General features: G+C 40.9%; 1 protein-coding gene across 1 annotated transcript; it reads right to left on the bottom strand.

The window, feature by feature from the left end:
- Nucleotides 1–21,321: 21,321 nt before the first annotated feature.
- NEK8 (NIMA related kinase 8) lies at nucleotides 21,322–71,771 on the bottom strand. Its single transcript, XM_075196826.1, has 15 exons — nucleotides 71,691–71,771; nucleotides 70,178–70,383; nucleotides 65,910–66,142; nucleotides 56,345–56,476; nucleotides 53,243–53,448; nucleotides 50,433–50,512; nucleotides 48,975–49,162; nucleotides 46,811–46,958; nucleotides 46,526–46,602; nucleotides 35,687–35,804; nucleotides 33,587–33,737; nucleotides 31,419–31,582; nucleotides 30,969–31,127; nucleotides 25,796–25,954; nucleotides 21,322–23,348 (listed from the first exon to the last, which is right to left on the bottom strand). Exons 1-15 carry the CDS (start codon nucleotides 71,735–71,737, stop codon nucleotides 23,323–23,325), a joined length of 2,094 nt encoding a protein of 697 aa, XP_075052927.1. The 5' UTR covers nucleotides 71,738–71,771; the 3' UTR covers nucleotides 21,322–23,322.
- Nucleotides 71,772–72,089: the final 318 nt, after the last annotated feature.

Below are 72,089 nucleotides of genomic sequence, written 5' to 3'. Positions count from 1 at the left end.
AGGTATTCCCTCCCTAGCGTTACTGCGAAAGGGGATCTGAAAACCCTTGCCCCCTAAGGGACATTCTGGTCTCGGAAGTCGGGGATAGAGGAGTGCCTGAAGTCTGTTGCACCTTTTTTTGCACTTGGTGCGTGAAAGCACCAATCCTAGGCTTTCATTAAGAAAATAAAATGTCCCTGTTTTTTGTATGCTCTATTTTCCCCACTGTCCTGCACTACAGGACAGTTTTGTACCTTACAAAATCAGCAAAAATAATAATAATTATGCCGTATGCTTGCAGTTTAGACTATGCAAACATGCATGAATGTTTTTTATTTGTTTTTCATATGTATCTTGGTCTTGATAGGTGAGTCGGCAACTTGTTTTTACAGATGACTTTCATGACCTTTGAATAAGAAATGGTCAGTGCAGATCAGTTCATGACTGTTCACATTGGGGTGTGGCTTGGTCAATTGGGGGAGTGGCCAAGTGGATCAAGGATCAAGTGAATGTGTGAGGATTGTTTTTTTTAAAAAAGAACACCCTATGTATTAATTTTTGGCTTGTAATTGTCTAATTTATATAATAACGGTTAAATGGGGCAGCACGGTGGCTAAGTGGTAAGCACTTCTGCCTCACAGCACTGTGGTCATGAGTTCAATTCCCGACCATGGCCTTATCTGTGTGGAGTTTGTATGTTCTTCCCGTGTTTGCGTGGGTTTCCTCCGGGTGCTCCGTTTTCCTCCCACACTCCAAAAACATACTAGTAGTTTAATTGGCTGCTATCATATATATATATGTGTGTGTGTGTGTGTGTGTGTGTGTGTGTGTGTGTGTGTGAGAGCAGACAAAGACTTATCGGATGCATAATGATAGGTTTGTTCATAGCCTGCTCAGAGGAATAATACATAGCTATGTCTAATGTATACATTCCCTATGCTTGGATTATTTTTGAGGCTATAGTCCCTTTAACTAAGAATGTTGGCAGGTATGGCTGTAAGTTGATACTGTGAGAAAGGTGAGGCCCTGTACACAGCTTCAGGAGTAATAAATACCCATAACCATGAGGATCCTGCAGGGGGCTTTTATCCAATAATGGGTTTTAATCACTTACCATAACTTCATGACATTGCTATTCTACTATTGACCACTTACTTGTGCTTCCCCTGTGGCTCAAACACTTCAGCCTCATTTGCTGTTATCTTTGTCAGCCCTGAACCCGCCATATTAGCTACAGGATTGCAATGGATAGAACGAGAAGATAGAATATGATACGCTAAACCATTGTGACTCTTCAGAATTGCCTCACAGTGTCTAATTAAACACATCCTGCTCTTAAGCTCACCTTTGTCTTGTTTGCGTTGTAAAGTCAGACATGCATGTATAGAGGCTTACTCGCTGTAGGTGAGGAGACAAATATTGTCACTTGTGCCTCCCATTAACTGTCCTCAAGATGAAAATATCTAATCTATTTCCCACAGAAAAGTGCGTAGATGGTGGAGTGGGTGCAGTGTGACAGACAGCCTTTCATGCAGGCTATTGTAAGCTTACACCGGTCTGCTGCATCTTCCTGTGTATGAGGTGAATGCCAGAACTTCTGGGTGTGTCAGACACTGTTTAATATTCAAAATACAGACAATAGCGGAAGCCATTTTGAACTAAATTATGATTATATCGGGTTTCTCAAATTTTTGTGCTCTAGGCAGACTCAGAACATAATTTAATTTGGTACTAAGTTATATGCTAGAATATTAGGTGTATATGCGAGCTTCTGCAGATCTGTATGAGGCACATCTGTGTAAATACACTGCTACTGTATTCAGCCAATGTTAGAGCGCCCCTGCTATAAATATTTTATATCATTTGGCCAGTTGGTTTGTTATGCTGTTCCTGAAGATGTGCATATTATTATAGTGCAAGTAAACCAATTTACCAAGAATCACAGTGCCTGAGTCATTAAGGAAAGGAAGGCAAAAAAACAAGTACATGTTTTCTGGGACAAACCATGTTACCATGCAAGGGGTGCAAATTAGTTTATTATTTTTCACATAAGTTAAATACTGGCTGTTTTTTTATCTAACACACAAATAATTGATAGCTTTATTTTTACACTGAAATTTAAAGTTGATCTAGGACATGTCCTACCCCAACTATTAATCTGTCCCCACATTTTACATTTAAATCCCACTCCAATGCAACATGGTTTTGCCCAGATGCAAAGTTACTCTTTTGTTATGCTTTGCTCTCCTTAATGACTCAGGCCCACAGTGTGCATCAGATGCATTTACAGATAACACATTTGTCAAGTCACAAACCAGGATTCATCTTTAATTCCTTTTTTTTTTTTTTTGCTGTCTCCATTCTGAATTTCCTCAGAAGAGATGGAGCTTCTGTAAATGTGTTGTCTCATTATTCCCAGAGCTTCTCAACCTGCAGATCCCCCACTAAACTGTCACAACTGAGTTCTGAGCTCGCAGTCAGTGGACAGGGGCTACAGATACAATATTAAGGGGCATATTTAAGAAAGCACGATAGTGCTCTTATTGGGTAATTAAGGTACCTCTGTGTCCTCCGCAAATTTATGAAAGGTGCACCGCAGCAGATATCATGGATATCTGCTGCTTTGCACTCCTCTTCATTTTTGGGAGCAGTCACCATTCAACAGTATGGTGACTGCTCCCGGCTGCAATCTAACAAGTTCCGAAAAAACATTTTCTTTAGAAACTTGTCTGAAGCTGGCGTACATTATCATAAATGAAAAAATTCAATGCTGTCAGCTCTGCTCTGAAGAGCAGAGCTGGACAGCGCATGTGTGGAGGGATCACATGATCCCTCCCTGTCACTCACTGCTCACAGAATTGCAGAGACAGAGCGGGGATCTTTGTGCGGACTGCACATGCTCAATTGAAGGAAGAGGAGGAACGAAGATGACCAGGAGGAGATCCTAGAGACAGCGCGTCCCGAAGAGGGGGGTAAGTATGATTCTTTTTATCACAGAAACAGCAGTTTTTCGGAACTGCTGTTTCTGTGATCCATTTTTAATAAATTTGAGAAATAGTTCAATCCTTATCCATGCGATAAGGATTGATAACTATTTCTCATTTGTGCTGATGATTGATAAATGTGCCCCTTAATCTGTTGGCAGAAGATGGGAGAGGCCCAGCTGAAACAATTCCCATTCTATGCAATGATATTTCCAGTGTTCTATGTTTTTACTGACTACCTTAAATGAACGGATCCCTATGGTTTCAGATAAATCCTGTGCTGAACATTGGCTGGTTATAATTTATAAGTCTGAATATGTTTTCCTTGGTTGTCCATTGAATATTACTCCTTTAAGCTGTCCCACCCCCCCCCTCCCCCCCCCCCAACTGTCTTACCGTGTGTGGTCCCAAAACAATGATCGATAATGATCCTATCAAAATCTATCTATACTTAGAAATACTGAATATTTCTGTTTAAAAAATGTCATGCAAAAGAGTCTACTGGTTCCTAGGAAAACCGATGGTCACAAACAACTAGTGAATGGCAATATTTTAAAATATATTTTATAGTTACAGGAGAGTGTGGATTTGCCAAACGAATGGGCTGACTTTTTTGCTGAAGTTGAGAGATAACATTTCATTTTGTGGGTTGGGATTCTTTAAACATGCAATAAAGTGACGCATTTACAGGAGCAATCTCTGCTTTGCATGATGGCGCAATGCACTTTTCCCCCATCAAAAGGATTTGAGATCAGGTCCTGTCTCTGTACTTTTAATTGGAAGCATTTTGCACCTTTCAGTTGCACAAAATTAAACCTTCAAACAAACAAATACAGTCCTGATGTCCCCTCTCTCTCATAATTAAATTGAGCCATAGATGAGGCCAAAACGAGTAGTATTGTAGCAGAAAATATACCCACTGGTGTAATGATAATCAGTTCTGCTGATGATCATCATCATCATCAGTTTAAATCAGTAGTTACCACTTCTGCCTCTTAGCACTGGGGTCATGGAATCGATTTCCGACCATGGCCTTTTCTGTGTGGAGTTTGTATGTTCTCCCTGTGTTTGCGTGAGTTACCTCTGGGTGCTCCAGTTTCCTCCCACACTCCAAAAACATACTAGTAGGTTAATTGACTTCTAACAAATTGACCGTAGTCTGTCTGTGTCAGAGCCGGATTTAGAACTCATGGAGCCCTTGGCAGGATACCCCCATCCCTGAAACAATCCATAGCACTATATTTTTGTAGCCTACCATATACCGCTATAGTTAAGCAAAAGTGAAAGTATGTGCCGCCAAAGGGTGTGTGACCAAACCATTGGGGGCGTGGCTTGCATCATTGGGGGCGTACCAAACATGTGAAAAGAGCTAGGCCACCCTCCTACAGAAAAAGGCACCCCTAAATAATTACCGAGCAGTCCCGTTTTTTAAGTAGTTGGGTCAAAACAACTTAATAATTATTTAAGTCAGGGCAGAAATACTTATTAAGTTGTTTGCAAAAATAATACGCATAAATCCAAGTATGTGCCCTTGTCACTTTTGTCCTTCTATCATCACACTGTGCCCCTTCATTGTCACTTTTGTCCCTCCATCATCACACTATGCCCCTTCATTGCCACTTCACAATATCACATGTGCCCCTTCACATCACCTCTGTGCCCCTTCATCATCACCTCTGTTCCCCTTCATCATCACCTCTGTGCCCCTTCATCATCACCTCTGTGCCCCTTCACATCACCTCTGTGCCCCTTCATCATCACCTCTGTTCCCCATCATCATCACCTCTGTGCCCCTTCAGCATCACCTCTGTGCCCCTTCAGCATCACCTCTGTGCCTCTGTTGTTTTACTTACGTTTCTATTGCCTTTTTCTCTTTTGTATTTCTCTTTTCTGGTCTTCTTGTCTTCCTGTCTTCTTTCTTCTCCGGCGCGCTGCTCCTCTCTGCTCCTCGGTTAGTCCTCACTGTTGGAGCGGTGGCTCCCGGCAGTCTCTCCTTCTCTCTGCTACCACTGAATGTCTCTGTGGGAGCAGAGAGGGGGAGAGACTACCGGGAGCTGTCGCTCGATCATGTGACTGTCTTTTGTTTGTTTTTTTTAATCTGTTTTCGGCCACAATTTGTTTTATTATGCCGGCCCTTCGCCTTGCTTACCCCGCTCACCACCAGCCCTGGGAGAGCCCTCTGGGGATTGCTGGGCCCGAGGCAGTTGCCTAGGTTGCCTAGTGGTAAATCCGGCCCTGGTCTGTGTGTGTATGTTAGAGAATTTAGACTGTAAGCTCCAATGGGGCAGGGACTGATGTGAGTGAGTTCTCTGTACAGCACTGCGGAATTAGTGGCGCTATATAAATACATGATGGTGATCTCTTTCTATCATGTGCATATCCCTGGGCGTCCATCAACCTGCAAAGCTTGGCTGTGCCCATAAAGATGCACTGAGGCACATTTTTATTTTTTTTCAACAATCAACCTTACTGACTTGGATCACTATCACTAAATAATATGCAAAGAGATCAGCAGGGCAGACTCCACATGGAGTAAAAGCAGACATTGTAGAACTGGAGAGTTAAATACCTTTTTTTATTGTAAGGGCGAGATTCAATTAGCCGGGATGTTCCTCAGAACATCGCAGCCGAGGGATTTCTCTGCCGATTTTTCCTTGCACCCCATAGATGTGAAAAATGAGCAGAGAATTAGCGGTAGTAATGGTAAAAATGCACAGTCCCGATGTTTCGAGGACTGTCACGGCTAATTGAATCACCCGTATAGGGTCTAATATCACTTTAACAATTTGTTTATTTAGCCGGGTGGTAAAAAAATAAACACATTAACTCTTGCATCATCAGGTGCAATGTTTCCTGTTGAATTAGTCTTCCTCCTTTTATTTGCTTAAAGTATTACTGAGAATATTGAGGAACTGACAACAAAGAATGTAAAGTAAAAGAATAAGTAAATAAATAAAAGCACAGTTACTGCAGATACCAGTAACACAAAATATTTTTAGAGAGGAGTTTGCAAATGATTCTGATGTAGAAGTAACCATGTTACTCTTCTTGAACCTATGGGTAGTCTTTTCTTCCACAGTAATGGTGAGAACTTCTGATCATTTAGTGGGCTACAGTTTGCATCCAAATGCTAAGAGCAAAGTTGTGGTTTTTCCCCATTCATAACCTGTGACTCTTTTAATCGATAGGGAAAGTAGTTAACTATATATTCTATCTAACCCCCATTACCTTACTTATGTAACATTAAATATTTATGTCTGTGTCACTAATAATCTGAAAATAGATTAAAAAAACAAATGAAAAGAGCATAATAGTGTAATATTGTTTACAATATTGCTAAGTGCTTAAAACTGTGTGTACATTAACTATGTAATTGCAGGCTTATCTTAATTGAGGTCTTGAGACACTTATCTGCTCTGAGGATGTACATAGTACCGCTTATGTATATAGATAGAGGTCTCAACCACTTGCAATACCAATTAAGTCTAGAATGACTGAAGAGCCATCATAGAGTAGTATAAAATGTATTCATTTAAAAACAAATGGTTAAATTAACATATAAAATATACAATATAAAAAGGGATCCCTGATGAAGTGCAGAATCATGGAACAGTGGTTATTCTGTTTCATGATTGTATCGCGATATGGGCTCACAGGAATCGTGAGATTATTATTATTATCTTTTATTTATAAGGCACCACACAGCAGCGCCGTACATGACACATACAGAAAACAGTGATCCTTAACACGTAACATGATACATGAAGAACAAAATACAAACACCAGACATACTGAATGAACAAAAATACCGATAACATGGTAATGTAGATCAAATTATATGAGGAACAATGAGTGAGAGTGAAGGTAGTAATCAGGGGAAAGCAAGCCTAGGCTTAAGAAAACAGGGCTAGGGAAGCAGACCAAGAGGTACAGAGGGTGATGGAAGAGTAGAAGGAGAACACAAGGAAAGAGGGCCCTGCTCGTGAGAGCTTACATCTTAAAGGAAAGAGGAAGACACAAATAGGCGGTCCGATTGGGGGAGTGGGGGTGAAAGCTGGGACAAGGGAGTTAGGAGGAACGCTGATAGACTTGAATAAAGGAATGATTCTTAAGGGCACACTTGAAGCCTTTGAGAGTAGAGGCTAACCTGATGGAGCATAGGAGATCATTCCACAGCTGGGAAGCAGCCACGGCAGGGTCCTGGAGGCGGGAGTGGGAAGAGGTGATCAGTGAAGTAGTGAGGCGGCGGTCATTGGCAGAGCGGAGGGGGCGGCAAGGAGTGTAGGTAGAGATGAGGTTGGAGCTGTATGAGAAGGGGGGGAGGGGGGTTGATTGAGAGCTTTTAAGGTGAGGGTGAGGAGTTTAAATTTAATTCTGTAGGCCATGGGGAGTCAATGTAGGGACTGGTGGAGGGCACAGCAGAGATAGCAAAATCCATATAAACAGATAAATGTTCCCAGACCATGAGGAGTATATAGTGTCCATGCATGGATTTTATCCCAAAACATCTTGGATAGAGACTATATACTCCTCATGGTCTGAGAACATTTATCTGTCTATATGGATTTTACTATCTCCTTATTCTAGGTATATACCTATATTGTACATGGAGTTTTTCAACGGACTTTTATTCCACCACTGTGTGCACTGTGTTACAAGATTTTTGTCAGATTAGCCTTTTATACCTAAATAAGGTGGACTTTGCTGACATTCTTTACACAATTTAATGTTTTTACTGTCTTAGTTGCTTTGTCCTTATTATGACTTTATTCATGGTTTATTGCGATATAGCACGATGCTACTTCATTGCTTACTAATACATATGCATTATTAGATTGTCGTCTAGAATCTTTTATTTGCATTATTGTGTTAGACACTTTTATTCAGGCGACTGGGGACCCCAGTTTTTCTATTACAAGTTTGGAGGGTGGGACCCCCTCCTTTTCTACTTCCCCCTTCTTTGGCAGCCAATACAGATTCCCTGATAAGAAGCGCAGATACTCAACATTATCCTTTTTATAAGATGACGATGGTGACTGGCATATCTAGTATGCGGCTTATCTTGTTATGGGTATATTGATGTGTTTGCATTGTTACACATAATTTTGAGCTGCACACATCTTAAAATATGTGCAACTTAAAACACACAGGTAAGAATGCAATGTTACTGCCCATATTGTATATATTCATTCAGGCTGCAAAATTGTGTTCAGCGCGATAGGAGTCCCATAGTGTGCATCTATTTTTTCTACTTACTTTATGTTGGTTTTTAATTAATTGCTTCTGAATAATAAAACAGACTGCAGTTATCAAAAATTTTTAACTTTTCTCAATATTTACAGAAATGCTTCCATGTGATTGGTTACAGGCTTGCGCACAAAGTACAGAAGCAGGTTTAAGGCTGGGTACACACTATAAGTTTTTCAGCCAACTATCAGGCCAAACACCCGTAAACTGACTGTTCGACCCGTTATCGCAGTAGTGTGTGCACTTACATGATGACCGATAGTCATTCCAAAAACGATTGTCAGTTCATTTGGTCAATCGGTAAAACTAATAATCTTGTTCCAACCGTCTTCCTATCCTGCAGTGTGTATGCACTCACGATCATGGTCTCCATAGAGTTTACAGAGTCATGATCTTTTCAGCCAATGCCGGAAATGAACATGTCCAGGTGAATAAAAGTAGAGAGTGCTGTAGATGGAATAATTTGCTGTTCGTTCTGAGACTGAACATACTATTTCAGAGTCACTGAAGCGAACAAAATTTGTAATGACTTGTGGATAGCTATAACACGGCGATTAATCACTGTGATAGGAATGAATGAGTGACTATTGTGCTGTCATTCTCTAACTGACTACAGGACCAGATGAAGAGCACAGATCTGGAGGTAAATCCTGCATAGTGTGTACGCATGTATCAGCAGACTGATTGGAACTTCAGTCATTTGTAAAATTGTTAGTGATAACAAATTGGTCAAAACTTTTGTAGTGTGTAACCAGCCTATGTGAGCATGCCCAAAATAATAGCTTGTTACACTGAAGCATCACTCTGGTCACTAACTGTGCTTGTGGGCTGAAAAAAAACCCTATAACAAAGACATAATTATAAAGGTAAGTAAATCAAGCTAAATATACAAAATTCCGATGGACCATAATATTAATATGGTGCATTTTTATTATTGGATTTAATGAGAGCGGAGAGCGGGATTAAGCCGTGGCAGCCTTGGTGGTGATGCTCAGTGTTAGCAGTTTTCTTTCGTGCTACAGGAGAAGCAGGAGCACTGTGAACAGGGCAAAATGTGTTTCTACATCCCTTCCAATTGTCCCAATGTAGACAGGACTGTCCTAATTTGAGGGGACTGTCCTGCTGTCCCACCAATCAGCATGTTTGTCCTGACTCAGCTACTCTGCAATTTGTCTCAATTACCTCCAGGACAATGTTGGGAGTTATGTTTCTATGACTTGTCAGAACCCACATAAAACTTAAATAGGGTCAACACTTAGTACTAACTAGCTCCACAATATTAGTTTCCTTATTATGTGCTTGTCTGAGGTGTAGGGCCGTTGATCAGTAGACAACATATCTATTGTCTTTGTTGGTACCAAACAATCCCCATAGAGGCAACTTGGCTCTTGGTCTCAGTGATACCAGCGTGCCCAGAGGCAGACTTTGTGCTTGTCTATGCTTCAAGCAAGTTGTGGCCTGAACACGTCTAAACTTGTTTCTTTCAGTGCCCTCTAAAGGTGCCATTGTTTCCAAACTCTTCTGGCCTTTTAATAGCAGTGTTGACATTGGCCAGAAGCAATGAATGCAGTTATATAGCGTACTCCCTGTCTATTCATCTGTGATCAGAAACTTCATACATGCCAGAAATTGTCTACAATTTCTTGTGTTCTGACTCTGAATCCAATCAGATTATCTCACAGGATGATGCTGGGGGGCACTTAAAAGACATTATTATTAACCTTTATTTCTACGGTGTCAGAAGTGCCCTGCAGTGCTTTACCACTGAAACATCTCTATGTGCAAACCTATGTAAAATGATACATATTGAATTGATATTATTAGGAAATAGTGCAGTTGAATTTATTAGTTTGGGCAGCAGTCATTCCTATTCAGTGTGTGTGTGTTCTTCGTCCTGGAGGTCAGCTGATTTGCTGACCATTAAGTTTTTAATGAAGGGCAAGATGTATAGAGTGCAGTGTACTGGTGTTTGCATGTCTTCATGCCACAAGTGAGCACAGTCATGGTTAATCTGTGAATCTAGGCAACCAATGTGGCTTGGAAGATAGGACCCCACAATACATTACTAACGTCACCACTAAGTATACCCTACGATCATGTAATAGAAATATCTATGTTTCGTAACTTCTAATAGTAAGGGGACATTGAGGCTGCTTTATGTCAGGTGTCAAATTATTTAATCTTCTTTTCTAAAATACATTAATTTACATACTAATGAGTTGAACCCTTTGGCGCCGTCAGGAATGCCTTAATGTATGTTCCAGCTCCTTTAAACATGTTATTCTGCTAAAAGAATTTTAGCAGAATGGATCAGAATTTTATGCATCATTGCAGTGATTTGTTTTGCCCAGGTCCACCCTTTGTAGAAATATGCACAACATCTGTAAATAGATTTTGCAATGCCACAATGGTACTTGTAGGATACTTACACTACAATACTATTTGTAAATGAACATTATTGAATGTAGTTTGGAGAGATCCACTGAGCCCTACAAGAGATGAGGTTATGGCCTTATTGTGCCAGGCTACACATTCACTCACAGTCACCAAAATGCCCAGAGCCAATCATACAATGTTCTCTTTTTTCAATTACCAGAGATTATTAGTTACTACAACAGTTTTACTCCCACCATCTTTGGCAACATATTCCTATCAATAAAATGCCCAACTTCTGACCCATATTTTTACAGCCAGCTATGAAAAAGAAATGAATGTGTTTGTGGATGAATGAATGCGGAACTGTTAGACAATACTGGCTACTTACTGTAATGTTATTGTTTATTATGGGAGATATGTTCTGCCCAGCAACAAGCTGGGGATTGGCCAAGTTGAAGACTTCCTGGGTAAAGGCTGAAACACAGAAAGTAGAAGCAGAGAACACAAGTATTGGAAGTATTCTGGTTTGTATAACATCCAGACAATGTGTCTGATGGGAAGTTTTCTACCTAATCTGGGAAGATTAGGAGGGCTTGAGTCATATATAAGTATTAATGTCACTAACAGGTGGATTTATTAAAATACTTAGGGTGGTTGGAAGGTTTTTAACTAAAATATAGTAATGTAATTTCACATACCTGTGAGGAGACCAGGGTTGGAACCAAAGCTCACTAGATACCCGGTACTCCAAAAATGTTTGTATTTACTTATTTATACTATATTAGTAAAATGGGTAGGAAGTGCCGCTTACCATAATAATGGGACCAATGAGGTGACAAAGTTACCACTCCAGGGATCCTGATCTTCTCTATTACCCCAGGCCCCACTAGTTCCGAGACGAGATCCAGTATTTTTCAGCATACGGCTGGTGAGCTCTGGGGGGTGTGGGGAAGCCCATTTTATTTTGGGTTCCACTATGACAAGGGGAGCCTACTTGAGGGGATTTTCTGCTATAGTTGAAGAATTTTTTAACAGATGGTTTTACCATATACTTTTTTTTTCAGAATTTCACACATCGCATTTGATGTCATGCAAAGCGCAGCTTGATATATTCTGCTGTCTATGCATAAAAACTGCATATGATGTATGTCAGTATGGAAACCGTGCAGTAAACCTGTTTTGTAAAATCCCCCCCCCCATCTCAATTAGATACATGTAACTGCAAAACAAAATCCTGTTTCTAGCACACTAGAAAAATCCATGTCCCTGCAGGCTTATATAACCAATCACTTATGGAGAATTACAGAGATCAATACATGAAAGCTGCCCTCACACTGGCTGAGCTCCAACCTGCAGGATCTGTGGACCGCACACGTGGGTGCTCATGGGGGAAAAGATTTGGCTGTTCTGCGCTAAGGCAGATCACAGTCATAGACTGACTGGATTTAAATGCATGCCTGTTAAATATCCGTGCATACTTAATTATATTTTCTGTGGCATAGAGTCAGTTCGGACCCACACAGGCAGTGACATCAACGTGGTCACAATGTTGAATATGTGGCCAATACACACTAGTCTGCCTGTGGGTGGGCTCAATGCATTTTTTTTCTTTCTATACAATTGTCAGTTAAATTATCATAATTCAATTCTATGTAATGTTACTATTTTTAGAACAACATTAGTCCTCTAGAACTGCTTCTCTTTGCACTTGCATTGTATATATTCATTAACAGTCCTGATTATTGGTGGACAAAGGAAGCTGGTCTTATCTGTTTGGGTGCATGCTCTCAATAAAATGGGGTGTAACTGGGTGAATCTGTGCTGGATGTTACCCCCCGAAATGCTGGGAGGTGTGCAGATACGCCCCTATTCTGAAACAGACTGCCCTAGTACAGGGCCGGATCTAGACAACTGCTTTACCCGGGGTGATTTTAGGGGGGCGATTTAGGCCCCACCCCTTTCTGATTTCTAAGGCTGCCGGCGGCTGCACACTATGTGCAGGTCCGCTCGGCAGTGACAGTGTGCTGCCCCGCTGCTCTGATTGTGTTTAAAACACAATTAGAGCAGCCGGGCAGCACACTGTCACTGCTGAACGGACCTGCACAGTGTGCAGCTGTTGGCAACAAGCCCCTGCTAGGGGGGGCGATTGCCCCGATCGCCCCCCCCCCCCCTGGATCCACCACTGCCCTGGTATGATTTGTGTATAGTCTGTTACCTACCTGCGTGGTTTAAAACATGTGGATATATAGCCAGAAGAAGATTGTATTATTATTCTGCTTCTATGAAGATAAAAAGGTTTACGACAGCACAAAAGAGGGAAGAAAATTAATACGATTTTAAATTTAAACTTTATTTATTTCATATCAGTCATTCTTGGACAACTAATTCATATGAAAGCCCCCCGAAAACAGGTGACATAATCGTTTAATTGAAAGCCAGAAATATGGCAAAAGACCAAGGGGTAAATGTATCAAGCTGAGAGTTTTCCAGCAGGTTTGAAAAGTGGAGATGTTGCCTATAACAACCAATCAGATTCTAGCTATCATTTTATAGAATGTACTAAAGAAATGATAGCTAGAACCTGATTGGTTTTTCAAACCCGATGGAAAACTCTCAGCTTGATACATTTACCCCCAAATGTGGCACTAGTATGACATGCCCGTGTATGAGGGGCATGTGAAAGAAAATATTTTCAAAAACTATTATTGTGCCATTTATTCTTACTGTTAATTATTTGTAATGTAAGCACATAAGATTAGTTATCTACGTTTGCCGCAATCTGCATATTATTTTGCTGGCCGTACATGCTGGGAATTGTAGACCTAATTGTTTATCATGCCCTGCTTCCTAGCATGTTCTATAAATGAATTATTTAGCTGCAAGTCATGCTGGGAATTGTAGTTCTAAGCTTCTATACTGTTCTCTTTTAGAACACTCTGCAAGCAGACGTCAGGGCAGGCTGGAAATTGTAGTTCTAAATCAGCTGGAGAGCCTTGTGTTTACTAGTGTCACTACTGCTAAGTGGTGTCCCTCAACAGGAGGTAGAGAGTTAACCATCTTTTAATGCTGCACCCTCCTTCAACTGAATATTGTGCTCATCTGCCAAAACTCACTGACCTACTTTTATTATTTGCTTCTTTCATCTTGGGATTATAAAACCATTCAATTTTCTAATGCTGCGGTTATGATGACCTTCTATAAAATGAAAAGCCTTTCAACATTTCACCCTTTCCTTGTCCCCCTGGGCTGCTTCCTGGAATTCTAGCACAGAGTTACCTCTCTGTCTCCATCCTCTGCTGTCTCAGGTGGGAGATCTGGTACAGAGAGACGTCATGTCATGCTGATGTACGTCAGGAGGCAGCATGTATTTACATTCTGTAGAATTGTACTTATTTAGAAGCAGGGAATATAGGACCAGGTATATACATGGAAGAATTTACTTCACAAAGAACAAAATATTTTTTATTACCAGCAACCATAATCTTCTTTAATTTAAGAGACCCTCTTGCTTCTCACAGGTCACCCTTCTAAACGGAATAGGCTGTAATTCAAAAGAAGGTTTAAGGTGATTGTAATTACTCACCCTCTTTCCTCCTCTTTCATGGGAGGTGGTACAGTACACAACATACATCAAAGATGTTTATAAAAATAGGCACTAGACCACCTCTCTATTAAACTCCTGGCCCTCACGTGCCTTGGGAGTGGTACTCTGCCTCCCAAACCTCTACCATCCTCAGAGGTTCTCCTGATCTATCAACATCAGGTGTCTCCAATCTCACTTGTCCCGTCAGTCTCAGGTGGGGGATGGGACACACACACACATTACAGGTACTGGCTCTGTTGTTAGGCTCATGTGTCCTGTCCTCACCACTTCTACCCTCTAATCAGGCTGAAACCGATGTATTGGGGTTGGTGCACTATCAGTCTCAGAATGCCTACAAATGTACTCTGCAGATCTGCATGACTCTAGATCTTCTCCTATTCGGAACTGTGACCACTGTAACTCCTCAAACAAATCTCTCATTGTCCCAATGTCCTTCTTTTGTCAGTGAACTTTGGTTGACCACTAGGCAAGGTCAAGGCTATATATCGATGTGCATGAACTTGGACTGGATTAAAATCCTACACAAATGTACTCCCCATAATTAGGTCCTTTCATGGGCATCCGTGAAAGTATTTAAACCCTCCAAACCTCCTCTGTGGGTGGATCTCATATCTCATCTAAACTACAGGACACAGTCCACTAAATGGTGCTTAGCCAAAGTGTCATTGCACTATAAATAGAACATTCTTTAAATAAAATGTGACTGAAGCGTAACAGAAAATGGTGTGGGAAATGTAAAGGTGTCCTTTGGCAATGGCATGACATTTTACTTTACAGACTGAAGACAAAACACTTAGATATGTGAAGCAGCTCAACAGCAGTAAAGGAAAGATTAAGGTTACATCAATGTGCATGAAGGGTTAATGTGCAGAAAAACTATAAAACTATAACTATAGGTGCGTTCTGACATCTCAGCCCACTGGTTATGAAGTTACTATGCACAGAATTGTATAGTTTTATTATTGTACACTATGTAATTCATCATGTGACTCATGTCAGGTTGGGGCTCTATCACTCAGGCACATAAGCAGCCCGACACCTGGGTCACACTGAATTGTCAGCCCATTCTATTGTGCAGCCAGCGATCTGTGGGGACGATTACACTATCAGGGAAAACACTGCGACATCTCAGGGGATTCAGCAAACATGATGTAAATTAAAGCAACAAGTAATGAACACACAAATGTACTACATGTTGACAGATGGCAAATAAATAACAATACTGCTAATAAAATATAGCATTTACTTTTTAATCATGTAAACACGAGTTTAAAAATATCACAAAGAAGATAAGTGTCTGTAGAAAATATGAATTAATACTTAGGTTCATTTGAATGTGCATATTTGAATATGTCAGCAATTTGTAAACAAAAACTGTATATATGTGTATATATATATATATATATATACATATATATACATACATACATACATACATACATACATATACACACACACACACAAGTTAACCCGTGCATGATATTCATGCATTCTAGTCAAATCAAGCTACTTTAGGTGTTGAAAAGGTTCTTGTCATGCATTTGGGGCTAGGCCAGGCCTCCTCAGGGGAAGAGCGTTACTTCCCGATGTAAGCGCCCTTTTTTAACGTGGTTTTGTCCACAGGTCATCACCTCATCATTTTTCTCCATCACCTCATCATTTTTCTCCATCACCACATCTATCCAGATGTCTATCCAGACACAGGGATCTCTCTCAGCGGTCCTGAGTATCACACTCCTCTCGCTCTGTCACCCCCGGCAACCACCAACCACTCCCAACTGTCACCCCCAGCAACCACCAACCACTCCCAACTGTCACCCCCGGCAACCACCAACCACTCCCAACTGTCACCCCCGGCAACCACCAACCACTCCCAACTGTCACCCCCGGCAACCACCAACCACTCCCAACTGTCACTTCTCCTTCAAGAAATATATATATATTTTTTTAAAATCTTTATAAACACTTTTAACAATTAACAAATTAAATTAAAAACATCTTAATATACCAAATTTCAGCCCTTTGAGGTTTTTTTTCAACACACACTAAGAATTTAGTAGGTCAGTGTATAACTCCACCCAGCAGGTGGCGCTGCAGCAAATTTCAGCCCTTTCTGAGTTTTTTCCCCCACACACACACACACTAAGAATTTATTAGGTCAGTGTATAACTTCGCCCAGCAGGTGGCGCTGCAGCTTGGGTTGTTTTGGTTTTTTTTCACACACAGACACACGCCACTAGGCTTTTATATAGTATGTGTGTATATATATATATATATATATATATATATATATATATATATATATATCTCATCATCATCATCATCATCATCATTTATTTATATAGCGCCACTAATTCCGCAGCGCTGTACAGAGAACTCATTCACATCAGTCCCTGCCCCATTGGAGCTTACAGTCTAAATTCCCTACTATAGACACGCACTCACACACAGACAGACAGACAGAGAGACTAGGGTCAATTTTTTTTTTTTTTATTGCAGCCAATTAACCTACCAGTATGTTTTTGGAGTGTGGGAGGAAACCGGAGCACCCGGAGGAAACCCACGCAAACACAGGGAGAACATACAAACTCCACACAGATAGGGCCATGGTCGGGAATTGAACTCATGACCCCAGTGCTGTGAGGCAGACATGCTAACCACTACGCCACTGTGCTGCATACATACATACATACATACAATTGTATATTACACCAAGAGAAGACATTGGTCTTTTGCACTCAACATGTACTAACTTGGGTGCAAGAGGGGGGCTGCCCACGTTGCTTAAACAAACAGAGATACTCTACACTCACCAAACACACAATTTATGCTGTACTAAAAACAAGGAATGTTAGTTCCACATACTGCAATATTTGTTAAGCTGACCAACTCACACCAGTCTTCCCCTTCTGGCTGGTCATAATAATATACAGTATATTACTTATATATAGCAGCTCGAAAATAGCATGTTAAAAAGTGGTAGCAAAAAAAGTCGACCCTTAGACATTATTTTGTTGGTATCTTCATACCATAATTGTATATGGTAATGTATTATTAAAAAATTGTTGTTAGTTGTGGAGGATTCAGTAGAGGGCGCTACAGTGAGTAGCAGACCAGTAATAGTGGAATGTTACAGACATTTCTGGCTCATTATAAACCAGAAGTCTTGAAAACTGATAGCTATGTTGTATGTGTGCTCTCTACAACTGTCTATAACAGGTCAGTAAAAGGCTCCAGTAAGCTATGGAAACACTGCAGGCTGGACTGTTAGCTGGTAAAAAATAACGGGGGTATGGTATAAGCAAGGTGTTCCTGATAAAAGTGTGTTATATATGAATGGATGAATGGATAAGAGTTTCGGTAGTATGTTGAGTGAGAAAAGGGCATATTATGGCATGTTTTTAAGGTAAAATTGACAGGACTGGGAGAGAGTTTGGATGTGAGGAAAAAAAGCAGATGGAGTCAAGTGTGACACCAAGACAGTGGGCTTGGGAGACTGAGGAAATTGTGGTGTTATTGACAGTGAGAGAGATTTGAGAGAAGGTGATGATTCTGGCAGGAGGGACGATAATGAGCTGTTTGCTTTAGGTACCTTTGGGACCAGGCGCGGGCTGGGAGAGTGGTGGCCGGGGGGCACACAGGCGGCCGCATCATATTACAGGGGGTGCGGCCGCGTCATTGATGACGCGGCTGCATCCCCTGTCATGTGATGCTGACGCGGCCGCATCTGATGACATCGGATGCGGCCGCGGGGGGAGAAACTGTTTTTTTGCGTCCGGCCGGCCTACCCCCCGGCCCTAATAGCCCGCCACTGTTTGGGACATCCATGTGGAGACTGAAAGTCAGTAGGTTACACGTGATAGTACAGAAGGGGAGAGGTCAGGGAAAGAGATATAGATTTTGGTGTAATCATCGTAGAGGTGGTACTGGAGGCTGAATGTGCGAATTAGTGTCCCAAGAAAAGAAGTCTACAATGAAAAAAAAAGTAAAGGGTCAAGAACAGAGCCTTGTGGGACTCCAACAAATAGTGTAAGTGGTATGATGCGCCAGATGTAGAAACGCTAAAGGAGTGGTTCGATAGGTAGGAAGTGAACCAGGAAAAAACTGTGTCATGAAGGCTAATGGAGTGAAGGTTGTGTAGGAGAAGAGGGTGCTCAACAGTGTCAAAAGGGGCCTAGAGGTCCAGGAGAATGAGTATGGAGAAATGACCCTTAAGACTTTGCAGTAGGTAGATCATCAATCACTTTTGTGAGAGCAGTTTCAGTGGAATGTTGAGGACAGAAGCCTGATTGGAGGGAGTCGAGAATAGAGTGAGATGAGAGTAAATCGCTCAAGTAGTTTGGAGAATGTTGAAATCGCCTAGTATGAGAGTAGGCAGGTCAAAGGATAGGAAATAAGTGAGCCAGGATGCAAAGTTGTCAAGAAATTGGGAAACTAGACCTAGGGGTGATAAATGACAGCAACACGAAGATGGAGAGCAGGCGCGGGCTGGCGAGTTTAAGCCCAGGGGGCGCACAGGTGGCCGCATCACGTGACTGATGACGCGACCGCATCACGTCATGTGATGCGGCTGAAGAAAATAATTTAGTAATACTACATCGGAGAGGAGGGGGGGGACCCTAACAGCGGTTGGACTGCCCCCCTGCCCAGCCCGCCCCTGATGGAGAGGATAAAATAGACGGATAGTTTGGACTTAAATGGAAGAGAATGAGAGTGAGGGTTCAGAAGGTATGACTTGGAGGGTGCAACTTGGGAGAAAGTAGAATGCCTACTCCAGCACCTTGTCTGTATCCGGGTCTGGGGGTATGGTCGCGGGAGAGTCCCCCATAGGAGAGAGCTGCAGAGGATGTAGTGTCAGAGGAGGTGAGCCAAGTTTCAGCAATGGCAAGGAGGTTGAGGGATTTAGAAATGAATAGATCATGAATGATGTAAGTTTGTTACAAACAGATCTGACATTCCATAGTGCACAGGAGAAGGGAAGAGAGGGTAGTGGAGATATGTGGATAAGGTTGGCGGGATTGGAAGTAAGGGGTGGATTGAAAGGTTTAGAATGGAGCGATGAGTGTGGGCAGATAGTACGGGGTCCAGGGTTAGCCGAGATGTCACCAGCAGCCTTGAGAAGGAGCATGGTGAGGAAGAGGACATGCAAGGAGGACTTGTGGGTGTGAGGTTTAATTCTGTTTATGTAGGCTGGTAAGTCTGGTGGTTGCAGGAGACAAAACAGTTCATGTGTGCAGACTAGTAAGGAGGGAATTAGTGAAGGAGAAATCATAGAAGGAGAGGGAGACATAGGATGATGGAGATAGAAGGGAGTTTGAGGAGAAGTATGGTGAAAGTGATTAGGAGAGAGTATAAATTGAGTAAGTGCATAATGGAGATATGTGAGAGATGTGAATGAATATGTATTAGCTGGGGTAGGTAATGAGAGAGTGGAAAAGAACAATTGATCCAAATGGTGTAGGGCAATGAAAGAGGTGAAGGATACTTTACTGCCCCTTGGCAGCGGTTAATGGAGTAGGCAGTTTCTGTAGCTCTGACACATCGATCTCCAGGATAATGTCAGTTGGGTGCAGAGGGTCCAACATCCAAAACAGACATGGCAACAGCAATCACAATTGAGCTCAGTGGGCAGCTGAACTGTTGAAAAAGCAATGACAGTTGAGCTCTGTGGGTCCCACAGATGGACAGAGATGGTAGTTCAGTAGATCCTAAAACAGCCTTGTTTTTTGCTACAAAGTTGATCCTCAGCGGTGCTGTGAAGTTTGCCAACAGTATTCAGAAATATCCAAAGCTTTATATTTGTGAGAATAAGGAAAAGTGGGAGCTTGGGCAAAGAACTGAGCCAGTGTACAGCTTACTCCAACTACCGTCCACATGCCGCGATCAGATCATATGTGCACGAAGGACTTGGGGAAGATGGTCTCAACTTTGATGCAATGCAATTTGCATGGTTCCACTTGAGGGAGTTCCAGCTGAAGTTAATATCGAAATTTAACCAGTCACACCATTAACTGACCAGCAAGTTTTTCAGATTGGGGCAACAACCTCAACAGGGGGCAGCACTTCACAATTTGTGTGTGGACAATCGTGAAAACGGATGTCAGCCTTCAGGATGGGGGACCCTCTCTCTTCAGTGCTGCTTTCAATGTCAAGCTCTTAATACGTTTAATGGAACTCAGATCGGTGTTCAATACTCTATTCAGAGTACACCAGTTTTTTTGAGGAAGGGCCATAAGGGTCCAGTCAGACAATTATCAGGGAGGCAACAAGAGTTGGCCCATCTACTGCTGTTCTTCCAGGAGTGCCTGGATCATGGTTTGAGACCTAGCACTGAAGGTTCATGCACTTTTACCAGAGGTGCAGAATTTCTTACAGGTAGTGATGCATATGCAGCCTCTATACACCCCCCCCCCCCTCCCCCAACCAATAACTCCTTGGGATCTCAATCTGGTGTTGACAACCTAATAGTGTCCTCCTTTCGAACAGTTGAGTTCAGTGGAGTTAAAATTCTTTACCTGGAAGACAAACTTTATTTTGTCACGGCGATAGGGTTTCCGGGATTCATCTCGGGACCCTTGGGACTAGCTGTGGCAGGAATGTAGTGGAAACTGGGAGGCCGGATGAATATCTTGCTCATAAAGGTTGCTCTATTCCTGTATAGCGGATGCTAGGAGGAGGAATGCTGGTTTGCACTCCATACTGAAATAAACGACTGAAATCTGGACCTGATGGACCAGAACCTGGACGTGGGAACAGAGGGGACATGAACACATGACCAGTAGCTCCAAGAACTCAGATGAATATAGTACCACAACTGGGACTGGGAAGACTCAGAACTCAGTGCATAAACAGGGGTGTCAACCTCCTGAACAGAATAAGCCTAGAACTGGCCTTGGACAACTCATAACCTGAGGTAGGCCTGGAACTCGGTACCCTGAGACACAGAGACACTCCAGAAAGTGGATTAATCAGAACAACCACCTACTACCCCAGATAGCCAGTAGGAGAGACAGGAAGAGCTTTGAAGAGAGAAAGATCCACACAGATGGTAACAGCTGGAATCTGTACATGAGCATATAGAATAAAGGTGAATCCACAAGAGGAGTTAATAGCCAAAGTCTTTATTTCAGCAGGCAGAATTAAGCTGAATTCACACAATAGGTAAATGATTTCGACATTACCAGTGCTTTGAAGACTTAGGTTCATATGAAGTACACAGAATTGATGATCTTTTGGTTCTCTATGAGAGGTTGACCGGTGTCCAAGCAGACCATTGTTAGGTGGATTACTTTGGAAATTCATCAGACTTATAGTAGGGCAAGAAAGCCTATTCACAAAAATCTTATGGCACATTCTACCGGATTAGTGGGTGCCTCCTGACCAGTGTGGCACATGCCTTGGTTGAGCATTTGTGCCGGTAGTCATCTAGTCTTTGGTCCACACGATCACAAGATTTTACAGATTAAACATTTTTTGTTCTATTTCTTGTGCCCATTGTTAAGGTCATAGTTTAACAGTTGCTGTTTGTTTGAGAACCTTGTTCTCTCCTCTTTCCTCTCTCTTCTCATGCTTTGTTAAACAATTACTGAAGATTCCAGCAGGTATAGAAAGGGAGGAGATTAGACTTTTAGAGACAAAATTAAATTGCCCAAAATCCACTAGAAAGACTCAATAGCCCAATATTACTGTGCCCCCAATGGATTTAGAGAATATGATTTTAAAAAAATTGCATTATTACCTGTTCATATAGGTGTATTGTGTGCTAAGGTATAGGTAAAATGTCCACTTTAAATACTCATTCAGTGAGTGTTGTTTAATAAATAAATAAAAATATACAGATTACAGAGACAAAGTAAAAAAAATGGTGGCAGTGAAAATTATAGCATAAACAATTTGTACAGTATATAGATATAATAGTAATATTTTGTAGAAAATCAAATATGAAATTTAAGCTGCTACTTTGAAAATCTAAAACTAAACATTACATTCTTAGAAATCTGATTTCAATGTAAATATGCAAAACATATATATGAAAAGGTTATACAGTTGTTTTGAAAAACCTTAATACACCTTACATATTTTTAAAGATATAGTTATGGCTGGATGCCACTGCCTGAAAAACAAATGACTACTTATAAAATACAGGCAGCAGTTGGCAAGCTTCTAAAAATGATCCAAAGTTATAATCCCCGATTTCATTAAACATTATCAGACAAGCAAACAAATAACAAAGCTGTAGATAAATGTGACACGGGATCCGTCTTTCCAAAAACTGGTGTCAAGAAAGACGTCCTAAGTGTTTTCAGTCGATTATCGGTCCAATAAAATGATGAACAACCGTTCGGCATAATATTACATTAGTGTGTATGCTCCAACGATGAACGATTATCATTCCAAAGCACTTCGTATTGTCTCATTTTATTTTTACATCAGACTAAAAATGTTGTTCCAATTCTGCAGTGTATATACACTCATGACTGGCAGTGTCTATAGATCTCTATGGAGTGTGCAGAGTCATGATCGTTTCAGCTGATGGTTATGACAGATGAAGAGCACAGAGCTGAAGGTAGCTTATGTAAAATGTGTTTTTACTGGAGTCTACATGCCGATCAATGCTTTTTTTTTTTTTTTTTTTTTTTTAATCGTTGGTAAAATCGTTAAGGATATCACATTGGGAGAAATTTTGTATAGTCTGTACCAAAGACAAAGGTCTGCATGTACACCCTGGAAAAGAAGATGACATATCTGAAAAAAGAATCATACCTAATGCTCTTTCTTCGGTTATTCCAGAAGTCGGATATATCACAACTTTTACCTGGAAAAGATGATTTGCTGCAGATCATACAAAGTTTTTGCAGAAGTACAAAACAATGAAAAGGACTAAACATATATACATTGAAAGTCTTGTAACTTAATTTAGCATAATACTTCAGCTATAGAGTTGGAAATATTTGTCTTGTAGAAAATGATATGTACATAATTTATAGAGATATTTGACAAGGCGTAAAATACTAAATGGTTGTAATCAGGCTCCTATTGACAGTAGTTTGTCAGAAAACATTCTGCAGGGGAGATTTATTTGATGTCTGTGGCTCAGGAACAAGTCGACTGATCTCTCTCGACGTCTTCCTCTCACACAGAAACATCTTCAACGCCGGCTGTAAATGTAATTTAAACAGTTATTTCATGAGGACATGTGGAGAAGATATCTCCCACTGTGAGTAAAGTAATGGCAAACTGATATCACTGACAAGCAGACTGAAAGGTTGATAATTCCCTGTATCGACCCTGTACCTCTCCACAAGAGATGTTGTCCACACGTTACAAACCAGCCCTCGATCCTTTGTAAAATTCTATTCTATAGATTTCTGAATGTTTTACTGTAAATAAACTAATACATTACAAACATTTTAATTCATGGAACTAAGCCCGAATAAATATGATTCCTTCATACAGTTAATCCGAGACTGGGGTACTTTAAAAAAAACAATGCAAACTTTTAATTGTCTTATTTTAATTATTAAAAATAAACTTTTAGTCAATTCTGAATTATCTCCAGTTGCATACCATAATATACTATATATTGTATAATATTATTATATTTAATATATGCTAATAAAAACCTAACCTCCTCCTCCCCAAGAATTATATTCCCCAGGAAGAACAACCAAACTTGTTTTTGGCAGTGTGAAGATTTGTATGCGATAGAGTTAGAAGTTTTGGGTCATTAAACAGAACATAAGATAATATACACTTGGGTACCGTTCATTCTGACACATACTAAAGGGTTTGACAACCCACCCAAAAGTAATACTGAGTGTGTGGGAGGCAGCTTTGTCACGATGGAGCGATGACAAGATACTATGCAGACACTAACAAATATTCTCCACACACGAAGAATAGCAAAACTGACACTATCTAAGGAGGAATTACTAATTTTGAATGTGATGAAGAAAGAAAATATGTGGTTTGTCTCTCTCATATAAAGACAGGCTGAATCACTGAAAATGTTTCATCAAGTGCTGTACTTTCCTTGGTATGCAGATGTATCAGTTACTTTCTACGGAGGTGTGGTTGCTGAGTAAACGCTTTGCATAGACAGTAAAAGCAACATGTAGAACATTGCAACACTGGAGAAGTAAAGATGGACGTAAGTCAGAAACCCAAGGGAGCAACAGCCTTGTTCCCCACAAAAAACACTGGGACACAAGAATAAATCTGTCTGCATATGCAATCATGTTGCTATATACATAAATATTTTACTATATCAGTGAAGGGTTAAAGGCACTGATAAATACAATACAATCAGTCACAGATATAGAGGTAAGGGTTCCCATACATTGACAGGACTATACATATGCAATTGTCAGGGGCAAACGCAGGATTTGTAGAGGGGGGGTTTTACACCACGCCGCCAGTGAGCGTGGCCAGCATGTATGGGGGCGTGGCTATAATTTTAGACAGTGCTTGGCTGCTCTTCAACTCTTCCTATCCCCATAATATACATGGGCAATGCTCTCCCTTTTCATGCAGAGCCGTGTGAAGCGGGGACAGAGTCCAGCCACCTCAATTATACAGTGCCCCAGGCTTTTAACTTTCCAGATATCTTGTATACACCGTCCGAGAACTGTGCTTATCAAAGGAAAATGTCTGAGTGGGTGTAAATTGCACATCCTATATTATAATTTACATTTATGTGGGTAAGCTTTGAAAACCTTCACAGTCATATTTCACTTATATATACACTTTCGCAATGTTTGCCTATTTTTCATAACTTATGCAGCAGCATTAAAGTGCATCTTACTTTTGGTGGAGGCAGCCATTTTGTGGGCTAAACCAATATGAGACTGCAGCCTATTAGTTCACTAAGAACTATTGCACTAGATCATAAAGCACTTTGGGCCTTATACCTCAGAGAGGCCGCTCATTGTTAGGGAACTGATAGGCGAAATATTGGGTCTGCTCAGAAACTGGCTGCATCCACTGTGTTTAGATGACAGGTACACTTTAAATTATACCCCAACAAGATTTAGCTGTTGCAATGTTCACAAATAATTAGACACAGTAAATGTAAATTATATCAGAGGGGCAAAGGACAAAAAAAAACAAAACAGGTTTAGCTGGAGCATCAATGGTAACAGAGCACTGGTTAATAGTATTGAACATATGTGTTAAAATGACATGACTTGTGGGAAGCAAAGCACCTTTCAACGCTCCTTTCGGAAATATAAACCATAATAAGAGAGGGCCTTGTTTAAGGAGCCGTGTACAGATCTTGCACTGAGTTTCAAACACCCAAAGGTATAAGCTTCTACCAGAGGCGAGAGCTCAAATAGCTGAAATGTCAGTGTAAAACCCCTCCATTCTTTACATAGTTTTTGACATTGTCTGTTGGATTCTAGCCAGCAATCATATTCACTGTCAGTTCCTAATGCTGAGAACAGCATAGGATTACAGTGACAGGATTTGTGGAAACAGCCATATATAATGGTTTCAGGGCTTATTGCAATCAATGTCATTGACAGGAAACCTGGCATAGCTGAAATGTCCCTGCAGGACCTGGCTCCTCCATATTAATCTGTGTGCACACTCGTGGCATACTTACGTTTCATAGCTAAAAGAGTGTTGCCATGGCAACAGGCCACTGATGTCACAGTATGGGGGTGACTCTCCTCCAGTAGGACCATTTTGGGTGTCCCGATTCCCTCGTCTCTGCGTCCTAATCGTCCCCTGGCCCCCTTTCCCCAGGTGAAGACTTGACCATCTGCAGAGGGAGTATCTACAATTGTTAGTGAGGATTATAGTACAGTCACATAAAGCAAACAGCCTGCACTGCTCCCAGTTTATCCCTAAATAGACCTTTCGCTCTTGTGTAAGAACATGAAAGCTAGGAAAACACAAGACAATGTGGCAGCACACTTGTCAAAATACGGCAGTTGTTTATTTTTCACACATCCGTCCAAGGATTGTCCACAGACAGCTGAAAATAACATGTAACATAAGTATAAGGGTCCTGCTAACAGACACTGGAAGGTTATAGGTATAAAAGGAGCATTGCTCATGTTCAGCCTGACAGCAGAGTGCAATAGCTTAGATCGATATAAGTAATAAAGGCAAATATAATGATGGGACCAGTAATAAATAAACTTGTGAATGTTACATTAAACATTTTATAGAATTCAAGCTTTTTATGATAATTCGTTTTTCTAAACCACATTTTTTTTTTTTATACCGTGACAAAATGAAATATGTATATATGTATCTATAGATGATGTCTTGTCCTTAGTGCCCCCACCAATCACAAGTGACACGCCACTTTCTCAGTTCAGCCTAAAAACAGGCTAAAGGTCAGTACAGGTAACACTGAAGGAAAACCAGATGTACTATAATAACCTATAATGGTCATTATGCAGGAGCCTGACTAAGACTTAAATAGAGGACTTACATATTACATAAATTAAGCTGGGTACACACCTATGCAATTATCGAGCAGATCACACGTTTGATCAGATATTGCAATAATGTGTACGCTACCACAATTATGTTTTATCCTACCGAACACATTACATCGTTTGATTTGGTTTTATTAACTTCTTAAAAATCACGTTTGACGATAGAACGATGTCCTTTCAGCAGATGGTTATGAGAGATGAAGATCACAGATCTGAAGGTAAATTGTGTAGGTGTGTACGCATGAATCAGCATTCTCATCTGGACTTTCAATCGTTGGTGAAATCGTTAGAGACACTGGATCTGTGGTATGATTGCATAGGTGTGTACCCAGCTTAGACACACAAGTGCACATGTGACCTTGGGAGATAAGGGGCCCAGGGATGTGCCCCACGGCATGAAGAAAACAGACCTGTAACATTTCTCATAAATAACAGATGCACTCACACCTGCCTGCTGCCATTCCTGAGCAAGCTCTGCACTGGTGGTGTCCTATCCCGCAGTTAAATTAACTTTAGGAGACGGTCCTGGCGCTTGCTGGAAGCTCTTGGGCACCCTGAAGCCTTCTTCACAACTATTGAACCTTTCTCCTTGAAGTTCTTGATGAGCCGATAAATGGTTGATTTAGGTGCAATCTTACTAGCAGCAATATCCTTGCCTGTGAAGCCCTTTTTGTGCAAAGCAATGATGACTGTACGTGTTTCCTTGCAGATAACCATGGTTAACAAAGGAAGAACAATGATTTCAAGCACCACCCTCCTTTTAAAGCTTCCAGTCTGTTATTCTAACTCAAGCAGCATGACAGAGTGATCTCCAGCCTTGTCCTCGTCAACACTCTCACCTGTGTTGACGAGAAAATCACTGACCTGATGTCAGCTGGTCCTTTTGTGGCAGGGCTGAAATGCAGTGAAAATATTGTTTTGGGGATAAAGTTCATTGTCATGGCAAAGAGGGACTTTGAAATTATTGCAATTCATCTGATCACTTTTCATGACAATCTGGAGTATATGCAAATTGCCATCATAAAAACTAAGGCAGCAGACTTTGTGCAAAATACAATTTGTGTCATTCTCAAAACTTTTGGCCATGACTGTATACAGTGGCATTATTACTTCCTTCTTTCTGCTACCGATTCCTCTCGCTATGCAACCAAGCATCTGACTTGCCTTCCTCATTGCTCTGTTACATTGCTTACCTTACCTTTAAGTCACATGAAATAGTGACTCCTAGCCTTGTCCCCCATTTCTATGGTCACCCAAAGGACCTCAGTTTTTTCTTCAATACTTTGCTAGAGGAAATGCATTATTTCTGAGGTATATATCTGATACAATAAGCCTTTGTTGAGGAAGTCTTTTGTGTATCTTGGAGTAGGGAAATTACTTGTTTGGGGTTTTGTAATTTTCTTTGGTAATGTGTATTCTGCAGGTGTATGAAGAAAGGACCCATGTTAATCTCATGTTAAGTAGACCTTTTGATGTGCAAGGGTCCAGCACCTGAAGGCACAGGACAATTTAATTAAGACTTACTACTAGATTTCCTGGGTCTAAAACAAGATGCAGGAAATCACAGCAAGTTTTAGGATATTACAGAGAAGTGTAAATATTGTTAGCTTTGCTTTGCATGTAAATCCATGTTTGGGTAAACAAATTGCATCTTGGTTCTAAAAATAGCTCAGACCTCAGGGGGCTGGCTTACCCTGTGAGGCTGTGTCCAAATCTGTATAATAAACACTGTCTTGTATTGAAAATTGTTCTTCTTGTTTCATCTGACCTGCTCCCTGGTACCTTCAACCAGGTGAGCAAATAAACATCACTTGCTTCAAAGACCTGCTTGGAAACTTCTCTATCCTGTGACCTACAGATAAGACCCAAAATCGAATCTGTTCCCGGCTGTTTCTGCATCCAGTACCACCACTCTGCCCGCTACCCAGCAGCTCTGGCCAGTGTGATAGGCCATAGGGCATCCATCCACAGCAACCCTGATCCATAGGAAGAGGTCAGGAGTACCAGCCCAGGTACACCAGCAACGGGGTACACTCGCAGTGTCAGTTACCCACAAGAAACCCAGTACTGGATGCCGGTAAGGAGTGCAGTGGTGGCAGCATTTGTAAGCCCCTCCTACTGCGGTTAGAGGGCGCATTTGGGATAACGAAAGGGAACGGTGGCAAAGTAAGCCCTGTCGGTTCCCAGCAACAATAGACCGGGTGGCATAGGCAGTCCATCCTGTCACATAAGTGTTTTTATTTTTAGTTGTCCTATACTTGCAGCACTTATTGTAATAGTTATTTCGGTCACTGATATTTGTGTTTACCTCATCAACCAATTAGATTAAACAGAATAGTTTGAAAAAAGTTCCCACTTTGCACTTCTCTGACCAAGAGACCCTTTGCATCAATAAAAAGTATAGAAAAATGTAAAAAAAAATGCTCCCAAACCACTAAAAGACATACTTTCACATAACTTACATCCAGAGGTGGAGATTTCTAAGCAATTTTCCCTGTACTCCACTTTTCAGATTATCCTCTAATCAAATGGAGGTAAATGTGTTTGTTTCTATTTATGAAGTGTTTTACCTCATTGTTCAAAGTCTTCAATACCCTATGTGTGCTTTACTATGGACGATGTGCTCCATAAACAGGTGCATGTTCCCCAAAAACCTGTATTGCCCATGTGCAGATATTCTCACAGGCAATGACTGATACGAGTTTGTTGAAACACAGCAGCGCACGTCAACAGCTATACACTACATTACATTTCAGTTCTGGATGGCTGCATTTCTAGGGGAAGAATTGTGTTTACTTATGGATAAGCAATACCAAGTCCGGAAAAATATTATTATATACTAATATTTCCCCAAGATTTAAATGTTATGGGACCTTTTGTATTAATATTATTTTTTATTACTGCATTTTTAAGTATTATGTTTTAAAAAATATACAAAACAAAGAACATGTCAATGAAAGTTAAAAGGCCAGACTACAGTTATTGTGCTTATCAATTGCAATTCAAAGTTTACAAATGAGGGACTTATGTATATAAATACCTACATAATAGCAACAACATGTAAATGGACATACAGATGGCAACAAAAAGGTTGAAAATTCTAATTCATTTTGCACGCAGTCCCCATTTTAGCTACAATCCCCAACCAAATTAACTCAGTGGGGGTTCTCCAGCATTACCAGGTTAGCTGATAAGAGCAATTGGACCACTCAGACTTTTCAGTATTTAAGCGCAGAATGAGAGATTCAATCTATTAGGATTTTAAATGCATATTGAATGTGCAATCGGATTGGGGAAAATACATGGACATACAATCAAGTGGAACATACACATCATCTTATTATCCTAGCAGGTTTTAATCTGTTAGACCACTCTGTCCTCCAGAACTGGAACATATCATGTATATAGTAGTGAATAAATAGGTGCTTTTTTTTTTTTTTTTTTTTAAATTAACACCCTCCATCCTCGTCTACACTGAAACTCAAATGTGACTCCCTAAATCCTCAGCTGCTAGCAGATACTTGGCAACAGGTTCATGGGTTTCCCATGCATGTGATGGGTGTCCCAGTAACTTTTACACCTGTTCCTATGAATCTCATTGTTTAATATCTCCAATTACAACCTGGAGAATCACTTTTTAAAGAACCAACTATACTACACACAGACTGAACCTGCTGCTCATTCCTACAGTCAAGCGTCAGGATCATTGTTCAACTAGACCACAACGTGGGTGGCCACACTAGATAAGATCCAGCCATCTGGCTCTTGGGACAAGAAGCTGAATTCACTTCTGGCTTGAGTGACGCTTATTGGAGAGACTACACACAGGATGATAACAGTCATCTTGCAACTGCATTTTCCACCATGTTGGCAATGATCCCATTAATTGCAATAGGAACATGCTGCTATTTTCAGGCCACACAATGCAGTACTGGGTCAATTGCTAGAATCATCTGCAATCTTGCAGCATGTTTGAAGAGCTAATTGTTATTAATTTAGTACTGACCAGCACTAGTATTGTATCTGCAGATATATGTACCAGCCTACTTAGTATATGCCAGAGCACCAGGAAGAGACCTGGCTACAAATATCCTAGCACTACATGGGTAATTTAAAATCCCTATACCCAATGACTTGAATCCTAGAAGATCTCATGGTTATAGGTCAGGGAATGGCAAAATCCATCATAATTAAGAAAAGTTTAAATCCGACAAATATTGCATTTTCATCAATGTTTACACGTTTGCTTTTCACATGATAAATATATCTCTGGCCATGTGGGTGCAGTAAATGTAATGGCTGCACTGTATACACTATAGGGCTCACCTGCACAAACAGCTACTGTGAAGGCATCACCACAGGCCACCATTGTCACCTTTAACCCCTGTGGTGCACTCACAAGATAGGGAATTCTACTGTGTCGGTGAACGCTGGTACCCAACTGTCCATGTTGATTGCTGCCAAAGATGTAGCACTGGCCCTGGGCTGACAGAGAGGAAGCAGAGACGCAGTAAAGTTAGAGTGATATTTACTTTGTTCCCTCACTCATCTCACACGTCTCTGTGTGTTTGCACATACAATAGCATGTCAACACAAATGTTAGCTTTAGAAAGTCGCAGTGAAAAACTTTCCTTGCTAGATACAAAAGGACATGAATGTTGGCCATTTAAGTGAATACAAACAGCAAATCTCATTGTAAACATGGTTTTCTCTCACTTTTCCTACACATTTCTGCACAGAATAACTTCTCTTGTCTCCCTCAGCAGTTTTACTCACCCATTACTACAGCAGAATGGGAGGTCCCCACATCAGCACAAAGGATAGGCTCCTGATTCAGAGGTGCTGATTGGACCGGAGTGAAGGTGTAGGCCTCTTCCACTTGATCCTCTGGAGGGGGCTCACTAACAGACAAGATGACATCTAGGCCCAGCTTGTTAAACCTGACAAAATCAAAGAAATATACTTTGCCTTGAATTTCTTAGAAGTATCACTGGAAACAAATGATAATGAAAATAGACATTTTACCTAACTGCAGGCACTAGTCATGGTAGCAAGGTATTTGTCAAACAGAGTTTACTGCACTGAGGACCCACAATTAGACCTCCTAGTATGAAGCCTAGATGGGAAAGGCTTCTATAAAATTCCCCATTACAACAAAAATACAAGGATCAGTTAAATAAATACATTTTTAGTTCTAATATCAGACCAAATCTTTGGTCCTACTATTAGTCCTTGCCCAAGCCCAAAATGTAATCTTACCCTAAGCTGTAACCTTATACCTTAAATTAGGCTCAAATTCTAGTACAAGACCAAGCCATATATGTAGATTTGACCTATGCCTAATGGTGCCCCATGTTTTCTCAATATGCAAGAACCAACCGCCTTATATCCCACATCAGGCCTCATAATTACCACCAAATAAAAAGTGAATTTTTGCACTATACTTCTAACTGGGTACATTTTAGTTTCAGTCTATAATTGCAAATTATTCATTGAGTCTTGCAAAGGGTGATCTTTGCCAAGGGTCTCCTGAGGGGGTGGCTATGATTATGTGAGAACCTATTTACAATGTCTTGTCTAGGGGTTGGGTACGATATATCTATAGTGAGAATTCCCACACGCAGAATTCCTGCAAAAGAAATCCGAAAGAGTGAAAAAACTAAAGTAAATGAAACAGACTTACCTTGAATCCGACGCTGGAGAGGACCGATGGAAACAGCATGCTGACAGTAAGCCATTCCGATGAAAGAACTGAGCGGCACTGCAATTTGACATCATCGCGACGTCTGTCAATCTATATTTAAAGCGGCAATGTGGGAGTTAAGTGTTTAAACACTTAACCTTAGGGGTCCCCACATTGCCGCTTTAAATTTAGCTTGACAGACGTCGCGATGATGTCAAATTGCAGTGCCGCACAGTTCTTTCATCGGAATGGCTTACTGTCAGCATGCTGTTTCCATCGGTCCTCTCCAGCGTCGGATTCAAGGTAGGTCCGTTTCATTTTCTTTAGTTTTTTCACTCTTTCTTCTATTTTTTTGCAGGAATTCTGCATGTCGGAATGGTGGTAATCGTTTGCTTGTCTAGACAAAGGTGGCAGTTATATATTTGTTTACCTATTTGCACAACACACATATACACATGCAATCAGGCTGCCTTCTGTAATCTCTATTATTCATTTATTAACAGTTATTTGTATAGCGTCAACATATTACACAGTGCTTTATGGAGAGAAGATTCAATCATTCACATCAGTCCCCATCCCAGTGGAGCTTACAATCTATATTCCCTACGACATGGGGGCACACACACTAGGGTTAATTTTGACAGAATCCAATTAACCCATTAGTATGTCTTTGGACTGTGGGATTAAACCAGAGTATCCAAAGAAAACCCACACAAACATGGGGGGAACATATAAACTTCACATAGATAGGGCCCTGGTTAGCTCTATCTAAATGTTCTATGAAATGCAAGATAATAAGGTGTCACTATATAAATAAATTATAATAAGCATAAAAGGTCATTATAACACTCAGCACAAGAATATTCGATGTGTCTTTTAATAAAAAGACTAGTATGCAGTTTATTAGTATGAATTCCTATTAATTGTTCTGCACATGTTAATTTTTTATTTTACATATTAGTCCGATAAACTAAAGTCACAAAATATACTAAAATATATAATTTCAGACTCAGCAGTTAAATAAAGTTGCACCTTTAACAAGCACCTGCCAGCCTACCAAGTTATGCTAACCTTCTGCTCAAAGATTTCATTGACTATTGCAGATTCTCATCTACACTGTATGTTTTTTAACCCAGTCTACCAGATACTGGAAAATCCAACCTCACATGAAATGCGCTTACAGATTAATCTGCACGAACCCAGCACAAGCGAGAATATTATCAAACTGATTGAACTGTTATCAGCCAAAGAGCATACAAACCTGTTACTGCCACAAGCCAGGATCTGATTACCCACTGTTACAATCATAGAACTGTCAATGCCACACACGACTCTCTGGGGTTCATACTCCTGTGGGATGGCTACCTGCTGAGGAGAGTTGTGCGATTCCTGGTTGCCTAGACCTAGCCGCCCTGTTGTGACCAGAGGAAGATGTTTATTTTAAAATGATATAAAACAAATTGACGAGTTCGGAATTTATGACTTGAACAGGTATCGCGTTTCCTGATGTATAGCTGTCACTTGCAAGACATGTCCGTTAATCTGCTTACTGCTATTCTCAGCAATGAGTTTGTGATACAAACAATGGCGTTAACAAGGATCAAACAGAAATACATTTAACTTAATGTTAAAAAGCTGTAGAATAAAACTATTGTAAAAGCAAACAGTATTAATAATGTCAGTGTGTAACTTATAGCTATCAAACAGTTTCAGGGTACATAACTGAAGGTAAAAAGGCCGTAGAAGCAACAGAACTGGGGTAGCACTGGTTTAGGGTGGTTAAGAAAAAAATATTTGCTTTATTTTTTTCTATGTCTAGGGTTGTCCTGTACCACCCACCCATAAAGCCAGTTAGACTTGGGAAAGGGGACAAACAACAAACAGATACAATTAAACCATCATCAGGTAGACTGTACAGTTTATTCATAATGGCTGAGTGTAGGACACACTATGCAATGTAGAGCTGTACCGGGACGCAGGACATGTTTTCTGTTGTTTCCAGCATAGCCCAGGTTTTTGACATATAAAAATATTTAATTGAAAATTCTTGCTTTCCTAGAAAACATGCCCCTGAGCAACGTGACTAATTGAATTAGTGGTAACTGATACCTATAATGGGTTTGCTGCATGTCTTGGACTTATTAAATAAGCTCGCTGTATGGATGTATTTAGAAGGGTCCAGTTGTGTCCTTTTCACTTATAATTACAATCATCTAGCTGAATGTCTGTTAGCTGGTTATCATTTATTATGTGGAGGACCAATACACTGTGGACCACTGCTCTGAAAATTGTTATCAATATGTCCAGTTAGCATGGTCCTTAATCATGGCAAGGGACACTTACTGTGTGGGGGATTCATGTATACGGTGCTGGGTTCTCTATGGGACCAGCGTTAGAGAACTGAGGGGGAAGGGCTCATTTAATCGCAACCTAAAGCTTAATTTGATCCAATCCTGTCATTGCAACAGGACTAGAGGTCACAGGAAATGAAGAAACTTGCTACCTGTTAGATGGTATTTTATAAGCAAGAGCCATACAAACTCAAGGGAGGACAACAACTTGATGACACGGTTGTAAAGGGACATCTGAGTGGGTTAATCACAGCTGTGTTGGAATGCGTAAGGACACGATAAAAGCCATTTTGCACTATTTCAGCCTACAATAAAATCTTAAGGTTACTTGTGTGAACCAGACCTCGAAGTTACTCTTTTACCTGTATAGACGCTACAGCTTCTGTACCCTGTAAGGCACGTTGTTAAACTGTCCAAGTATGAAGCGTCACACTTAATGTGCTCAGGAGACCTGTATGTAATAACATTGTCATACACTCTTCAGCCAAAAACAGCTACTGTCACTCAGATTTATTATTATTATTATTATCGTTTATTTGTTAGGCGCCACAAGGTTTCCGCAGCGCCGAACATGGTACAAACAGTAGACTATACAGGGTAAAACAGTACAGGACAATAAACACAAAGTACCAGTACTTCAGAAACTCCAAGCAGGCAGATACAGTAGAGACGGAGCAGAAGAACAGGTATGGAGACAGGAGGGAAGAGGGCCCTGCTCATTCGAGCTTACATCCTAAGGGAGGGTAAACAAAGTCAGGCACAGAAGGGAGCCAGTGAAGCAACGGGGAGAGAGGAAAGGAGCCAGGGGAGAAACAGAAGGGTGAGTGGTTAAGTGGATGGTTGGTAGGCCTTAAGGAACAGGTGAGTTTTAAGTGCCCGCTTGAAGGAGCACAGATTGGGTGAGAGACGAATGGAGCGAGGGAGGTCGTTCCAGTGAAGGGGTGCAGCACGGGAGAAGTCTTGGATTCTAGAGTGGGATTTAGCCATAGAGAAGTCTGAACAAGTCTTACCATTGTCCCCACGGCCCCAAGAAAACACTTCTTTCTCGTTAGAAACAGCAAGAACATGTGAAGCCCCGCAGGACACATGAACGATCTCATAACCCAGGAGAGCTTCTACTATCTTGGGCTGTGAAAGAAATCATAGGAAGTCATCATCATCATTTATTTATATAGCACCACCAATTCCGCAGCGCTGTACAGAGAATATCTGTAATTGAAACCAGTCCCTGCCCCACTGGAGCTTACAGTCTAAATCTCCTAAAACACACACAGAGACAGACAGACCAGGGTCAATTTTTGAGTCCAACATAAGAGTCATGTCATAATGTCAACCTTCTAGCTATTATCACTACATTCTCTTTCTAATAAATCCCTATAAATAGCCTTGACGATACATTATGCTCAGAAAGCAAATTACTGGCATTTATGTGATTTGTACATTACATGTTAGTTGGTAATTATATACATACAGAATGTCATCAGTGATCCAGAAGACGCAGCAAAAACAAGTAACTAAAAAGTGTACAGTACTGTAGAATAAATAATTTAGATACAAACGTAATTCTACTACAAATGCTATTATAGTATAACAATGAAATACTAGCATCATAAGAAGAGGATTGTAAATGGCTACAATATGGTGTTTTACCATTTTACCATGTTACACATAGCTTGTAAGGTAATATGGGGCCTTTTTAAGACCTTTATAAAACACACTAATTACATTTTAGTTTTGCTACATGCAGTATTTGCACTATGCATCTAATATAAGACTGTGCAAGAATTTTTATTAACATGTTATGAAAAATGACAAAAAATAAATTGCACTCTATTTGGTGATGATTTTATTTTTTTACTGTGCCACCAAAATTGTAGAATTTTAGCCAACTGTTGGATGCTGATCCTCACACAGTGCTTAGCAATAACAAATAGTGTGCACTGAAAGGAAAGGCTGGTAATGAGTGTGCTGCAGTGCTTCGTGTTGAGCTCATTCTGTGCAAGCAGTTTCCAATAGGGATGAGCGCACTCGGATTTCTGAAATCCGAGCCCACCCGAACGTTGCGGATCCGAGTCGGATCCGAGACAGATCCGGGTATTGGCGCCAAATTCAAAAGTGAAACTGAGGCTCTGACTCATAATCCCGTTGTCGGATCTCGCGATACTCGGATCCTATAAATTCCCCGCTAGTCGCCGCCATCTTCACTCGGGCATTGATCAGGGTAGAGGGAGGGTGTGTTAGGTGGTCCTCTGTGCTGTTTAGTTCTGTGCTGTTTAGTTCTGTGCTGTTTAGTTCTGTGCTGTTTAGTGCTGTGCTGTGCTGTGCTGTTTAGTGCTGTGCTGTGCTGTGCTGTGTTCTGCAGTATCAGTCCAGTGGTGCTGTGTGCTGTGCTCTGTCCTTCTGAGGTCAGTGGTGCTGCTGGGTCCTGTGCTGTGTCCTGTTCAGTCCAGTGGTGCTGTGTCCTGTGCTCTGTGCTTCTAAGGGCATAGTTATTTCCCCAATATTCCCCTGTGTTTAAAAAAATAAAAAAAAGTTTTTTTAAAAAATACCAAAAACTACTTTAATATTTTTTAATTACCACAAAATTTTCACAACCAATCCTGCAGTATAAGCCCATTGGTACTGCAATATTACCAAGTTCACACATTCAGCAGTAAAAGTCCAGTGGTACTGCAATATTACAAAGTTCACACATTCTGCAGTATCAGTCCAGTGGTGCTGTGTCCTGTGCTCTGTCCTGCTGAGTTCCGTAGTGCTGCTGGGTCCTGTGCCGTGTCCTGTTCAGTCCAGTGGTGCTGTGTCCTGTGCTCTGTGCTTCTAAGGGCATAGTTATTTCCCCACTATTCCCAAGTTTTTTAAAAATAAGAAAAAAGTAAAAAAAAATAAAAAATTTAAAAAAAAAATAAAAAATAATAATTATAACCAAATTTGCAAAACCAATCCAGCAGTATAAGTCCATTGGTACTGCAATATTACCAAGTTCACACATTCTGCAGTATCTTGTGCTACATATAATGGAGACCAAAAATTTGGAGGATAAAGTAGGGAAAGATCAAGACCCACTTCCTCCTAATGCTGAAGCTGCTGCCACTAGTCATGACATAGACGATGAAATGCCATCAACGTCGTCTTCCAAGCCCGATGCCCAATCTCGTAGTACCGGGCATGTAAAATCCAAAAAGCCCAAGTTAAGAAAAAGTAGCAAAAAGAGAAACTTAAAATCATCTGAGGAGAAACGTAAAGTTGCCAATATGCCATTTACGACACGGAGTGGCAAGGAACGGCTTAGGCCCTGGCCCGTGTTCATGACTAGTGGTTCAGCTTCACCCACGGATCTTAGCCCTCCTCCTCCTCCCCCCCCCTACAAAAAATTGAAGAGAGTTATGCTGTCAGCAACAAAACAGCAAACAACTCTGCCTTCTAAAGAGAAATTATCACAAATCCCCAAGGCGAGTCCAAGGGTGTTGGTGGTTGTCAAGCCTGACCTTCCCATCACTGTACGGGAAGAGGTGGCTCGGGAGGAGGCTATTGATGATGTAGCTGGCGCTGTGGAGGAACTTGATGATGAGGATGGTGATGTGGTTATTGTAAATGAGGCACCAGGGGGGGAAACAGCTGATGTCCATGGGATGAAAAAGCCCATCGTCATGCCTGGTCAGAAGACCAAAAAATGCACCTCTTCGGTCTGGAGTTATTTTTATCCAAATCCAGACAACCAATGTATGGCAATATGTAGCTTATGTAAAGCTCAAATAAGCAGGGGTAAGGATCTTGCCCACCTAGGAACATCCTCCCTTATACGTCACCTGAATAACCTTCATAGTTCAGTGGTTAGTTCAGGAACTGGGGCTAGGACCCTCATCGGTACAGGGACACCTAAATCCCGTGGTCCAGTTGGATACACACCAGCAACACCCTCCTCGTCAACTTCCTCCACAATCTCCATCAGATTCAGTCCTGCAGCCCAAGTCAGCAGCCAGACTGAGTCCTCCTCAATACGGGATTCATCCGAGGAATCCTGCAGCGGTACGCCTACTACTGCCACTGCTGCTGTTGCTGCTGTTAGTCGGTCATCTTCCCAGAGGGGAAGTCGTAAGACCGCTAAGTCTTTCACAAAACAATTGACCGTCCAACAGTCGTTTGCCATGACCACCAAATACGATAGTAGTCACCCTATTGCAAAGCGTATAACTGCGGCTGTAACTGCAATGTTGGTGTTAGACGTGCGCCCGGTGTCCGCCATCAGTGGAGTGGGATTTAGAGGGTTGATGGAGGTATTGTGTCCCCGGTACCAAATCCCCTCGAGATTCCACTTCACTAGGCAGGCGATACCAAAAATGTACAGAGAAGTACGATCAAGTGTCCTCAGTGCTCTTAAAAATGCGGTTGTACCCACTGTCCACTTAACCACGGACATGTGGACAAGTGGTTCTGGGCAAACGAAGGACTATATGACTGTGACAGCCCACTGGGTAGATGCATCCCCTTCCGCAGCAACAGCAACAGCTGCATCAGTAGCAGCATCTACAAAATGGCTGCTCATGCAAAGGCAGGCAACATTGTGCATTACAGGCTTTAATAAGAGGCACAACGCTGACAACATATTAGAGAAAATGAGGGAAATTATCTCCCAGTGGCTTACCCCACTTAGACTCTCATGGGGATTTGTGGTGTCAGACAATGCCAGTAACATTGTGCGGGCATTAAATATGGGCAATTTCCAGCACGTCCCATGTTTTGCCCACACCATTAATTTGGTGGTGCAGCATTACCTCAAGAGTGACAGGGGTGTGCAGGAGATGCTTGCGGTGGCCCGCAAAATTGCTGGACACTTTCGGCATTCAGCCAGTGCCTACCGCAGACTAGAGGCACATCAAAAAAGCTTGAACCTGCCCTGCCATCACCTCAAACAAGAGGTTGTGACGCGCTGGAACTCCACCCTCTATATGCTGCAGAGGATGGAGGAGCAGCAAAAGGCCATTCAGGCCTACACAGCCACCTACGACATAGGCAAAGGAGTGGAGATGCGCCTGAGTCAAGCGCAGTGGAGACTGATTTCCGTGTTGTGCAAGGTTCTGCAGCCATTTGAACTTGCCACACGAGAAGTCAGTTCCGACACTGCCAGCTTGAGTCAGGTCATTCCCCTGATCAGGCTGTTGCAGAAGCAGCTGGAGAAAGTGAGGGAGGAGCTGGTAAGCCATTGCGATTACAGCAAGCATGTAGCTCTTGTGGATGTAGCCCTTCGTACGCTTTGCCAGGATCCGAGGGTGGTCACTCTTTTAAAGTCAGAGGAATACATTCTGGCCACCGTGCTCGATCCTCGGTTTAAAGTGTATGTTGTGTCTCTGTTTCCGGCGGACACAAGTCTACAGCGGTGCAAAGACCTGCTGGTCAGGAGATTGTCCTCTGAAGAGGACCGTGACATGCCAACAGCTCCACCCTCATTTTCTTCCACATCTATGGCTGCGAGGAAAAAGCTCAGTTTTCCCAAAAGAGGCACTGGCGGGGATGCTGATAACATCTGGTCCGGACTGAAGGACCTGCCAACCATTGCAGACATGTCTACTCTCGCTGCATTGGATGCTGTGACAATAGAAAAAATTGTGGATGATTACTTTGCTGACACCATCCAAGTAGACATGTCAGACAGTCCATATTGTTACTGGCAGGAAAAAAAGGCAGTTTGGAAGCCCCTGTACAAACTGGCTCTATTTTACCTGAGTTGTCCCCCCTCCAGTGTGTACTCGGAAAGAGTTTTTAGTGCAGCGGGGAACCTGGTCAGTGAGCGGCGAAGGAGGTTGCTTCCTCACAACGTTGAAAAAATGATGTTTATAAAAATGAATAATCAATTCCTCAATGAAGTACAGCACTGCCCTCCAGATACTACAGAGGGACCTGTGGTTGTGGAGTCCAGCGGGGACGAATTGATAATGTGTGATGAGGAGGAAGTAGACACTGTAGGGGGAGAGGAATCAGAGGTTGAGGATGAGGACGACATCTTGCCTCAGTAGAGCCTGTTTAGTCTGTACAGGGAGAGATGAATAGCTTTTTTGGTGTGGGGGCCCAAACAAACCAATCATTTCAGTCAAAGTTGTTTGGTAGGCCCTGTCGCTGAAATGATTGGTTTGTTAAAGTGTGCATGTCCTATTTCAACAACATACCTCTCAACTGCAGCTCATCCCTCCTCTGCGGGGATAATGTCTCCTGTGCTCTGACACGTCACTCTGTGTACTCTCAGCCTCAGGATCTGACACTACAGCTACCATGCCTCTTGTAGCAGCCCTCACTCCAGGGCCTCTTCCATGTGCAGTGTCCCCCTCTCTCTTGGGTTCACTATAGTGGCATGGAGTTCTCCCCCTCATCCAGGGCACACATTCCTTGCCCTGGCTCAGTCACCACGCTCAGACTTCCAGGCAATGCTGGGGGAGCCTGGGAGCTTCCACCCCAGGTCCCCAGCTACAACTCTCCTCTCCTGTGTCTTCTCTCTCTTTCTGACACTTTAAAGATCGTGCCTTTAAATGAAAAAGTCAGTCTTCATTGCACGACTATGTGCAAGTGCAACAGGGACATTTTTTTGGGTTTACAAAGTCAAACAATAACACTTCGACCCTGTCTGTCTGGGGTCTCTCAATGACGAATTGTCTGTAGCATGTTTGGAGGAGGTATTGTGGCCCCGGTATCAAATTGGGTACCGGGGCCACCCCACTATGCAGTCCAGATACTTGTTTGGTGGAATTCCGACACGTGGAGGGTTTTTTAATTATATTGTGGCCTCGGTACCAAATTGTGTACCGGGGCCACCACACTACGCAGTCAAGATAGATAGATGCGTATTGCGTATTATAGATAAAGTACATTCAGTGGTGTGGGGCAAATTGAAAAATATTCCAAATGCACTGACATTATCAAAAACAAGAGGTTGTCACACGCTAAAACTCCAACATGTATATGATGGAGAGGATGGAGGAGCAGCCGTATGTGTAGTGTAATGCAGATCTGTTGAAGGTTTTTTATATATTTTATTGTGGTGCCCAGTGCCCACTCCTCTACGCAGTCCAGATACATTTATTGGTGCGAATCATAAAAGTTCAGGGTTTTTAAGATATTGTGGTGACCCACTCCTCTACGCAGTCCAGGTACAATTATTGGTGCGAATCATAAAAGTTCAGGGTTTTTAAGATATTGTGGTGACCCACTCCTCTACGCAGTCCAGGTACATTTATTGGTGCGAATCATAAAAGTTCAGGGTTTTTAAGATATTGTGGTGACCCACTCCTCTACGCAGTCCAGGTACATTTATTGGTGCGATTCATAAAAGTTCAGGGTTTTTAATATATATTGTGGTGACCCACTCCTCTACGCAGTCCAGAAAGATACCTTGTTGCAACATTTTGGACTAATAACTATATTGTGAGGTGTTCACAATACACTGTAAATTAGTGGAAATGCTTGTTATTGAATGTTATTGAGGTTAATAATAGCCTAGGAGTGAAAATAAGCCCAAAAACTTGATTTTTAAACTTTTTATGTTTTTTTCAAAAAAAATCCGAATCCAATACCTTAAATCCGAACCGAGACCTTTCGTCAAGTGTTTTGCGAGACAAATCCGAACCTCAAAAATAACGAAAATCCGGATCCAAAACACGAGACCTCAAAAGTCGCCGGTGCACATCCCTAGTTTCCAAGTGTAATAGCAGCAGGCTAGATACGTTCCTTTTTTAATTGAGGACACAAATATGTTAGTTAGAGTTGACCTCCCAGCAGGAACAGATAACACTAGAATTGCATTTGTAGGAGACTGAATCCCAGTGATGAATTATTGTTATCTTCATTATTATTTATAAGACGCCACAGATTCCATAGCGCCGGACACAGAAGCTCGTAACAAATAGATGAGTTAATACACATAAGTAGCACAGATGAATGTGAGTAATGCTATGGGGACTCACACTGAGTGCAGCAGAAGACACAACAGGATGTTTGAGGGACAGTAGACAGACATGGGGCAATAGGTAGAGAGGACCCTGCCCGCGAGGGCTTACATTCTAGAGGGAGGGGTGGTGAGAGACAGTAAGACCAACTGGGAGAAAACGGAGATGACAGGCAAAGTAGAGGAGGTTATGGATAGAACAGTTAGGAGGTGGTAGGATAGGAAAGCTTGAAAAGGTGAGTTTTGAGTGAGCGTTCGAAGGACTAAAGGTTGGGGGGGGGGGAGTCAAGTGAGGGGGGTTAGGGAGTTCCAAAGAATGAGGGCAGCACAGCAAAAGTCTTAGAGAGGAGGTAATGAGAGGTGAATTGAGGCGGAGGTCAGAGGCAGAATGAAGTGGCCGGGTAGGTATGTTCCTCAAGACAAGGTCAGAGATGTAAGGGGGAGAAGTGTCAGTAAGGGCTTTGTAAGTGAGAGTAAGGAGCTTGAACTGAATTGGGAAGCCAATGAAGGGAAGGATGTGTGGCGACATTACAAACGATTATAAAACAGTGTAGTCTGTCAGGTAATAAGACTAGCTGAATACTGGCTGCACAGGCAGATGGGTTAGCTATAGGATTCAAGCATTGTTCCCTTAAACTGCCAATGCAAAATACAATTTTGGTTGACCAAACTGAACGGTTGTAGAGTGCCTAGACCAATCCTAGACAATAAAAACAAATTTTATTCAGCAAGAAGGAAAATCTAGTTGGCTGATTACCCACATTGGAACATGTTTGAGATCACTGGCTAAATAGTAAAGTGTGCAGTCAAATTCCATTCTGATCATATTGAATCACTGTGAGCGGGTTAGTGCAATTTTGCCCTCCATGTGTGAGTTTAATTGTTCCAATGGATCCAATCACATTGTAACATGACACCAGCATTATATCATTGAATTCAAGTATGGAGACCTCATCTGCAGAGAGATAATGCTAAAAATTGCTAAATTCCAAATAAGTGTTACACAGAGGGTACAGGATCTTAGAACAAAGCTTACCATGAAAGATTCAGAAGCTTAACTGCACCGCTTAGAGGAAAGAAGAGAAAGGACATGATTGAAATATTGAAGCACATAAAGGGTATCAATAAGATTGAAGTGGTTAGTATTTCCTATATTAAACCAAAATCCAAGAGGACACTGTCTCAAACTGGTGGGTTGAAGGAACAATGTCAGTAAATATTATTTTATTGAAAGAGTAGTAAATCTCTGGGAACTTTCATCTGGAAATAGGTTATAAAGAAAGTTCCAAAGAACAATAAACTTAGTTTCATATAGAGGCTGATTAGTCATCTGTGTGACAGGCGCCAGACGTCACTATTCTGTGCTGCTGGGGTACCCTGCTCCTTGCACTATTCGGTAGTTTGCAAGCATAAAGATCTGATCATTCACCTGTATCAAAAGCACACACATGTAACAACCAACAAGGATGTCAGGATCAGTCAGGGGAAAAGCAGGGGTCATTTTGTAAATGTAATTTAGTAAATTTCCCACATGGTGCTCCATATAACAGAAATGACCCTAATCCAGAAAAAGTTTAAAGCATTCCATATAGCAGATCACATACCTGTACATGCTAGGAACAAACTTCTAGCAAATGTAGTGTAACTACATGAACATGAAATAACTGTATGGGGAGGATAAACATTCAATCTCGAGAATACACCATTATTTATTTCAATAAAACAAGTTGGATATATGACTTGTGTTTCCTATACAGCTGTGTTAGGCACTGCGACCTTCCTGCACCAGTTTGATAAGAGCTTCACATCCCTCCTCTGTTCCTTCCACTATATAATCCTCAGTCTGTGACATCATGCTTGTCTCCCTCCTATCATAACTGGAGACAATGACCATCTAGGTTTCCGCGGCGCTGCGGAAACCTTGTGGCGCCTAACAAATAAATGATAATAATAATAATAAATAATAATCTACCCAACCAGATCATTAGTGGACAAGTTGATAAATTCGCTCCGAATGTGACCTCTATTGACCTATGTGTGCAAACATCTTCTGACCGCACTAACAGACCTGTCTGCCCAGCACATTCGCTAAATAACCGGATTTCATGTAGTTTGCCCACTTACAAATGTGGTAAATTTGGTCCTGTACTGAGCGGCATGACCGCACTATGTGTGGCATCACATTAACAAATAGATTTTACAGGAGAAATTATGGACAATGTGACAAGGATATTACAATTAAAAACGATTCAAAGGCAAAATGCCCAAATCATAAAAAAATTCCCCACAACTGGGACTCTGTAAACTAAGCACTAATTACATCTGGTGTTTACTGTCTACGGTGGTTATAAATCATTCTTATTTCATCCCCTGAGCACAAGATTAGAAATATACAATACTTTCAATTCTAAACAAGCGGAATAAAATAAAGTACATTTTAATTATTTCTGTGAACGGTTTTTATTTAACAGTATTCTCCCACAGTGCTTCAACCACCAGACGAAAACAAATCTGTTTGGCAAGCTCAGTAACACAATACTTATTATTATTACTGTTTATACATAAGGCGCCACAATAGGTCTGCAGAGCCGTGCATAGAAATTCCTGCAATATGTGACCATGCAGTGATTATGTTGCCTAAACAAGCTGGCAAAATGAATCAGTTCAAAGAATTGTGTATTCCATATGAATTAGATGTTCCCGTTTTGCAGACGTTGCTGTGCTTGTTCTGCAATATGGAACATATGTTGTTCTTTTAGTAAAGTGCTGCTTGCCAAGTAGTACGGTTTATGGTCTTTAATTGAGACATCTTTAAGAAATATGCATTATGCTTAATTTATAAACAAATATGCAAATTTATTATAACACTGTTTGCCTGACACATCAGCTACATCAACCTAACAGACTTTAACAGGAAAATGCCGTGGCGGCAATTTATAGCGCGAAATGGAAGTATATCAGCTTGCCTTTACCAGGCAATACTTATTTGGTAATAAAAAACAAAGGGTCTGATTCATTAAGGATCTTAAATGAAGAGGAGTCTTATTTCAGTCTCCTGGACAAAACCATGTTACATTGCAAGGGGTGCAAATGTGTGTTCTGTTTTGCACATAAGTTAAATACTGACTGTTTTTTCATGTAGCACACAAATACTTGATAGCTTATTTGTACACCGAAATTTAAAGTTGATATTTGTGTGCTACATGAAAAAACAGTCAGTATTTAACTTATGTGCAAAACAGAAAACTAATTTGCACCCCTTGCATTGTAACATGGTTTTGTCCAGGAGACTGAAATAAGAAACCTCTTCATTTAAGATCCTTAATGAATCAGGCCCAAAGTCCCTTAAAATACTTCATTTTAATGTCTCTTTAAGGCTTGTTACCAATGGGCATAGCTTGCTTTTAGTATTGTTCTAAATACCTGAATAAGCATAAAAATGGGTATCAGGATAACCTATTTGTTCCAGTGACCCAATACCCACTTGCGGAAAACAGCGGCGGAGCACGGAACGGCAGCGTCTTATGGATGCCGCCAGCTCCACTGATCCCCCCACCCCTGACTACAGGAATAAGCGCATATCAAACATGATCGTAATAGATAATTTGCATTGTATTTAAGCGTATACTTGCCACAATTTGTTTTCTTGTATTAAATGACATTCACCACTGAATCGCACTAGTTTGCCAAAATTACTCTAAAATACGTGACACAATTTCTTTTCCATTTTTACACAACAGAATTTGGGTTACTTTAAAGCTAAGTAATCATTTTCTACAAAAATATGTTGAGGTGGAAAGGAACCCAGTTCTTATTCACCTTCAAACATCTTGCATAATGACCTTTACTTTATAATTGAGTACTTGACATCTAAATCCACAGTATGGTAAAGTTCAGGCATAAGAATTAATAAACTTACTTGAGTGACATCGTTAAAATTGGCATGTCCCAAGCAGCCATTGCTCCCACTGCCAAATGTCATAATGATACCTCTGTCTGGAGAAAACAAAAACCTCTTTATAAAAACATTAATTTAATGTGTTTCTACTGAACTAACCGCCAAAGAGGGTGTCAATATGGATTATCTAAGATGCTTTCCTTCAATTTATATAATTTGCTGCTATAGGAAAACGATACCTTGCTTCAAGCTAAAAGCAGTGGCTCCTCTAAATAGTAACAATTACTGCGGCACTCCGGTCCACACCTGTTAAGCATGCAGTAAAGAGGTCTCCGCAAGACACGTGCTTGATGGTGACTCCAGACTGGCCCTCCAGGAATCGCGAGATGAACTGAGGCTGTGCGTGATCTATAGAACCAGGAAGTGAGGGCGCACCCGCTCCTATAGGGGGGGCCTAGAATTCAAAAGGTCAAAGAGAACAGAACAACAACAAAGAACAATTAGTATAAATACAAGTTGTATTATGCAAATCACATACAAGTAACATTGACAAATATATATAAATATATATAAAACTCCTAAACCTTGACAGAACTTTAGATGATTGATAATGTACTTACAATTGCTATACAGTAAACAGTTTAGGTTATTGTTGTCTATTAACAGTCACTTCAGATGAAAAGAGGTGCGTGATGTGCCCTTTAATAGGCCTAAAGGTAGGATGTCTACTGTGCATAAACTAAAGGTCCCTATGATCAGAACTTTAACTTAACATCCCCAGTCTGCTAAGCTTCTTTAACAGTTATGTATAACAAATATATATATATATATATATATATATATATATATATAATATATATACACACACACACAATCTGGATAGCATAACCCATCCAATCAGATGATGTTGTCATCCTGAAACACCTTGTGCCGTGCTGAGACATCTTGCCCCCTTTATAAACCTTGCAGGCACTGATGCCTGGAAAATACAATCACTGATAAACTGGCTCTTTGAAGGGTTTATATGGGAGAGACTCAGGGGTATATTTATTAAACTGCGAGTTTGAAAAAGTGGAGATGTTGCCTACAGCAACCAATCAGATTCTAGCTGTCATTTATTTAGTACATTCTACAAAATGACAGCTAGAACCTGAATGGTTGCTATAGGCAGCATCTCCACTCTTTCAAACCTGCAGTTTAGTAAATACACTCCTCGGTTTCTCTGCTCGTCAGGGGTGGAGAGGATTTCTGATGAAAAATATACCGTTTAATAAACAGATTGTTTAGCACTGTTGTTTAGGTCTAGTTTTTATTTTGATAAGTTTCAAAATAATCATATGGCCACGGCAGCAGGCAAATCAACATTATGAAAACAATGCACTATGTGCTGTATATTCATTTAAACTTATCCAGGGTATCAAGCCCTGTAAAAACGAATGTCAGCGGTTTTGGCAAGGGAGAGTCACTCTGGGACAAGGGCTCTGAACATGAGACTTCCACAGTTCTGTCACTTGGAGCAAGAGGAGTTATAACTGGAGTTTATATTCCATCTTTCCCCAAACATAGAGCAAACGGAAGATCCATGTTACCTCATCTCACTGGCTATCATGCTTGTTTCCACTCACGCATACAGCTGCCCATCCATAATGCTACAGCGCAGCTATAGAGATAATCTTCCATAGAGCTCTAATGAATTATTATCCAAGGGACCAAAACCAGCTCTGATTCCGGTAATGAGGGATTTCCAGGGGGAGGGTCCTGTGCCCCATCAGCTATATTTGTTGGACGGCATTGATTAAGACGTTTGCACAACTCCTTTAATTCCTCATCTATCCTGTGTTCTAATATTAAACAAAAAAACTGCCTGTTGCATATACCCCAATGAGGAGAATGATAAGATCAGTCAAAATAACACAGTAGAATGGTCCTGTTTTGAACAGACACATAAAAAAATAATAATACAACTAACTAAACAAAAAAACAGGTGAATCATTTAAGCAGAAATATGTAATGAATGCCAAACAAATAATAAACTTGGCATATATTTATTGTTTTTTGCTTTATTTCACTAAATAATACCCATATTTATTTCTATATTCTACGCTAGCCAATGACAGTGTACAGCACAAGTGTATCTCCTACCTATGGCTTCTCACTGTTCTGAAGGCTCCTGCATGCCCCAGAGAGGAGTAGGTGTCATGCTATGTCTACTCTTGAATGTAGAGGCATTGCAATCCTATATCTTTCGATTGCCTTTGCATTAAGTGACAGCTGCAGTGTGTCTGCTTGTGTAAATAACAGTTACTTGTAGACACCAGTTTTCATAGGCAGAGTAAAATGCTTTGCAAATAAAATATTTGTAAAATTTATGCAAACTCTCTTTATGACGTGCTGACACATGCTGAAAACTGTACCTCTCCCTGTAGAGGTCTATTGCTAATAACATGATGTAGAGTTCCCTGATGCTCACCTCCCACATGATGAGTCTCCCAGACTTGGTGACTCCAGCCTTCTGCGTTCTACCAGCTGATACCTGGACCACCTCTGTATTCAGCATAGGGAGGCGGAGAGGAGAGGTGATCCCACTTCCCCAAGTGTACACAGAGGACAGAGGGGGAGGGATGCCTGACTTAGCAGGAGAATAACCCACGCGGCCACCTGATTGTAACAAATCAACAGAAATACGAGCGTTAACTACAGCTCTGAATATTCAATTACCTGGCAAAACCCTGGTGATAATAAGACAAAGGAATGTGTGGCACAAACCTCCCTTTCGGCTTCATAATAGGCATCTCTCACATTAAATAAATGAGCAGTAAAGGCCAGATTTCATTAGTGCAATGAGACAGCTCATGGAATGTTCAAATGACAAATTATATCCATTTACCTTGCGGGAAACATTACATACATTCAATATGACAAAGAAACAAGCAGGGGCTGGTAATGCAATAAGATATGTACAGCCAGAATATTATATTTCAGTCTTGGGGCCTGATTCATTAAGGATCTTAACTTAAGAAACTTCTTATTTCAGTCTCCTGGACAAAACCATGTTACAATGCAAGGGGTGCAAATTAGTATTCTGTTTTGCACATAAGTTAAATACTGACTGTTTTTTTCATATAGCACACACATATCAACTTTGAATTTCAGTGTACAAATAAGCTATCAAGTATTTGTGTGCTACTTTCCTGGGGCCTGAACTACTTTCAGGCCTCAGGAAAGTAGTTCAAATATGAATATGTCAAATCAGATGCAGCGATCACAGACTTAAATGCACTTATCTGGTACAGAAAGGCTGCAATGTGGTCATTGAGCTTCTTGTGACTGTGTAGACAACAATGCACAAGCACATGATCACTGGTTGCTTCTGTATTGACGACATGCAAATTAGGGAACATCTCAGATAACAAACACTATGGTTTGTTAACACACGCTGCAATACCGGAGACAATAATGCCAACTGATCCGATATCACAGAATGTGTGGCCCCAAAACTATCCTGACACTCAACAGTAATCTGAGCAAGGTTGACTATATAAGACGCTGATAGCATTTACCTTCCGGCCTCATTTATTACCATCTTTCAACTACACTAACAGACCCCGGAAGATATTCAGCAGGTCAGTCCAAGCATGAATACATGGATCTTGTTCAAATTGACCCCATACGGGTGTGGCCAAATTAGTCATTGATCCTGTCACTTGGCGCTCTGGCTGAAGGACAGGACTAGCTCGCTTTTATGGAATTTCGTGTGTATATAGACTATCAATACATATACTGAGCCGTGCGGCTGCAAATGGATTCCATCAGCCCAACCAAATATTCCTTATAATCACATCATTTAACAAAGGAAAAGCTAGCTTATGAAATGAAGTGTCCATTAAAATTATTGTTATGATTAAGATCAGATGTATAAACTCCTCACCACGGGATCTGGCACTAGGGATCCGCCCAGTAGGCCGTCCGCGGTTCACTGCTGGCATTGCAGCCAGTGGCTTCTCCACCCTGTATAGCAGAAATATTCAACCATTAAGAGACCAGGGACAAGATTTTGTGAAACTTCATACATAAGCACACACAAAAGACAGTGTAAGAAGGCGAGTCTAACAAACATATAGGTTTATCTCCTTATCCATATAATCAGGTTAGCTGAAATGTAATATATAATAAATAAATAAAAATCTCCATTAACCTCCCTGTAAAAGGTGAAAATATTAGGGCACTTCAGATCGATGTCCAATTTGGCCACACATGCAAAAGACAGATCTAGGGATTTGGCACTTGACAAGAAAAAGGAGTAACCGCACCAAGGTATTGTATATGATATATAGATTAGAACATCCCCTAATTTACTAATAATCCAAATCTGTTCAGAATCTAAATATAAGTATTTGTCTGAAGGGTGCATCCAAATAATTATACAAAGAAGGAGGAAATCAGAAATATATTTTGAGGCACTCCGGGATGTTGTTACTTGGTCTGTAAGAGCCTCAAAATATACTTCTGTTTTCTTCCTGATTCTACACGGCACAATTACTGCTACTACTGGGATAATGACCGTCAACATGCTCAGATCATCTTCAACTGATAGATCCCAATTAGATCTTTAATGAGATTGGTGGTCTAACACTACCTCATTGGCCACTGAAATTGTAGTGTGTAGAAGGAATCCAGGAACAATGACTTCAGGGTACAATATATTATTATTTTTTTAGAATAAGCAAGCGCTGAAGAGATGATATCACAAAACACTATAAAACATTATATAAATTTGTGTGGGTTTCCTCCCACACTCCAAAACACATTAGTAGGTTAATTGGCTGCTGATAAAATTAACCCTAGTCAGTGTGTGTCTGTGTGTTAGGGAATTTAGACTGTAAGCTCCCAAGTGGGAGAGACTGATGTGAATGACAAATAGTCTCTGTACAGCGCTGCAGGATTGGTGGTGCTATATAAATAAATGATGATGGTACAGATATTGTTGCATGTGTTTATACATATCCAAAATCCTTGCAAAGTACAATGTTGAAATTAGTAAGTGCAAGCACTGATATTATTATTATTCTTTATTTATATGGCGCCACAAGGTTTTCACAGCACAGTACAAAATACAAAGTAAAATATGAACAGTGGACCATACAGGGTACAACAGTACAGAACAAGACCAGTAAAACCAAGACTCCAATGGCTCCAGGCATAGCAAGTACAGTGATGTTGGAGAAGGAGAAATGGTGTAGAGACAAGAGGGAAGTGGGTCCTGCTCATAAGAGCTTACATACTAAAGGGAGGGGAAACAGACAGAAGGCAGGAGAGGAGTCAGTGGAGGGGAACAGGCACAAGAGGAGCGCCTACAGGGAAGAGGGAGGAGGAGAAAAGGATAGAGAAATGTAGGTGGATGGCTGGAAAGAAAAAATGGGTTTTGAGTGCCCATTTGAAGGTGCTCAGATTATTATTATTATCCTTTATTTGTTAGGTGCCACAAGGTTTTCGCAGTGCCGAACATAGTACAAACAGTAGACTAAACAGGGTAAAACAGTACAAAACAATAAACAAAAATACCAATACTTCAGAAACTCCAGGTAGGCTGATGCAGTAAACACGGAGCAGAAGAACAGGTAGGGAGACAGGAGGGAAGAGGGCCCTGCTCATGTGAGCTTACGTCCTAAGGGAGGGAAAACAGAACAGGCACAGGGGAAGCCAGATGAGGCAAAGGGAGAGAGCGAGTGGAGGAGATGGGGGTTAAGTAGATGGTTGGTAGGCTTTAAGGAAGAGGTGGGTTTTCAGCGCACGTTTGAAGGAGCACAGAGTAGGAGAGGCGGATGGAACGAGGGAGGTCATTCCAGTGAAGAGGGGCAGCACGGGAAAAGTCTTGGATTCTGGAGTGGGAAGAGGTGACAGATTGTGGGACAGATGGATGGAGCAAGGGACACACACATACACACACCCCCTCTATCTCATTGTTCTTGTTTGTGCACTAATGACATAAAGATGTTACACTACACTGAATGTCTGATGAGCTGAGGGAAGAAAAAAAATTAAATTGAAATGTGCTGCTAGAAAACAAGGTGCAAGGTTTCTTATTAACATCATATACAGAGCAGTCTTAATGCAATTTGAGCTTTTGAGACATTTTGACATTTCCCAGCACTACTCTCCTGGTGGAGAAGGCAATTACATCCACAACCACAATCAGACTTAGGGAGCCTGAATATCGCTACTAGTCTTTGAACTACTGAACAGTAGTTTTGCAACAGTTACAGAAAGACAATGCTAGCTGAGAGACGTGTTGGACAAATATTGCAGGAAGGGGGAACCAGACATCTGTAGTTTCAGAGACACGATGAGCGTATATTTCTCTTTATCCTAAGATTTATGTGACATTATGTACATCCAATGGGTCCCCTCTTAGGATAATCTTAATATGCAATTAAATGAGCACCGGGAAGTGCTACATCTATCAGCACTTTGAGGTGGACTAAATGGCTAAACAGTCTCAGCTGTGATTTACTGATATTGCAAATGTGCAGTTAAAGCATAATAATGAATCTGCTGTTTGGTCTCATTGTCTATAGTGGCAACAGTTCAAAGCTAATTACTGATTAGCTGTCATGGGCTACTGCTCATAAGCACTTAGGTTAGTAAATAAAAGCCATTGTTATTTCCATCATGGGTGTCCAGGACATAATAGGTTAATAATGGGGCTTTAAGGGCTTGTCTGAATCACAATATACTGACCTCATTTTGATGCTGCCAATGTCGCTGTACAGGTTGAGAAACGCAGGTATACATATAGGATGAGCCATGATCTCATTCAGCTGCGGTCTCTTGGATGGGTCCAGATTCAGCATGCTTAGTATGAGATGTCGCAGTTCAGGACTGTAGCGGTCTGATATTGGGGTAAATGTCCCACTCATGATCTTCAGCACTAAGGCGGGCAAATTCTACACATACACAGAGTGAAAGCATTAAAGACATACAATGGAGGACATTTATGGTAACGGACGTAAAAGATAAAGTTGGTGTTGCCCACAGCAACCAGATGTTAAAGATACTAGGGGCTAGATTTACTAAGCTGCGGGTTTGAAAAAGTGGGGATGTTGCCTATAGCAACCAATCAGATTCTAGCTTTCATTTATTTAGTACCTTCTACAAAATGACAGCTAAAATCTGATTGGTTGCTATAGGCAACATCCCCACTTTTTCAAACCTGCAGCTTAGTAAATCTAGCCCTAGAAATCTGACTGGTTGCTATGTGCAATGCCAACTTCTCCCTTTGTATCAGTTTTAATAAATCCTCCCCTCCATTATATCATACTCAACATTTTATTGTCATTTACATGCTTCAGTTTGTTTTAAATTAACAAAATAAAATACTGCACTCTACACCCCTTCTTAGTTCCCATACATGGCCTGCCTATAACTGGCTTCCTTTGGTACTCCCTCCCATCTATAGACACTGTAAAATGAAAAATGTGTGTCTTCAAACCATGACCGTGCTGAGGTGTCTGTAGGATGTAATCATACAGGAGAGGCTGCTGCAGAGGCATCCCTGCCACTCTGCCACGTCTGGGGCAAGCTGAAACTCCCAAGCTATTGTTTCAGTGTCTAATGTTTGAAGTGGTTAATGTTACATATTTCAGAAATTACAAATAAATACATACATCATAAAACTGCTACATATGGTGCAAAGATGACTATTGTTTTTTGCTTGGCAACACATTGCAATCTGGTCAACTCGCACAACTGCCTAAAGCCAGATCAGTAAGCAAGTTGGTAAAACTGCACAGACCTGGTTATTCAGTAGGCAGGACTAGAATGAAAAGATGGCAGCACAGACACCACTTCCATGTGACCAGATCTGTACCGTCTTGTTATATCACACAGCACAATGCTTGGTCATCCTAAATGAACAAATTGGCACAATAAAATGTGCATGTACTCCCAACATTAGTCTGGTCCCAGACAAGAAAATAAAAGGTTAACTGCCTTGCTTATATGATTACACTGAAAACAACATCACACGTGACAATTTTTCTTGCTATAATCTGTCTCTGTCAGCACATTAGATTTTCCTCCAGCTAAATGACAGATAAACACCTTAAACTCTTCACTCACGGGGATACAGACTCAGACAGTAGGTATGTGCCTGCTATATATACTATTTAAAAATAAAACATTTGCTGTGTTTTAAAAACAAAAAAAACAACAACAACCCAAAAGAGGTCACAGCATTGTCTGTCTACACTAAGATGAAACTATCAAACAACTCTTGTAAAAAGTGACTTGGTTTCATGTCCCATGCAAAGGAATGGAGAAATTGCACAGCCCATCACGTCATTATATTCACAGTCTGCAACAAGCAAGACTATGGATCCCTTAAAATAATGAGAAAAATAATAGTCAATCATTTTTAAATTGAATAGCTTCATGAAATAATATTTGGAATGCATTTGCACACAAGGCTTGACAGTACTTATCCATGTCATGATAGGTGTATGTAATGCATAGTTGCCGACTCTCCCGGAATGTCCAGGAGACTCCCGAATTTTTGGGAGTTCTCCCGGACTACCGAGAGAGCAGGCAAAAATCTCAGATCCAGCTGTCGCCGTTCTTTAAGATGGTGGGGGATGGGGCTAAACGCGGCATTGTGGCCCCGTCCCTGCTGTGATTGGCTAAAATTAACAGGTGCGGAGCCTAATGGCGCACTGCGCGTGGCCACGCCCCCCTCGACAGACCCCCATCCCGGACAGCTGCCTCCAAAAGTAGGCAAGTATGATATAATGTGTATTTATGTCAGGAGGAATGCTGTTAGCCTTTCTGTGTTATTTTGTATATGAGTTATGGAGGGATATTAGTTCTATCAGCAGTTAATAAAAATACACAGCTTCAGCTGAGCACTAACAACATCCTCTCCTTTGTGCCCACTAAGGTTTAATGTTTGTAGCAGATGTTCATCCAGCCCGTGAACCACTAAAAAGACCAGCAAGTCTAAAAAGGATGCTGCTCGATATATAAGCTGTTAGCAAAATCTAACACTTCAGGAACCAAAATATGTTAATTAATGCTAGAGTTTTCGGAGGAAACATTTCTACATGCACCTCACACTTCCTGTCAGTAAATCTTAATACACTTGGCAATCTTGTCGCTCAGCCTAAACGCCCAACCACCAGGGGCCCGATTCATTAAAGATCTTAAATTAAGAAGCTTCTTATTTAAGTCTCCTGGACAAAACCATGTTACAATTCAAGGAGTGAAAATAAGTTTTCTGTTTTGCACATAATTTAAAGACGGACTGTTTTTTTCATGTAGCACACAAATACTTGATAGCTTATTTGTACACTGAAATTTAAAGTTGATATTTGTGTGCTACATGAAAAAACAGTCAGTATTTAACTTATGTGCAAAACAGAATACTAATTTGCACCCCTTGCATTGTAACATGGTTTTTTGTCCAGGAGACTTAAATAAGAAGCTTCTTAATTTAAGTACCTTAATGAATCAGGTCCCAGGTCTGTAGCCAACATGGAAGGCCAAACTGCACTGATCCCAACAAGATTGCAGGAAGCGCCATCATTCTGTGGCCAGACATGAGTATGCGTCCAATGACCAAAAGGTTTACATTACATTAATTATCCAATTAGATTTTGCATGTGCAAGGTGCTAGTTTGGAGGCCACATATTGGTGATCCAATTGCTTTCTTAAAGACACCAATCTGGCCGTCTAAATGCTAAGGAGATACACAGAGACTCTTACTGTTGTAGATAGTTTTACACATTTAGATGTCTGTAAGAAACAACGGAATTGATTTTTGCATCAATAGTAAAGATGGTTCTTACTGCAGCTTCGAACGCCCTCTTAAGGCTTGTGAGCTCATAGAGGACGCAGCCCAGCGCCCAGATGTCACTCTTCTGATTATAGGGCTTTCCTTCACACAGCTCAGGAGAGATGTAACAGGGGGTTCCCACAACCTGCAGGAATAAACAACATGAACTGTGTGACTTCACAGACAAGAAGAGAATGACCACAAAGCCTTAATAGTATTCACACAACACTTATTCTTCAAACCCCATGAGTAATCTACAAAACAATAAACAATGGCAGTTACGTAATATTGAAAACACAGCATATTTCAATTGTACACATACAAATGAGTGATATAAACAGCTATGGTGATGTAATAGCCAAATGCAGAGACTACGGTTGAATTGTGAGAAAATAGCCACTGACATTTTAATACAATTCTTTTTGCCTAAATGAGAGGCGAACCTGATCTTTTAAATTCCCTGTGAAGAGTTATAACTACTACTAATATATAAGTGATGAAAAGAAAATCAATTTTGCTAGATTAGTCTATTGTATAGTCATAAATATTAAACTGTCCAAGCAACACACTTCAGTCTCCTATTATTATACACATAGTGTTAAAGCAATATTACATGATTACATGACTAAAATTCTAAGTCATGCTCTTCATTGTGTCACAATGCCTTTAAAGTGTACCCTTGAAATATACCAATAAAAGACAGCCCTTTTTGTAGGCTGAAACAATATATATGAGAACATAGCTTACCAATTCACAACCAACTAATAAAATACAGGTACGTTGTTATACAACTACACGAGAACATACATTCCGATAAACAAATCACTAGATATGCCATCAGCACAATTATAGAGGTGCCCTACATGTGCCCTTTAACCCCTTCATTTTTTTTTATTCTGTTTATTTTTACTTAACAGGAGGGAGACAGAAGGCAACATGGACAAGAAGGAAGAAGTGCATAGCATATAGCATTAGAAATTGTTTGTTTATTATCAGCAGCAGCAACAGCTATTTATATAGAGCTACTAACTCCGCAGCGCTGTACAGAGAACTCACTCACATCAGTCCCTGCCCCATTGGAGCTTACAGTCTAAATTCCCTAAGATACACAAACAGACAGAGAGACTAAGATCAATTTGATAGCAGCCAATTAACCTACCAGTATGTTTTTTGGAGTGTGGAAAGAAACTGGAGCACCTGGAGGAAACCCACGCAAACATAGGGAGAACATACAAACTCCACACAGATAAGGCCATGGTCGGGAATTGAACTCATGATCCCAGTGCTGTGAGGCAGAAGTGCTAACCACTAGGCCACTGTGCTGCCCAAGGTTATCATGATAACAACATGTGAAGTAGTGTTAAGACTGACAACTGGCCACTTTAAAGCTCACTGATCCCATTCATGTTTCATGATACAATTTTTTTGTGTCAGGCAGCATCCCAAACTTATCACATTTCTAATATTGACTCTATGTTCCCAGGGATCATACCTTAAATGCTTGGATATTTCTCTTGTTTATTATGGCACATAACACTGGAGGTAGGGAAGAGTCAGGAAAGAGGTAGGAGGGGAAGGGCGATCATGTAATATAAATATCCTGTATATTGACCAAAATCATATTAATACCAATTAGGTGCTGATGCCATGTGTCTGCTTGTTTTATTGTAAAGTACACATTGCTGTACTGCATATGCACACAAAAAAATGGATACACATACGGAGGCATCTTATACCTGCGACTGCTTCCGCTTAGAGATGTGGGCCGGACAAGAGAAGGGATGGGTAATTATACGCTGAGTACAGTAAGGCACGTTCACGTAACTGCAGAATAATTAGAGGTGGAGGCAGCCGCAGATACACTTGTTAAGAATCGCATCAGTTCCCAGTGCTCAACACCTGGAGCAACAATATGGATCATAATCATTACCATGGACCTTTTCAGCAAATACTATGTCCCCCAAATGTGATCAAAGCACCAGAGTTCATAGGTTGAGCTGGTTAAAGCAATTTCAGGGGGATGAACATCACGGGGTCCACCGGCAAACAGCACTACGCCATGACAGACTGGTGAAACCTGCAGCATGGGGTCCCTCTGTAATAATTTTACACAGCACCAGCTTGTTCAGCTTGGCCTGAATTCCCTAGGCCCCCCCTCCCTCACACCCTCCTCAAAAAGAACAGAAAGGTGCTGAAGCCCTAGGGATCTTCCCAACACCCATGTGCAGTGCGGTAGTGGTGATAACTAGTTAAATGTAAGAATTCAAAATTTTTTGTGTGGCACTAGTGGTCCAAGCATAAACTGCTTGGGTAGGCTGGCGCCTGTAGAAGTTGCGTGATTAATAAAGTCTGAAGGTTGTGAAGTGCCAGAAGTTCAGCCGGAATCCATCATGTAGCACCATCCTCCTTGAGCTGTTTTCAAACAGTTATTGTGACAGCCCAAAAATTATTTGCAACCTCTATTTACATATAATGTCCTTGCTCCACTTTACTGCATAAAAGTCCTCTCTGTTTCTGCAGGAGTAATGAGTAGACTGGGTAGAATGAAGTGTGATTTCCACTATGACTGAGGCTACAGGTATCTCTAGCAGCTCTGTTAAGTGCATCTTGGTAGCTAACGTTAAGGACCTGGGCCAATGGTCTAGCTGGGGTGTCCAGTGGGAACGAGCATGTTGAACCCTATGTGCCCTTTAATAAAAGTTGGATTGATATTGCGGGAAGCCAGTCAACCAAGGCCTCTTGGGCACTGACCTTCATTTTTTCATGTAGACCGTTAAGCCTTACGTTATTTCACCCCAGCTTGTTCCATAACCACCTACCCTAGCTTCCAGAGCTCAATCTGTTCCCTGTGCTCTCCCTCCCCCTGTTCAGCCTGAGGTAGGCAGTACTCCACCTCTGAAATAAGGTGCCTTAATGTTTCCTCTTAATATGATAAAGTCAGCATACAAGTTTGTGCTAGTACATTGGCCATTTATTTTTCATATTTAAATGAACACTCTAAGGGGCAGATTCAATTAGCCACGAAGTGCGGCCAGTCATTGAATCGTTGTCTGGTCGCGCATTTTGCCGGCTAATATGGTACAGAAAAGTCTGCTCATTTTCCCTCGCATCTACATAGGATGCGAGGGAAAATGAGCAGAGATTTTAGTAAAAACTCCAGCACGATGTGCCTCCGCGGACTGTCCCAGGGACCCATTATGTCACCTCGCCGCTAACTGAATCTGCCCCTAAATGTATGTAAAAAGGTAACATAGCTATCTTGTCATAGAATAATTATGAAGCTGTGAATAACATTGATCTTGCCATGTTAGTGACATCTGGAGAGTGTTAAGTAATAAACAAAGGCCTAAGCTTGCTAGATGATGAAAAGCTTAAATCATGCAAGTTCAGCTCCCCCTGCACCAATATAACAGTTATTTGATTATTTTCTAATCCAGGATCCATCACTGCATAACAGTCCTTTGCCTGAATGGGATTTATATCAGTTTGTAAATTTAGCCCACAGTGCACAACAAGCAGACACAATATATATGTCAATAAATAAAACACATTAGTAAGAAGCTGTCAGTTTAAGTCTATATTTGGGAGAAGCATTGATGACAGCCTCTGCATGTTCACTGACTTAGGAGGTCAAAGTACACAGAGCACAGCTGAATCAGAGCACTAGGAAAGTAAATATATGCAAAGCTTGCTCTTTACACCCAGCCTTCTTGATGTGGGATTCTGGAGCCATCATCAGCACTGACGGATTAATGACAGGAGAGAAACATAGGCCCAGACTTACAAAGACTATAATCACCTGGTTACAAATGAATGATAAAAAATTCCAAGTTTCAGTTTTGGTGATATTTCCCATGCAGCCTTTAAAATATTTTTTTTGTCATTTTACTAATGGCATTGCTTTTAAAAATGCCATTGTTATTACTATCACTAGCATGTGTTTTAGTGTACCAATATGCAAATGCACAGTAGCAAAACAGGTGATAAAGGCTGTTCACCTATTGAAAAATCAAAAGAAATTCCATTAATCTGCACATGTATTAGTTGTTTACTGGATGTTTATTGGAACTAAAATGTTTACAGTCTGGTTTAAAGAATCAGTGGCAGAAGATATCTATGGGAAGATTTCCGGGCCCAATTTGTAAGCTGAGAAAATCATAAAGAAAGGGAACTAAAAACACATTTTTATGAACATGACCAAAATATATACCTTTTACCGGCCACTATCTTCTAGTTGTTTAACAAAGCAATCCTAGGAACACTGCAAATAAAGGAATTCTGGATGACTAAGCAGGTCCTGGACAGTACACAGCTGTACACAATACCACCTTGTTTATGGAGTAATTATCCATGTTAGCGGTGAATACCAAGATCTGTTTACCTAAAGTGGAGTGGGCACAGACTTATGAGCAAGCTTTACTACAAAGGTATAGTTATCAGATACACACTGTCATTTATTCAGAATCAATTGAGGTTTTCTGAAATATCTTTACAAGAGTTATTAATATAATAGTAAAAGCGATGAAACCTGAAAATATGCCCGGACCTTCAGACATTGAAAATAGACCACCGGCTTGTGTGAATTTATAATGAAATGATTTATGTAGGCTCACACACAAGAGGAAGTTTGGCCTGATCATTGATGGACCAAATTTATGGTCAAGGTGGCTCTGCACGTAAACTGAAAGACTTGGGGGTCTATTTATGACCCTTCGTTTTTTTCACTTGATACTTTTCAATCCTTATCTCCTGGATAAGGATTGAAAAGTAACGGCTATTTATTAAAAAACTTCTCAGGGACAGCAGTGCCGATAGACTGCTGTCCCTGAGAAGTGACTCACCTGATCATCGCAGTCTTTTCTCAAGTTTAAAGGCTGCGATGATCTTCTCTTTTTTTTTTTCTCTTTTTTTTTCCTTTTTTGTTAGTGCGCATGCACCGACTGAAAAGTTGGTGCATGCGCACTAGCATACTGGACGGCAAACTGCAGGATGATTGACAGGGAGTGATCACATGATCCCTCCACACATGCGCTGAGCAGAGCTGGACAGCGCAAAAGTTTTCAGATATGTTAATGTACGCCAGCTTCAGATGGCGCCAGCTTCAGATGGGGTACATTAACATGTAAAAAAAGAGAAAAGTTTCTCTAAATAGACTTTCATACATAGCGGTTCTGAGCACTTCCCATACACTGTTATGGGGAGTGCTCAGAAAAACTATAGCAAATGCAAAGCAGCAGATCTGAGATATCTGCTGCGATGCTTCAATAATACATAGTGATTTCACAGTAAACACCCGAAAACTGTTGTTTTCGGGTGTTTAACACAGGAAAAATCCTTGATAAATAGACCCCTTGATCACATGGAGCCCCCCAGACATGAAGCGAATGTCCGAATCACAGAGCTCCCCACATGAACTAAACGACGGGATCACAGTGCCCCCCCACATGAACTAAACGACCGGATAACAGAGCCCCCCCACATGAACCGAACGTCCGGATCACAGAACCCCCACATGAAATGAACATCCGGATTACAAGGAACCCACTGCAATGCTGTCATCAGGCAGTTTACTATCATTGCCCACCCAATAAAACTGATTCCATTTTTTAGAGGAGGAAAGGGTGGTTAATGCTATACCATGACCAAATTGTCTGAGCAGCCTGAAATGACAACTGTGCATGAGGCTATTATTATGAGACATTAAAGGTCATGCTGTGTTATTCCCTCTTCTTGGACTATGTCTTTTTTTTATTAGTATGTATGTATTATAAGAGTGTTTGTTACAATTAGATGCCAGCCAATGTTTTATTATATGCACTCCTAATAACAACAATGAATATAATGACATAATAATGAACTTCTCAGTTTGCAGATGACGACCATGAGTTCCTGCAGTATTGTGTTTCTTGTGTATAGCTGAAACCATGAGAAATTTCAGAAACTTGAGAGGTAAGTCAAACTATACATAAATATGCAGAAACTTAGCATTCACAGGAAATAATATGCTAAACAATATGAAAGGAAACTATGCTGTTATATTGCTGAAGGGGTCAAGTTACTAATAATGAGGGAATATATACTGCAGTCTGATATCTGAGGTGCCAACATATGAATACAATATCTAGATAGAATTTTGCCATTGGGCAGTTGCATCTATGCACGTCACACACGCTGCATTCTAGGCCAGGCGAGCTGTACCCCCCCAACCATTCAACATGACAGGTCTGTGGCTGCAAGCTCCCTATCACGTTTAGTCCTAGCAGTGCATTTAAATAAGCTGTGGCTTAGGTTTATCTGTTTACAAAGAAATCAGCTGTGTCCAGTTCTTATTGGCTGGTTCCATTCAGTATCCCTGAGAATTTGACAGTCTACACTCTAATGTTAATATATGGCTGGTGCATCGCTTAAAGACCAGTTCCATCCAAAATGAAAAATATAGTGTTATTGGCAGTCATTGGAACTAGTGAGTAGCTCCTGATAGATATAACAATCTGATCCTCCTACTTGTTCAAACGAGCCATCTTCAGTGTTATCAAAGCTCATAGTTCACAGTAGAGGGGCGTAGACAACCCAAACTAAAGCTGGGTACACACTGATGTTTTTTCAGCCAATTTTCGGGCCAATCACCTGATAAACGACTGTTCGGCCAGATATGGCTTCAGTGTGTATGCTTACAAGCTGAACGACAGTCGTCCCACGTATCCGATTGTCGTTTCATTTAGTTGGTCGGCATGTTAAATAATATTGTTCCAATCACCTACCGATCAGCTGTCACAGCTACCTGTCACTCTGTTCAGATGCATGCAGTTCCTCCAGCTGCCCCTCTCTCTTCTTGTCCTTCACTGCTGCAGCTAACCCGGTGGAACTAGAAAGTTGCTTGACAGCGTGACAAACTGCAGAAAGCCAGGACTTCAGTGCAGACCTTTCACCCCTGAGAGCAGCCAGGGATCCTGTCACATGTATGAGACACACAAAGATCTGAAGGTAAATCGTTCTAGTGTGTACACAGTTATCAGCATGCTGATCGGGGCTTTTTATTTTTTTCTGTCGTGGAGAAAGTTGGTAAAACTATCGCATGGTTGGAAGTTTCATGTAGTGTGTACCCAGCTTAAGACAGAGAGCATTTCCTGCTCAGACACATTACGCACCTGACAAATCGGTAGATCCAGACATCGCCAGTAAGAAAAACCTTTGTATTTTATTTCAGGCCACCTAATTTCACCCAATATAAAATGTTTCATTTTAGGTGGAGTTGGCCTTTAAATTATTTAGCTATAACTTATGCATTACTTTCAGCCCATAAGGCCTCTCTGCTTTTATCACTGGTTATGTTTCTTTAGGCCTCATAACCACTGGCACCAAAATACATGCATTTACTATGGTTTTTTTCTTTTCCTATTGCTACAAGTGTAATAGGAGGTGACATTGGAACCCACTGATTCCAACATAATGATACCAAATTGTATTCATGCTTGTTGTCAGGAGTGTTGCTTTTTAGTACGATTTTTCTGACACTACCCGCTGTTTTTTGGCATTTATTGCAAGCCGAATGCATTGATCGTCCTCCACTGACTTCCTGAATGAAAGTACAAGCGCTTGTTAACCACCACGTAGCAAACAGCTTAACTTAGTTATCCTTTGAGTGCCTGAAACACTGCACAAGGTTAGAGGGCACCTCACTGGCTGTGGATGATAATCAGAGGTGTTGCTTAATAAAGGATGGCTGATGCCTGAAACTTAGCAACAGGTTTCCATTAGACACTACCTACATTTCCCTTACAATATATATCCTGTCATGATGGGCAAAACCAGCCAAGCTGTAGCCGAAGCAGCCAGGGTGGTAAGATGTGCCCAGTCTTCTCAGCTAAAAACCCAGGAGAATCATCAGCGACTCCACCCCAGCAGAGTGAGAAACTCCACCATCAGAGGAAGCTCCTTCCTACTACAAGTCCACTAGGCTATTACTGCCTCTGAACAACATGTCACTGACAGAATAAGAGAAGTTCATGTGGACCTATTGTTAATCCATCAGGACCTTCAAAAAACGAGGGAAAGAGTGGGGGAATTTCCTCAGTGGAAGACATCACCACCCCCATGAAAGGGGACATTTCTAATCTGGTCTCACAAAGAAATATATGTAAACAAAACATGTTGGATTTAGAGGGAAGGCTGAGAAGAAATTGTTTAAGATTTATTGAGCTGCCGGAGAGAGCAGAAGGTTCCAGTCTGGAGACTTTCCTGGAAAGCTGGCTCACTTGTGAACATGGCAGAGTGGCATTCACTCACGATTTGCGGTTGAAGGGGCTACACTGCATTTACACAACCTCTACAGCCTTGGGTTCCACCTCGAACATTCACAGCAAAGCTTTTATATTATAGGGACCCCGACGCAGACCTTAAGTTAGTAAGACAGCGAGAACCTCTGAAATTCAAAAAACATGCAGTGGCAGTTTCTCCCCCGACTTTGCGATTAAGGTGCATAAGAGTCACTCCCAATTCACCCAGTTCAAAAGGAGATTCCGGGATTTATGACTCCCACAGTAAAAGAGCACATTTCAGAACTGTGACTTCAAGACATATAGTATTGTAACCTAATAAATGCAAACATATATTATTATTTCATGTATAAACTAGGAGTATTGTATAACTATAACACATATCAGATTTGTGCCCCATAGTTACTTTCCACATAAAGCTTATATTACAGGAGAGTTCCTTGCTATATGACTAGTACTTTATAGCCCCTCCCTCCTTGATACAGCCTTCCCTATCTAGTTGTAAGTTGTAAGGGACTTGGCAATACAGTTGCCTTAGTTAAGCAGGCTGTTACGTATTAAATTGTAGCGAATATATAGAAAATAATAATCATCATCATTATTTATTTATATAGCGCCACTAATTCCGCAGCGCTGTACAGAAAACTCATTCACATCAGTCCCTGCCCCATTGGAGCTTACAGTCTAAATTCCCTAATATACACACACACACACACACACTGGGGTAAATGTTAATAGCGGCCAATTAACCTACCAGTATGTTTTTGGAGTGTGGGAGGAAACCGGAGCACCTGGAGGAAACCAACGCAAACACGGGGAGAACATACAAACTCCACACAGATAAAGCCATGGTCGGGAATTGAACTCGTGACCCCAGTGCTGTGAGGCAGAAGTGCTAACCACTAAGCCAACGTGCTGCCCATAATGTATAATTAAAAGCAAGTTTCACACTAACTATTCAGAGGTTAGAGAAATTAAGTACAAACACACTGAATTATTGATTTGTGATTAGTGCGAATAGGTTTGCTGTGTCTCAACAACAGATTTGCATAACATACTGGTGATATATCTTAATCTATTTGTGCAATTAATAACACTATGCATCTTCTTATTGTTCACAGCATAGTGAAAAACAACAAGGCATTTAGATGGGAGGGGGCACCTATACTGATAAATACCCTGCTCATGTCTACTATATCCAGATATAAGATCTATTTTTTTATGAAACAGTTCTAAACAACATTTATAAGTACATGTTCCCATTCATTTGGTAAGGAACTGGATTGCTTTCAGGTTACTCACAGTGTAAGCCTTGCTCTTACTACTGAGAATTTTCGAGATGCCAAAGTCCCCAATCTTGACAATCATCTGGTGTTTGTCCAGCAGGATGTTCTGGGTTTTCAAGTCCCGGTGAAGGATGAGCTTGTTGTGCACATGATATAGAGCTAGGAGGATTTGGACGAAGAAGTGTAGTATGGTATCCTCATCTAGGAGTGAATTACAGCGTTTCTGGATGTATTCCGCTAATGTACCACCTACAAAGAAGAAATGCTATTATGTAGCTAGGCTACAAAAAAGGTCATTAAGTAATTGTTTACAAAACTGATAGCATGAGTGCAACAAACAACATTTGTATGATTAAGTTAAAGTGATTTACATTGATAAGTTGGATATTAAAAAAACACTAAACATGAAATATAATAGCAAGAAAGCTTATTTAAGATACTTGAAGTTTTATTTAAGTAGATCAGATAAAACAGCTACCATTTATCTTAATGTTATTTCTACTGCAGTCTCCCACATGTATATTGCTCCAAAAGGACCACAAGCAATAATTCTGTCAGTTCAAAATCTAATCAGATTTGATTGCACAGTCTAGCACGTATAGCAACTGCAGATAGTCACGTGGGTAGCGTACAGTTGGATTTGTGCACCAGAATGTGTTAATAAATAGACCATTGTGGGCATTGTCTGTTGTTTGGCCTAAATGCCAAACGACCAGATCAGACTAAATCGGTCCACAATTTGCCACTAAGGGAGTTCTGAAAATCACATCGTGTGGGAGAAGCTTAAAAGTGGTCTGCTATTGGAGCTGTATCATGGGCACAGAGAGCTGATCTGAAAGCTTTGGAAGTTGGGACTGCAAAGAAGACTGCCACCTAGGTACCACATTAGACTTAGAAAATTGTCATTATCAAGCCATAACTTTTGAACAAAGTACCTCTCAGACATGACAGGTCCCATGTTGATGTCAGCAATAGAAGCTAAGTAAAACAAATGCATTCTTAAAGAAAAATAATTATTAAGCATAATGGCCCTCTGAGTCCTGTGAATGGAGATGGATCCTTGACGTAATTAATTTCTAATTAATTGATAGGCTACCTTCTCAAAATTGTTCAGCCAAACAAATGGCTGTATTCACTTATGTGTAAACATAGAGAGTCACCTTAAATTCTAAAATGTAAAAATGAACTACAAATACCCCATATGGAATACGTCCATATGAGATATAAATAAAGTGATATATTTTGATAGTGCCACTGCATACATAAAGAGAATTAGATGACTGAATGGTATCAGTAGTCATTAGTTCAAATACATTAAGCATTAAAAGAAGTCATTTGTACTGAAACAAGGACACAAATGTGGCTAGAACTTACACAGAGCTGTCATTAAAGAACAAGATGAAGCCACATTCCTGTAATTATTGTGGAATCTATCTTCCAAAACAATGACCGTCCTTATGTCAACAATCTGAGTCATACTGGTGGCTGACCTGAATTTACTTAAGAAGTTGGTTTCGGTCGTTTTATCAGATCACAATAAACATAACAATGAGACACACATAGAAAAGAGAAACAAGCGAGTTACTGTCTAGGTGTGACCCATAAAGGCAATACATAAATAAAGTGGTAAAAAAGTAAACATAAAATAAGAGTAAAAAACAAATATCATTTGTCTCTTTGCCTTACAGCATTCCAAGCAATAAAGGCACACTAACCCATATTAAAGAAAAACAAAAACAAAAAAATGACCTTGATTTATCTTATTGTAAATACAATTATATTAACATTTGTACAGAAATGTTTTCTTTATATACTGAAAATATCATGTTCCCCTCCACCTCTGTGTGCCCCACTCCCCTTCTATACTGCAGGTAGACGTACTTTACTTTCTTATCAGACATGTGTTTTAGAGGGTAGAAGGATGGAAAGTAAAGAGGACAGAAGGGACCACCGAGCACCTCTCATGGCGGTGTGCAAACAGTCTCACTAAGGTTTATGAACTAACACTGAGTTTCGGTGCAAAATTGAACCAGAGCAACCAATCAGCAATTAGCTGATTAGAGTCCCTTTAATAGAAGAAGCAATAGCTAAATCATTACAGAATTACAGTATTTTCAAATTCAACAGTTCATCCATGTTAACCATTAGAAATGCTCACTTATTAAAATATATATATATTTTAATCTTATTTATGTATCAATATTTCCAGCAGCAAATGAGAAGACACAGACTATAATTACTTATAATTCAATAATGAAAACCACTTAACAAGAAGGATAGGGATGTCCAAACACAGCATCAAAAGTATCATATGTTGAGCCTAATAAATAATATAGTGATACTAAAAATATATAAGGACAGCTAACTTTTTTGTGCACTTAGGGCTGTCCAACATTTATATGTGAGCGATTGACACATTCATAATTGCATTGATAGTATATTGCCAAGAAGGGCAAGTGCCCTTGTTGTCCTGCTCTCTGGAAGTGGCATATCTCCAAGAGGGATAAGTACCCCTGTTGCCCTGCTCTCTGTAAGTGGCATATCTCTCAAGAGGGATAAGTGCCCCTGTTGTCCTGCTCTCTGGAAGTGGCATATCTCCAAGAGGGATAAGTGCCCCTGTTGTCCTGCTCTCTGGAAGTGGCATATCTCCAAGAGGGATAAGTGCCCCTGTTGTCCTGCTCTCTGGAAGTGGCATATCTCCAAGAGGGATAAGTGCCCCTGTTGTCCTGCTCTCTGGAAGTGGCATATCTCCAAGAGGGATAAGTGCCCCTGTTGTCCTGCTCTCTGGAAGTGGCATATCTCCAAGAGGGATAAGCGCCACTGTTGTCCTGCTCTCTGGAAGTGGCATATCTCCAAGAGGGATAAGCGCCACTGTTGTCCTGCTCCATGGAAGTGGCATATCTCCAAGAGGGATAAGCGCCACTGTTGTCCTGCTCCATGGAAGTGGCATATCTCCAAGACGGATAAGTGCCCCTGTTGTCCTGCTCTCTGGAAGTGGCATATCTCCAAGAGGGATAAGTGCCCCTGTTGTCCTGCTCTCTGGAAGTGGCATATCTCCAAGAGGGATGAGTGCCCCTGTTGTCCTGCTCTCTGGAAGTGGCATATCTCCAAGAGGGATGAGTGCCCCTGTTGTCCTGCTCTCTGGTAGTGGCATATCTCCAAGAGGGGTAAGTGTCCCTCTTGACTATCTCCAGACATGTGCGCATACTCTATGGGGGGAATTCAATTCCCCCCCGAAGTACCGCCGGGTTAAAACTATTCCTGTTATTACGGTAGTTTGAACCCGGCTTTCAGCTAGCAGCTCAGGGAGCTGCGAGCAAAAAGCCGGCGGTAATAATGCACAGGCCGCGTTACTTTTAAAAGTAATGTGGCCAATTGAATATACCCCTATGTGAGGAAGGTTAATTGCAACTCTTACTAATTCAGTGGTGGGGCAGCAGGTGAAGCTGGGTGGGTCATAAAGCAGAGAGTAACTCAGGGAGGTCAATGCAGCACATCTGAGGTCAGAGGATTAGGAATGTGATGCATTCAAACATCATTGTCTTCACACTGCAGTAGAATAGGGCTACTTATCCACTATGGAGACATATGCACAAAATGTTGTAACAAGTATTGACAGCAAGAAAATACATATGTGATCAACACTCATAACAACACTCCATAATCATGTCTGCATGGAGGACAATTATTCCTATCCTACATACTGTATGAGCAGGTTTCTGCAAACTCATGACAGCAGCTCAATGTTACTATGATACAAAAAAACAGCACTCTAAATTCCATTCATAATTAATCAAAACAAAGAGAACAGAAATAAATAAAAAAAATTGAATTTAAGTAGGTTCAATGTTAGCGTACTACAGTCTGAGGACAATGCCATTTGTAAGCAGCCTTATACACACTGAGCCTGATTCATTAAGGAAAGTAAGGCAAAAAAAGGAGTAAGTTTTCTCCTGAACAAATCATGTTTCTTCAAGAGGTGCAAATTAGTTTATTATTTTACACATAAGTTAAAAACTGGCTTTTTTTTCATGTTGCACACAAATACTTACTAGCTTTGTACACTGAAATATAAAGCTGATCAAGGACATGCCCTACCCCCAAATATAAATCTGCCATCACATATTAAATTTACCTCCCCCTCCAATGCAACATGGTTTTACCAAGGTGCACTCCTTTCACTCCTTTTTTACTGCTTTCCTTAAGCCCACTAAGTATGCAAAGTGAAATAATTGCAGTATTGTTCTACAGTAAATTTTCCGTGATAAAACTTGTGGCGCTCACCTGGAGCATACTCCATGGCAATCATAAGGGCTTTGTCTTCCAGGAAATTCTCATAGTATTCAATAATGTTTGGGTGACTTAACAGTTTTAGTACTTGACATTCATTCTGTGCTGCAAGACGCTCATCTTTGGTCATCTGCTCCACAGGTATTTGTTTAATGATCACCAACTTCTGGTCAGCTTTTCGCAGGCATAAGTGCACAATCCTATAGACAAGCAAGTACAAATTACGGACTGGAACAGAAGCACATCATCATTTATTTATATAGCGCCAGTAGATTCCGTAGCTCTTTACAATTGGGAACAAACAGTAATAAAACAATACTGGGTAATACAGACAGATAGAGAGGTAAGAGGGCCCTTCTCGCAAGCTTATAATCTGTGAGACAATGGTTTGATACACAAGGGCAAGTGCTACATCATATTGAATATTTGTCCAGCTAGAATGCAAAGGTTACAAAGTCTTTAATGGGCTACATGCTCAGTCACACAACTATGTTGGTCAGAGGGTTGTTGTCTTATATTAGCTCTGTAGAGGGTTGTAATAGGGTAACCTAAGGAGATTAAGAGGGTGGTAGGGGAATATTTTAAGCTTGTCTAAAGAGGTGGCACATGTTCATGCTCTATTATAAGACTATTATCCAATGTTTCACTTGGCCTTTTCACATAATTTTTAATAAATGTTTTGTTCTTTTAGCAAGAGAGCAACATATTATCTAAATTAATTGGTTATAGCAGAGTAATTAGTAAATTCATGCCAGCCAGGAAAGCACGAAGCAAATATTTGTTATATGACACTGTGACAATAAGCCCAATTCATACAATAGGTTTGGGCAACCAATCAGATTCTAGCTGTCATTTATTTAGTACATCCTACAAAAATGACAGCTAGAATCTGATTGGTTGCTATAGGCAACATCTCCACTTTTTCAAACCCGCAGTTTAGTAAATATACCGCTTTGACTCTCTGATGTTGCAGAACTATGTCTGTATTAATTGGTTGTTATTAAATTGACCTCAGATCTGTCTGTTAGGGAATTTAGCCTGTAAGCTAAAATGGGGCAGGGACTTATGTGAGTTCTCTGTACAGCGCTGCGGAATTAATGGCACTATATAAGTAGCTGATGATAGTGTCTGACATGTACTTACATAGATTATGTGTGTCTTCTGGTTTATGTGTTTCTTTTATATAACAGCTGCATTAGAATGAAGCATTAGGATGAAACTACAAACTCTCTGTAAGCAAGACAAACACACCTAGTAATAATCTCTACAGCAATAAATAGAGTTACATGCCACTCTTATGTACAAATGTATAAACAGTAAGAGATATAGCGATTCCCTGTGCATGGTGGAAGTGTGACGACACTGGCTCTCTCTCCCCACTAGACCAGCAGCTGACAGCAGCACAGATGTTATTGGGGTCCTATGTGCTGCCATGTTATATTGTCATCTAGCAGTAAGCGTCCGTATTGCCTGATATGTTATCACATTTCCAGCCCAGGTATCTCACCCAAAAGCCCCTCTGCCGACCACCCGGATTTTCTGGTATTTCTCCATCTTGTAGCCCCCTCAGCACAAACTTCCCGCCGTCTCCATGGTAACACATCCGGGATACCGGACGGCGGCCTGAGGGGGACAAATCAATCATATCAATGCAATTGTCCTTATCACTGTTGCGTGGAACTTTGCTTGTCTGGAACACGATTTAGAGGGTAATTTGTAAACAAAATATTATTATGATAGCACGTTATTGTCCAGTTCTATAGCACTACAAAATACATATGTAATAAACCCCAAAATAAGAACGAATTAATCATTCAATGCTGCATTCATAAGAGTGGAAGCTATATTGTGCAGTTATCCATACATAACAGTAAGAGCAGGTACTGATAATACCCACCAGCACACA

Source organism: Mixophyes fleayi, chromosome 2, assembly GCF_038048845.1.
Source record: "Mixophyes fleayi isolate aMixFle1 chromosome 2, aMixFle1.hap1, whole genome shotgun sequence".
Taxonomy (NCBI): domain Eukaryota; kingdom Metazoa; phylum Chordata; class Amphibia; order Anura; family Limnodynastidae; genus Mixophyes; species Mixophyes fleayi.
This window is presented reverse-complemented; position numbering and strand designations above follow the sequence as displayed.

Excerpts from the sequence above, each read along its gene's own strand:
- NEK8 (XM_075196826.1), bottom strand. The coding sequence starts at position 71,737 with ATGGAGAAATACCAGAAAATCCGGGTGGTCGGCAGAGGGGCTTTTGG. Across the intron at positions 31,583-33,586 it reads CTGGCTTGTGGCAGTAACAG|GTTTAACAAGCTGGGCCTAG; the intron begins GTTTGTATGCTC and ends TGATTTTGTCAG. Across the intron at positions 25,955-30,968 it reads CACAGTAGCTGTTTGTGCAG|ATGGTCAAGTCTTCACCTGG; the intron begins GTGAGCCCTATA and ends CTCCCTCTGCAG.